The sequence below is a fragment of the Strigops habroptila genome, chromosome 2 (genome assembly GCF_004027225.2).
Source record: "Strigops habroptila isolate Jane chromosome 2, bStrHab1.2.pri, whole genome shotgun sequence".
NCBI classification, from domain to species: Eukaryota; Metazoa; Chordata; class Aves; order Psittaciformes; family Psittacidae; genus Strigops; species Strigops habroptila.
The window spans coordinates 112,259,169-112,320,116 of NC_044278.2; the positions used below are offsets into that span (position 1 = coordinate 112,259,169).

General features: G+C 43.2%; 5 protein-coding genes across 8 annotated transcripts; 2 read left to right on the top strand and 3 right to left on the bottom strand.

Annotated features, from left to right (window-relative positions):
• Nucleotides 1-8,630: 8,630 nt before the first annotated feature.
• FUT4 (fucosyltransferase 4) lies at nt 8,631-13,174 on the bottom strand. The gene has a single exon (XM_030476059.1). The coding sequence runs from the start codon at nt 13,172-13,174 to the stop codon at nt 12,092-12,094; it is 1,083 nt and encodes a 360-aa protein (XP_030331919.1). The 3' UTR covers nt 8,631-12,091.
• A 7,634-nt stretch (nt 13,175-20,808) lies between these two features.
• On the bottom strand, nt 20,809-26,942 carry C2H11orf97 (chromosome 2 C11orf97 homolog). Of its 3 annotated transcripts, none has more exons than XR_003989994.1 (4): nt 26,759-26,942; nt 26,063-26,167; nt 23,183-23,558; nt 20,809-21,249 (listed from the first exon to the last, which is right to left on the bottom strand). XR_003989994.1 is itself a non-coding variant. In XM_030476061.1 (4 exons), the coding sequence occupies exons 1-4, from the start codon at nt 26,847-26,849 to the stop codon at nt 21,242-21,244; spliced, it is 330 nt and encodes a 109-aa protein (XP_030331921.1). In that variant the 5' UTR covers nt 26,850-26,933; the 3' UTR covers nt 20,809-21,241. The 3 variants fall into 3 exon arrangements, 1 of the variants encoding a protein (XP_030331921.1); XM_030476061.1 differs by having other exon boundaries at nt 23,183-23,308; nt 26,759-26,933; XR_003989993.1 differs by lacking the exon at nt 26,759-26,942 and having other exon boundaries at nt 26,063-26,587.
• Nucleotides 26,943-28,725: 1,783 nt separating this feature from the next.
• On the bottom strand, nt 28,726-31,668 carry ANKRD49 (ankyrin repeat domain 49). The gene is made up of 3 exons (XM_030476060.1): nt 31,556-31,668; nt 30,835-31,183; nt 28,726-29,690 (listed from the first exon to the last, which is right to left on the bottom strand). Exons 2-3 carry the CDS (start codon nt 31,096-31,098, stop codon nt 29,232-29,234), a joined length of 723 nt encoding a protein of 240 aa, XP_030331920.1. The 5' UTR covers nt 31,099-31,183; nt 31,556-31,668; the 3' UTR covers nt 28,726-29,231.
• Nucleotides 31,669-31,684: 16 nt separating this feature from the next.
• On the top strand, nt 31,685-52,488 carry MRE11 (MRE11 homolog, double strand break repair nuclease). The gene is made up of 20 exons (XM_030476063.1): nt 31,685-31,784; nt 32,143-32,257; nt 32,730-32,862; nt 34,761-34,921; nt 35,548-35,635; nt 36,665-36,806; nt 38,491-38,605; nt 39,622-39,807; nt 40,280-40,451; nt 41,188-41,268; nt 41,817-41,943; nt 44,423-44,526; nt 46,163-46,336; nt 47,511-47,573; nt 48,459-48,675; nt 49,625-49,708; nt 50,206-50,261; nt 50,744-50,811; nt 51,181-51,259; nt 51,839-52,488. Exons 2-20 carry the CDS (start codon nt 32,238-32,240, stop codon nt 51,884-51,886), a joined length of 2,118 nt encoding a protein of 705 aa, XP_030331923.1. The 5' UTR covers nt 31,685-31,784; nt 32,143-32,237; the 3' UTR covers nt 51,887-52,488.
• Nucleotides 52,489-52,747: 259 nt separating this feature from the next.
• On the top strand, nt 52,748-60,535 carry GPR83 (G protein-coupled receptor 83). Of its 2 annotated transcripts, XM_030476064.2 has the most exons (4): nt 52,748-55,744; nt 56,472-56,597; nt 57,463-57,596; nt 58,381-60,535. In XM_030476064.2, the coding sequence occupies exons 1-4, from the start codon at nt 55,358-55,360 to the stop codon at nt 59,003-59,005; spliced, it is 1,272 nt and encodes a 423-aa protein (XP_030331924.1). In that variant the 5' UTR covers nt 52,748-55,357; the 3' UTR covers nt 59,006-60,535. The 2 variants fall into 2 exon arrangements, with proteins under 2 accessions (XP_030331924.1, XP_030331925.1); XM_030476065.2 differs by lacking the exon at nt 56,472-56,597 and having other exon boundaries at nt 52,753-55,744.
• The last annotated feature ends 413 nt before the right edge of the window (nt 60,536-60,948 follow it).

Consider the following 60,948-nt stretch of genomic DNA (forward strand, 5'->3'; position numbering starts at 1 on the left):
ATCAAGTGAAATGACCAAGTCCTTCTGGGTCCAAGTCTTAAAGGTATAGAAGTCTGCTTTGCCTGTGGAGTCTTTGATGTTGAAGCACCTTGCAGCAAATTCAAACATTTGTAGATCAGAGAAATTATATCCACATGGCTCTTTCATAATAAACTTCAAAACCAAAGCCTGCAGGTAAGCCGTAGGGAATCCATATGCCATATTCAAGCTGTAAATATATAAGCACTGGTTAGAATCTCTATCTCACCTGAAGAACAGCAAAAATGAGCTTGCAAGCAGAAAACCTTATAAACTCCCCCTTGCCAGAGATGGACCCATCTTCCAGCCTAAAAAATGATGACCACTAATGAGAAATCACAGAGTAGTGAAGAAATTTGTTGTCCACTTCTCACTTTCATTCAGTCAAGCAAGCCCTGCCTTAGCATATGGGCTCTCATCCAGTCTGTCTTGAAGCTGAAAGGGTCAGATTTAAACTTCTAAGTGGAATTGACAGTAGAATCACTTGAACAGCAGGTTCACAGTCCCAAAGTTGCCTTTTATTTATGCAACTTCAGATAAACCACTTGAAATTACCCTCTCCATTCTTAAGTTTTAACCTAAGGGTTAGAAAGGGACAATTTAATCCAAACTGATGAAATCAGTTCTATTTCTTTGCTCATTTGCACACATTTTTGTAGCAGCCTTAAAGCTGCTAGACCATGCCAGATACGCAAAAACAGCAGAGTACAGTACACCAGTGCAGTTACTGTGCTCTCTCAGCGTGATTTAAAACACTGATTCCAATCTAGACCAAGAGAAATGGATATGACATAGAGAAATGTATCTGGTTTTAAAAGTCTTGTTCAAATCGCTGGCTTCCTAGCATTATAGTGTGGTCTAGTCTGATAATAAGCAGCAATTTCCACAAGAGCTGATGACACTCTATATACTTAGAATCATAGAATCATAGAATCGTTTGGGTTGGAAGGGACCTTAAGATCATCTAGTTCCAACCCCCCTGCCATGGGCAGGGACACCTTGCACTAAACCACGTGGTCCAAGGCTCTGTCCAACCTGGCCTTGAACACCGCCAGGGATGGAGCATTCACAGCTTCCTTGGGCAACCCATTCCAGTGCTTCACCATCCTCACTCTAAAGAACTTCTTCCTTGTATCTAATCTAAACTTCCCCTGTTTAAGTTTGAAGCCGTTATCCCACGTCCTACCACTACAGTCCCTAACGAAGAGTCCCTCCCCAGCATCCTTATAGGACCCCTTCAGACACTGGAAGGCTGCTATGAGGTCTCCACGCAGCCTTCTCTTCTCCAGGCTGAACAGCCCCAACTCTCTCAGCCTGTCTTCATACTGGAGGTGCTCCAGCCTTCTTATCATCCTCGTGGCCCTCCTCTGGACTCGCTCCAACAGCTCCATGTCCATGTTGAGGACACCAGAACTGTATGCAGTACTCCAAGTGAGGTCTCACAAGAGATCACTTGTAAAATCCATGGGATACGTGTATGTTGACAGAACAATACAAGCAGCATGTGGCTGACCAGTATCACAAGCAGCCAGATTTTTTCCTGGCAGCCTGCACATACTCCAGCAGTTAATATCAGGAAAAGCAGCAAACTACTTTCTCTTTAGACAATATAACACTCTGTCTTGTGAAAGTAGCCTAAGATAAATGAGGTCACTCCTGAGCAAGCAGACAGGAGATGGCCTAAATGATAGTCATTCTCAGGTATTTGATGCCTCACAAAGGATGTATCTAGAGATACCCATGCTAATTTGTGGGTTTGGCTTGTCAGGCCAAGATATGATCTGCCATTGTACTCACTGCTTTTCAGTGCACAGCCAGTGTACCTGCAAATAACTCTGCTCAAGTATTCAGACAAGCTGTAAGATACAGGGGCATAGGGATGCCTGGGAGGAGCAGCCATCTCACAGAGCTGAACTGTAAGTCAGGTCCGTCTCTGCATCCCCTAGGTAGATGTGAGCATGAGACCTGAGCCACCAGTGCTCCCACACAGAGCTCACTGCACCCTCCAGGCCCTATGAATCTGCTAGAGGAAAGTGGATGGCCTCCAGGGCAGATTATAACAGCCCAGATCCCCTTGCAGTTAAGCAGGATTAAACAGGTGAATAAATTATTGGAAGAGGCACAAGATGAGGGAGTGCTCTGAGGAAGTCAAGGGTCAAACCTAAATTTGTGGAGAAGCAGGTGTTCAGAAGAAAGGAACTGAGATTTCTCCATATCCATTTCTGCTACTGTCACATCTACAGTATATTATGGGAACATTATAGAGCAAATATGCAGAGTTTCTTCAATCTGCCATTTAGGTACACCTGCCTCCTAGAAGCTCCTCTACTCTTTGGGTGTGATTAGTTTTGGTTAAGGCAAGGAGATACACCATTCAGTTCTTCATCTCACTTTCCTTCTCTTCCCAGCCACTTGGTAACTCCTCAGCCTGGCTATCCGCAATCCCAAAAGGATACCAAAATAGAAGACAATGTATTCCATTGAGTATCCCAACCCGCCAGACCAGACTAACCTGCCCAAGCAGCTGAGCTGGTGAGCAGGCCATTAAGAGGGACATGAGAGCAAGATGTGGAAGATGGCCTACTGCAGAATTGTAACAGGTAAGTGCACAGGGAGACACATCAATAAGTAGAGCAATAGGAAGAGACAAAACATTTTAGAGTGTATGAAGTCTATCTAAATGCCTAAATAGCATGTCCAGCTGTCCCACAGCCAGCAGACACTGCTTAAAGAGGCCATACCTCAGCCAGCTGGAGACGTTTGGCAGATGTTGAGAGCTTGTAGAGTTGTAAGACCATTGGCTATACAAAAAGGTGGTTAAAATCTCTTCTGCCCTTGAGGCATGTTGGGAAGAGGATTTTTCCCACAGTATGTCACAAGTCAGTAACCAGTGCAAGGAAAAATGTCTGTGCCTCGTGCATCTGCAAAAGGGAGGAGAGAGATTCATCTTCTGAAACACTGGAGATGAAGCTTAACTTGTTATTCAGTGCCCTGATGGTCCTACTGATTATACCGAACCTCGTGGCTGAGCAGATCATACATCTCACTTGTATGCTCAGGGTAAAATTACTCCCAGATGTGAGATCCAAAAGGAATTTCCCCCCAGCCCTGCCCTGGTCAGGTCACCAGGGCTGCTAGTCAGTTTCCCAGGCTCCTGGAAGCTTTTCATCTAACACATTTCTTTTACAGCCTTAGTGATGTCCTTGCTTCCTCCTGCTCTCTTCCAGCTGCTGCACATGAGAAAAAGCTTATGGGCTTTTCCAGCTTGTTTCTCCAGGTTTAAGGCATGGGAACATTCTGATGCTATGGAAAAGTCTGTGCCTGTGACCAAAAGGGTCTCCTCTTGTGTTTCATTGTGAAGTTCCTTGCATTCCTCAAATTCTTTAGGCAATGGGGTTTAAAGTAGTACTTCAGCAACTTCAAAAAAAAATACCTTTGGTGGTGACACTTATCTTCTCCATCTCACACATGGAGTCAAACCCAGGTCTGCCATTCATTCATACTACCTGCAGTGAGGGTGCCCTTGGAGGCTGCTCCAGAATGACCTAAGCCAATGGTCTAGGAGGGATCAAAGATGTCCCAAACTTCAGCATCTGCCCATTTACTGTGTGGACAGAAACATGGACCAGAATCCTCCCATTACGCTGTCTACCTGTCCTGGTGCTGTCCCCCATGGTAGAGGTAGACAGGGTACATCCCTGAAGCCCTATACAACATTGCTGCAAGGGCTGGGCAGGATTTGGCAGCAAGAATGTGGTAAGAAGACAGAATACTGTGGTGTGCATTAGACTTTGGACCACTGCTGACTAACACCAGTCATTAACGGTAGCCCACTACTGTTTCTCAGTGATCTGCAACCCACCATGAAGCAGAACTATAAGAACATGGGTCCTCCCAACTCCTTGTCTCTGAGCAGAAGGCCAGATTTCCTTTCCTCTGCATTGGCAGGTGCAGCAGAAAAATTGTTTACTAAGAACTCACCAGCTCCTGTGGATTATTCCTCACTTCATTGATTTCCTAATTAGGAGAAACAGAAATGACTAAACTGTAATGACAAACTACAGTACAGCTTCAGGCAAAGAATCTGAAGGGAAAACTAAATACCAATACCAAATGAATGGTAAGTTCTATAAACCTAGGTATTTCTTTAGTGTGGCTTTCTGAAGACATAAGTAATCAGTACATAATGTTCCAACCATGAAATGAAGCACCTGAGGTGGTAAAGGTGGGCATGCTGGTTTCCATCAATTGAGAGCCTGACCTCGTATTTCTAGTTATTCATTAACTCCAAAGCAGAAAGATACCTCTGACAGGAGAGGTTACCCACAAGCGACTGCTGGAATCAATGAAGTTCCAGGAAGTGTCTTTCTCTCTAGGGTTATGGAGATAGAACAAAAGAAACAAAATAATTGGGCTCTCCAAGTGAACGTTTTAGTTGCTATCCCTGCCCTGGCTAACCTCTCCTTTTCTGATTTTATTGATGCGAATTGACTCCTTTCTTTTGCTGCTAGTGTGCAAACTGCATCTTCCTGTGCTGAGCACAGCCATCCTAGTCCTTTGATAGCAGTCATTACAATATAATGGGTATTTGATTGAAAAGTGAATATTCAGCACTGAGGACAAAATTAAAGAAATAACTTGCAGGATTGTGTTAATAACTTGGCAGGGACTCAGCAGAACACTCACTTTTCAAACTCTGCACAAAGCATAAATTTTAGTGATTAATTTTATCCATTATTAAAGGCAGATAAAAGCTGACTGAAACCCTGTTTTCAATGACAGCAGTGTCAAAACTCCTACTGATGTTGTGTCAATGATCCCAGATAAACTGGCAATTTTCCAGGTGTGAAAAAGGACTGAAACTGGCCTGTGCCTTCCTTTTCCTTCAGTCGCCTTTCTTCCTAAGGTTTAAGAAGCTTGTATGTTGGGAAGCATGATTAGGAAAATCTCTCTCCCTCTTTCCCTTTCCCTTCATTAACCTGCTCCATACTCAAGCTGTCGCTTGAGCTCACATGCCGGCTCTCATAGATCTTCACCCTCCTCCAGTACTACGAGCACCATCCAGAATGAAGATAAGAAAGCAACAGAAGGTTGTAAGAGAAGAGACAGAGGAGCTGGTGGTAACCTTGTTCTTTTTTCATCACGCAGGGGCAGAGGTAGAAACAACAGATAAACCCAGGATGCACACAGCTGACTGCTGCTGTGTATGTCTGGAGTATCTCCGGAAATCAAATGTGCTCTTGCAAAAGTGAGGATGAGTCCCAGAGGACCTGAAGTGAAGTCTGCAGTAGACATGACCCAATGCATCAGACCAGCCCTATACTCGCAAATAACTTGTCCACAACTACAGCGGAAACTTCTACAACAAAAATCTTCTGTTTCTTAGCTCAGTGCTATAAATCCACAAACTTCCTTTTCCCAGTTACACTAGTGAAATATATTTTTTAATTCTTGTGAGTGTTATAAAGTACTTTTGTAAAATGGTAGAATACATTTAATAGCTGTATTTAAGAATAAAATCTAGGTTTGACACAATGGCAGCACGATGGAGTAAAATGCTGCTCTGAGGAAGGGTAATTCAGGCTCTAGCTTTTCTCCAAAGGTTCAGTGCAGAAAACATACTTCACCACAGCTACTACAGTAACAGACAGGGTGGTGAACCTGTGAGATTTTCATTAAAACCATGACATATACCTGATGGTGCTTTATCAGAGCCCTAACCCAGAACAAATTCTGCCCTGATTAACTCATTTTTTCACTGCACAGGCACACTGAATGTAGTCTTTGTGTTCATGGTCCATCTCTAGGATTCTATCATTGTGAGATAATACAGCAGTGGGAATCTTCTGGGGTACCTGATAAAATAATCTTCACCCATAAATAGAAAAATCACAGCATAAAGTCTCAGCTTTACTATCTGATGAGATATTTCACTCCAGGCTGGGGGCTCGGACAAAGTATTACCATAAAACATGCTTCTCTATTTTGTCTTTAGCCTCTACTTGCATTTATCCCATGACTGACTACTGCAAAATATGACCAAAATTCTCAGCAAATATCCATATATCCACTTTTCTTTTCTTAGCTCTGCTTCTCTAACGTGAGAAGCTCTTCTCTCCAAAGCGAGAAGCCATCAGAGCCACAGGCCTGTGCACATTTGAGGAGCAATGCATGAATGACAGAGAAGGGAAACTAGCAATAAGCCAAGCAAAATGTAGGTTTGGGACTGGAAAGGAAATAAACACATCCAGACCTCTGCCTGAATCTCAGGAGGCCATTCCTATTCAGAAACAGATGGAAGCATGAGCACAAGCATGGCTCTGAACCTATGTTCTCTGATTTTACTTGGGGCTGGAGTCCGCATTTCCAAGAAAATTCTCTTTGTTCACAATGAAGAATTTAAAATGGAAATCCATGCTTTCCTGCAGTGCAAGCCTTTTTCTTATTATTTTTATTTTGGTATCATTTTTCCATTTTAAATCCTACTTTACCATTAGGACAAATATTGTTCTGTATTTCATGCAGTCCTGTTGTGCTTGCTTCAATAAATCTATCGGCTTTAATACTGCACAAAGTTATTTGGCAGCATTACAAATGCACCAAATCTGATTACATTCACAATCTGATAATCTACACTTTCCATTTGCAATCATGTTTCTGCCTTCTGCTTATAAACAACATGGCTAATTTCCAGTCATAGGCACTCCTGTGATCACAGTCTCAGAGCCAGAATATGCTACAGCTTGGGCATTGCTAGTGCTCTGTTTCTTCCTGGACTGAGCTTCCCATCATCCAAAATAGCTACAGCATCTTTCACACTAGTGGCAACTTGAGGATGCAAATGCAGAATTGCCTTCCATAATGCATGCAACCAATCCGTGGGCTGATTAACTTCAGAAGATGGTTTAATAGAGAGAAACCCAAGTTTCAAATTTTGAATGATCTTTTGATAGTTATTAAAAGATATTATTAAAATATTGAGCATTACAGAAATAAAGTTGAATTTTAACCCTGTTTGCAAAATCGAAACCCATGCAGTCATAATTCCGAGGACCTAAGATCACTGAAGGACTTTAGGGAAGTATTTACTCCTTAATGGAAAAATTTTGCAATCCAAAGGGACTCAGCTTCAGGATGCCTCCTGAACATGCTGAGCACCTTACCATCAGCAGTGCAAAAACCCTGCAGCTCTCAAAGCACTCCTGAAAAACAGGGTTTGTCTTACTCCTCTCAGATATTCTTTGGGGTGAGACTCTCAGGAATAGCCACCACTGTGCCAAATTTAAGCTTAAGTAATTACCTCAAGAGCATAAAACAAAACATCTGCAGAATGCAAAACAGACACAGGTAATCTGGCCTCAAGTATTGTTTTTGAACCGACCATACAGAAGAAAATACACAATTATACAGATCATGATTGTTAAACCAAGTTGGCTACAAGCGACACCTGAGTTATCCAAATAATTATCTTTTTTATGGATTAGAAATAGGCTTTTATACTTGGATCCTGGTTTATCTTCAGTTAAACACCATCTAAACCCATGTTAATTCACTGTGTTCTCATCAACAGGTTTTAGGTTGAGTCAGCTGTATGCTCCTTACCCAGAACTGTTTATGCTCTCAAAACAAGTACCATTTTGTATGGGTGTTGGAAAGAGAGCTGTGCAAGTGACTTCAACCAGGTGTAACTCACTTTTTAAGGTCACCAAACAAGCTTAAATAAATGGTACCCAGTGTTTAGCACCAGTTTCCCCAATCCAGAGTTTAACCACGTCTGGAAAAACAGAAAAGAATTGTTTCCCCTCTCAGACATGAGTAAGCAAGCAGTCAGGTTAAGCTCTACTTATAAAAGTTAAATGTGATGGGAATACAACATCAATCACCTGAGGGTGTGAAAATGAGGGTATGAAAGTGAAATTACTTCCCCATCCATAATGTGTAGGTGAAGCCCTTAGTGACATGGTTTAGTGGTAGACTTGGCAGTCCTGGGGTAAAGGTTGGACTTGATGATCTTAAAGGTCATTTCCAAGCTCATTGATTCTATGATTCTACGATCCTAGCTGGGCAGGAAATTTCAGGAATGCTGGAATTTCTCAATACTATGCACCAAGCAGTACAGAACGTGAGTAAAGAAAGAGGTAAGCAATCACCCATGCTGCAAGCAGTGTTAAGGAAAAGCTAAAAGGAAGGCCTAAAGCTTAAGGAAAAGCTTTGGGCCTTACCTGCTGAGTAAATATCAATATAAACACAATCTCGATTCCAGTTTGAAATGTAAGGGTGGAAAAAAAGTAAATCCAACCACACTCAGATTCTCTGTAGGTCAAGAGAAAGTTTGTTTTTAGGTTTGGATTGAAATGACGTTTTTCCAGCAGACATCCAACTTCAATAAATGCTCCTTTTCATAAGGAAAATAACTCGGCACAACCTCTCCTATGAAAATATTTTTCTCCTGGCACAACCAGGTTTCATTCCTAACCTCAGATGGTCTCACTACTTTGAGAACAATCAGCCACTTCTACTGATTAAACAAACATGAAAAGAAATTCATTCTCTTTCAAAAGCAGTTTTCTACAGCTTTCATAACACAGAAGACGAAATAAGGTCAGTTTGAGCTGCTTCCTTTAATTTTATTGAGTGTCAACCTAAATAATTAACACAAAGTTACTTCATTCTATGAAGATTAAGAGACATTACAGTATAAAATTCCCTGAGATACAATATGTAACTTAAAGGATCATATAATTCTCTATTCCACTTACACCACAATCAAAAAGGAATACTATTTCTTCTCCTTATAAAAAACAGAAGATGATCATCTTCCTTTCTCTCCGTCCATCCCAATACTTTAAGGCATGGAAAAAAAAACCACCCCACTTTTTCAAAATGTATTCAAAATGACTTTTTTACTTAAAATATAAAATAACTTTGCTTAATTTTTACAGAAGGATTATATACATCACCTTCAATATCTTGTGGAGTCTGGTACCTTATCTACTATCATCCAATTTGCTCAGGCAGTTTTATTCATCATTGTACTTGAGCAATATAAAGTGAATGACAAAAGCCAGTCCTTAGCTTATGAGTACACTATTAGCCAGTGAAGTGGATGAGCCAGAAACCAAAGCAGATTTATAGAGATGCTGTATTACTGACTTAAGCAGCTGTAAGGGCTGAATTTCCTCCCAAACCTAAAGGGAAAATTGTGCAATGCTCACGCAAGAACGATGAAACTAGAAAAGGCTTTTTCTCTCCCAGCACGAGTGATCTGCACTAATTATTACAGGAATGCAGTCTTCATTATACAATTCCTGAAATTACTCAATGCATCACTTACAAATACAGCACAACTGTGATCACCTTATTCAAACATGATGCTTTAATTATTGCATAGCTCTTTCCTAAATTTTACAAACCTCGAGTTCACCAAAGATTTCAAATGCTTTTCTTAGAGAGGCCGAGGAAAAAAGTATGGGTTGTGATCTCTGCAAATTCCCATGCTCCTGGAGCCTGCTCTTCTGCCTGGGGCATTACTAACGATTACACAGAAGAACTGTGTGCCTGGAAACTTTCAGAAAACACTAAAAGAACTAGGAGGACTGGAAAAAATGCACTAGTTTCAGCAGACTGATACAACGTAGTGCAATCTTCAATATCAGTTCACTTTTAAGACCTGTTTTTTGTATGCATTTACGTGAACTGCCCATGGCAGGGGGGTTGGAACTAGATGATTTTAAGGTCCTTTCCAACCCAAACCACTCTATAATTCTGTAATTCTGTAAACTGTGACAAAAACTGAACAGAATAAAAGGGTAATTCAAAGGCAGACAGATTCTCTCATCCTGACACTCAGCTATTACTGTTAATGTTATACTTAAATCACATTTTTTAAGTTATCAGAACCAATTTTAGGGAGTAGTAACCACTGGTAGAGAAACAGATGAGCATGCAATGAAGAATATGCTTCTGCTTTAATCATGTAAGACCTGTTCAAGTAAAAATACAGCATTAGGAACCATCCCTGCTACGCTCCACATCGTGCGGACTGTCTCACCTCCTTTCCCAATCAAATTTCTACAGTGAATCTGGCATTAACAACAGAAAGGTTCACAAGGTACTTTCAGCCATCCTTCCTTCCACAAAAGCAGGGGAAATAAACATAGGAGACAGCAAGATCTGATCTAGTAAATCTGTGCAAATTATTAATGAACTTCATTATTATTAGAGGGCTTGGGTTTTGGGGGGGTTTGGGCTTTTTTCTTTTCAATAATCCTTGGTTCCATGCTTACCTAATCAAGGGAAACATCTAATTTAAAATAAATTACAGTAAGCTGCTATCTCACAAAAGCACCTACCCAACATCCCTTACTGCTCAAGGCAAATCTAATCTTCTCTAACCTAAATATGACTCACAAATGCCAGTCAACTCACCTGTTCTGATACCCACCTCGTATTTGCAACCAACCTTCTTCTTTCCCTACCTGTTCTGTACCCATGATTTTATTCTGAGTGAAGTCTCTGGATAACTCCATGGATTATCCAGCTCCTTCAATAGGAGCTGGACAAACCCCATAGTCCTTTGTGCAGAACTTTCATGGGCCATCATCTTTTGCCACCAAACATTACAGTTGCAAAACGCAGGAAGGGCTCAGCATCCAAAGGATCTGTAATTGCAACTGAAGTTTCTTTCTGGATTTCACCAAGCAAAGATTACATGTAACCAAAAAGTAACCATATACCAACTACCAGCAAAATGACAGAGTCCAAAAGGGAGTAACTACTGTAAGTGTTCCCTATAGGCATCGAGAGAAGTTTTGTCTAAGGAACCTGTTTATTGATTAAATACTGAGTCAGGAAAAACCCTCAAAACCAAAGGAAAGCAAGTAGTGAATTGATCCCTTTGGATATTCTTTCCTCACACAATCTGTATTTACCAGCAGTCTAGATCTTATTCTCTACAGAAATTTTCATTTCGAAAGGCAGTGATTTGGGACTAGAGGGGTTTTTTGGGGGGGGCAGGGTTTGGTAATTATTATTTTACAAACAGCAAAGCGGCTCTCTGAGCAGTCTGTCACCTGGCAGAATTGCTACAAACGTGTACCATCAACCAAAACAGTCGCTACACACCAGGACTGTGTACTGATACTGGAAAAATAAGTTAGCCTTTCTGTACACATATCCAATATAGTAATAAAAATGGTTCTGAGCCTTTCCCTGCTTTTTCCTACACGGCAGTAATTTTGCAGAGAAAAACATGCAGATTCCTGTAAACATTTTCTAATTCCTGAATAAAGGAAGGGTTGGAAATGTTCCGACTCTTTCTACAGTCTGTCTTTTCCTGTGCTTAAGGTTCTTCTCCACTTTCCTCCAGGATAAACGTGCCTATGTTTTTGGCAGGTGGTGGAAGCAACACTCTACATCATCTGAGCTGTTTGTTCCACTCGGATCCACCCTCTCCATACACTTTTTCCTAAATGGAATTATTATTTGGCTCAAAGCATTATTAGTTGGCTGCTGCAATTTCAAACATTGCTAAAAAGTGCTACTGTATCGTTACATTCTTACATTCAACACTTGCGGCTCAGAATTTGTCTGCAAATGGCTTTCACGCGCATAACGTGCACCACTGGTTAAAAACATTCACTTTTGTCCTTGGAATACAGAAAGCCAGCGCTGATCACGTATCCTCTGCAAGCAGAAGAAATGGTCCAGGAAACTGTCATAACCGACAAAATTGGTTTCAGATGTACAGCTGAAGAACTTGGCATCAGTTAGTTATGTCAAGCTGCGCACAACTGTAAAGGTTTCAGATCTGTATGACTTCTGGAGATTCAGCTTTGCTCTTGAAGAGTAATCTTGCCCAATGTTTCTTTGTCCTTGTGTAATTTTGCACTTTAATAAAGATCTTCCTTCTGTAGGCTTTTCACAGCTTGTTTACATCTACACTTCTCTTGCTGATGACAGCTTCTGTGCACTACCTCAGTTAATAATCTCTGTGAGACCCATCCTTCCCTACGCCTTGGTGCAGCCCACTGCCAGCACAGGCTGCCCAGGCAAACCTCATCCTCCAGGAACATCAGCTTTCAAACCAGCTGGCCAGGTTTCGTACAGTCTTGATTTGATTCCCGGCTGCCCTCACGGCCTTGCAAACCTTGCAGAGATGCTCATCCCAGAACGAGGTGACGTGGACTTCGTATTTCTTCCTCCAGGCAAAATACTTCCTGTAGTTGGGTTTGTTTTTATCGAGGAACTTCAGGTAGGTGGCCAGCAGCCGCGGGCTGGGGAAGTCATCGACGTGGATGAAGGAGTCGGGGGGGATGAAGCGCTCATAGTTGGCCCTGCGGGGTCCGAGGACGACGGGCACGGCGCTGGCGGCAAAGGCGTTTCTCCAGAGCTTCTCAGTGATGTAGTCGGTGTGCTGGGAGTTCTCGAAGGCCAGGTAAAACTTGTAGGCTGAGACGGTCTCCACCACGCCGCCCTCGGCCAGCGCCAGCCCCCGTGCCCCGTACACGTCGATGGCGAGGTGCTCCTTCAGCTGGCGGTAGTACCGCACCCGGGCGTGCTCCTCGTTCCAGTTGCTTATCACCCAGGCCACCAGCCGCGTCTTGCGGGGCAGGACGAAGGGCCGGGGAGCCGGCGGGGTGTAGAGGTACCCATAGGGCACGAAGACATCCGAGTCCCGCCGGTAGGACATGGTCCAGTTGAAGAGACCGGCCAGTCCCCGCAGACCGGGGGAGTGCGACGGCGACTCGAAGTTCATCCACACCCAGAGCTGCCGCGGCGGCCGCGGCGGGGGCCCGCGGGGCAGCCCCTCTGCGCCGTGCAGCGCCAGGTCGCGGTGGTGGAAGAGCACCGCCTGCGCCTCGCCATAGCGGCTCCGGTCGGCGCTGAGGCGGCAGCCCGTGATGTTGTAGCGCCGGCGGCAGTCGGCCATGCGCCGCGGGCGGCCGAAGGGCTCCCACCACAGCAGCACGTTCACCTCGCCGCCAGCCTGGGCTTCCCCCGCCGCCCGCGGCGGCCCCGGCTCGGGCAGGCAGGCGTACAGAGCGAGCGCGGCGGCGGCGCCCAGCACACCGGCCGCCAGCGCCCACCGCCGGCCGCGCCACCGCCGCGGGCAGCCGGGCTGACCGGCGGGGCGGCGGCGCGGGGCCGGCTCCATGCAGGCCGCCCGCTGCCGCCGCTCTGCCCTTCGCGGCCGCCGCGGGGCAGCCTTGGGGCTGGGGCCGGGCAGCGCATGCTGCGGCTGGGGCTGCGCCCGGGGCTGCTGCCACCGCCGCCTCTCCGCGCCCACCCCTTGCCCCGGCGGCGGGGAGGTGCCGCAGCCGGTGCCGCCGCCCCTCCCGGCCATGCCGAGCCGTCCTCCGCGGGCGGCCGAAGCCCCGCCGCCTCCCGCCCTCCGCCGCGGCCCGCCCCGGGTGCCGCCCTGCCCCGCCCGCGGGGGACAGAGGTCGCCAGCGCCCAGCGGGGCCTCGCCCCGCACCGTGCGGTAGGTGCCTCCAGGGCAGCGCCGGGGACCGCGGAGGTGCCTGCGGGCCGCTGCGGGCCATGGAGAGCCGGCGGTCACTGAGGTGATGGTGACTGCCTCCGCGCGTTGCTCATTCCCATCTCTGCACGGGGGCTGCAGAGGTTGGTTGTGTCTCTGCACTCGGGAATGGGTCCCCCGGCCACAGCCCAGCAGCACAAGAAGGGGTCAGGGGATGGTGCACCGGGGGCTTCAGTGAGCTGCCTTGGGTTGACCCTGGCTGGACTCCAAGTGCTCACCAAAGCTGCTCTGTTACTGTCCTCCTCAGCTGGAGAAAGAGCGAGTTCTGAATGTGGACCAGAGAACTCCTACACACTAGGATAGGTTGGGAAGTGGCTGATAAAAAGCCATGAATGAACCGAGATGAATGTGAGCAATCCTCGAAAATAAAGCAAGTCACCTGCCGGGCAAGATGTTCATCAGATAGTAATTATCCCCCTACTGGTGAAGCAGCACCTGGAATACTGTCTCCAGTTTCAGCTTCCCAGTTCAAGAAGGATGTTGAAAACACGGCCCAGTGGAAGGCTACTGAGATGATGAGAGACCCTACAGCATACAAGCTAAGAAGAGAGGTTGAGGGAGGTAGTCTTGTTTAGCCATATGAAGAGAAAGTGATGGGATGATTTAATGGGAGCCAGCAACTACCTAAAGGTGAGTTATGAAACTAATGGAGCCACTACAAGAAACAACCACCACAAATTCCAGGTTGCAAGGTTCAGGGTTGGACATTAGGAAGAGCTTCTTCTCCAAGAGGGTGGCACAGCTCTGGAACAGGCTGCCAGAGCTGCTGTGGAGTCTCTATCCACACCTTGGTGCTAGCCCAGCCAGCACCTTGGTGAGCACCTTGTTTAGTGCTGGTAATGATGCTCCTCTGAGTGGGAGGGTGGATTAGTGACCCCCAGAGATCCCTTACAACTAACGCTGTGTGTTGGAGCACGGGCAATAAGACACCAATGATAACCACAGCTGTTGGCATTTCTTATGTTCTATGAGTGCTTAATGCACAGACAACAGAAGTCTGTGAGCATTTTTCTGTACAATGAATAAGTTTATGGAAGCACACAACTTAGTTACTAACCTAACACCAACATCACACACAACTGTTCTTTATTTTTGGGGGTAAACAGGCTTGAATCACTTTTTTCACTAATACAGAGACAAGTCACAGGGCCTTGACCTACGTGGTATGTAAAAGCTGTGCTGCAATCCAAATGGTCAGCGAGAATTTATGCCTAGTGTAACTTCGCTGCCTGCAGTAGACCTGTACAAGAGGACCATGGATCTCTGCTATTGGATATGAAAATGCGCAGTGTCAGAGCTGGAAGCTCTCCACTTCTCTCCAAACAGTCTCTGAACTGTGTGAATCAATGAGCTCTTAGTTCACTGAAGCGAATGACTTGGCAGAAAAAAGGTTTCGAGCCTATCTGAGACACTTCTACACAGCAGCTCTGCAGAATAGAGCTGGGAAATGTGGTTTTGTAGGTTATTTCTCCTTGCTGAACTCCAAGTTTATCAAGGCCTCTCTGAACTCAAGTTCTACAAGCCAAGATGTCAACCCTGCTTTCTAATTTAGCATTGTCTGCTAAATAGTGAGATAGCCAATAGTAGCAGAAAAACCTCTTAGTGCAATGAACATAGCACTTGTCTTGACAAGTAACAGTGATTTCAATCACAAAATGGCAATCCGGGATAATTATTTTGCCACAGTAGAAAACTGCAAACAAATGTAGAAGCAAAGGGAGAGTCAAGTCCCCTGAGGCTGTGATCTGCACCAAGATTCAATCCAGACCCTATCCAATACAGTGAACACTACCTAAAAAGAGCACAATCTCTAGTCTGCCTTAATTAAAGATTCAAAGTTGTCCTAAAGCTCTCCTGTTAGTAATTTTATTTAGACATTTTCACAGATAATGTGAGAAATTTGGCACCCATGAAAGTCAGTGGAAGAACTCAAGTGACTTCTGTGGAATTTTGATTCACTCAATAAATTTGATCGTATCAGCTGCAATGGCAGTTCTGGTTTTCCTTCAGGAACTGAAATTTCAGCATTGATAGATGACTTTGGAGGAGTCTTTGTCTGGTCAAGTTTTCATTTCCATTGCTTGAAGATTTAATGCTAAGCTATTCCAATTCCAGAGCCAATCACATGGATGGTGCCAGGCCTGATCCTGCATATGCTGAAGTCAACAGAAACGTTGGCATTAATGCAGGGTTTGTGAAATGTCTCAGGACAACCTAACATGGAAGTCTTTATAAGCCAAATAGTGAAAAATCTGGAAAAAATAATATATATGCTTTCCTGGTGAAGGATTAATACCAAGAGTTGGCTAGTTCTGCTTTGCTTGCAGTCTCACAGTGAAACTTCAGTGTTTCATGTTCAGCTGCACTGCAATGGCCTCTCTTTTAGGGTTATTGTCATACGGGAACAAATGGACTGAATTATTTAGCATGAGATCAGAACAAGGCTTTCTGTATTCATCAACACACTATCAGCTAATGCATGACACTGCACATTGAACAAAGCTACTACTGAAAGCCATAGTAAGTTGTGATGGTACATACAGCATGGAAGCCCAGTACTGTAACATTTCCTATGTGTTTTATTATGGCAAATAAGAGATCGTTTCAAGACGAGAGGACGGAAGCTCAAAATGTTCCTAGTAATACTGTCACCATAAGTTCATTTTCATGTTACACCTGCTTCTGCAGTGACTAAATACATGTTTACATTTACATGTTTTGTGTAGTCCACTAGTTCCAAAGTTTTTACAGAATTTATATCTAGAACATGATGAAACCTATTACTATATTCTATAATTTTTACAAATTACACATCCAATTGTTCTGCTATTGCTATCTGCCTTCAAGATCCTCACGATGTGGGAGAAATGTACAGAATACAGAAATGAATTTGTTAGATATTCGTCATGGTCCCTACTGAAAGTAATGATAGGTGTGCCTTCCTCTAAGTCCAGCAGCCTCCTAGAAAAGTTGATGTAGTAAACTTACAAGCAAGAGGTGATGTGTTGCTGTAGAGTGAGGAATACAGGGAGTGACCTCACCGTGAAGACCAAGGTTAGAAGGGAGGTGTCCTCAGACCTCTGTGTGAGGTGACAAGTTTCTTTCTCCTTTTTAATGTCTCATTTCTCTCCTAGGGAAGAAATACCATCCTGGCAGTAACCACATCAGCTCTAGTTTGCCTAATTTCTGCTGTAGCATGTCCATGTCACGATCACCATCTGCTACTCTGTGCTGGTGAGGTTTTGTCAAGCAGTTTTGTTCACTCTGACTCAGGAAAATCTCCACAGATGTCAATGAGAAGTGCAATGTGGTGAAGGCTCAGTAGCATTACCAGATGCCTGAAGACCTTCCAGAGGGAACATACCTGGTTTTGTCCACTCTGGAGGTAAACCAGCCCGGGAGATAGCTCTGTGGACTAAAAGAACCACAGAGACTTCTTGGTACTGTACCTACAAATTGGGGAACTGTGGTTTAACTGCTCTGTGGAAACCTCAGTAAGCTCCAATGGTGCTTATAGCCAGGAATTCAAAAGAAAATGCTGGCCGTTAGTACTGAATCTGTTGCAAAATAGAAAATATTTGGCTTATTTGAAGGTTAAATGTTTGCTGGTTCTAACAGCAGTAAATGTTTTTGCCTAGAGCTTCCCAGCTGGCTTCCTCTTCTACTCTGACTCACTCTGTTTTGTCACACTTGAGAAGTATTAAAGCCTAAAAAAGTCTTTGACATTATTTGTCAACTGTCTCGCAAACACAGTTTAAAAGGTACTGCAAGATGTGGTTGTGTTTTCAGCTGCAGCTATCAAGCCAGACATTCTGTCAAACAGGGAAACCTTGTGGAGCTTTTTATCCTGAGAAAACGTGATCAGCTTCAAAGAGCAGCAGGATGTTATCTGGTACCAAAATGACACTAAGAATGACTTCGAAATCTCTTCTTCATAATTAGTCCCCATGGTTTCAATGCAAGTTTTTACCTAGAAGGAACCTAAATCTTGTATGAAAAAGAGTGATAAAAGTTCTGTTTTGTATAAATTGCACACTGTATTTTAGCATAAGGTTTAACTGCCTATAATTTGATTAGCTGGTGTTTCATATTCAGGTTTGTGATCTTTCTGCTTGGAAGTTTAAAATTCAGAAATATGACCAGAGAGAAAAGACTCAGTTGAAAGTTAAGGCCTACTCTGTTGGATGAACAGCTTCGGGACAGACAAGCCCATGTTATTGTATATGCGGCAAATGTGATGTTAAAATATTCTGCCTGGCTACAGCTCCACTTGTGACTGTGAGCAGGGGTGGATTAAAGCTGTGTAAAGTTGACATTTCCAGGTCAAGGCACAGGCACGAATAAATGTGCTGTGCATGCTGTGTATGGAGTATCCTATCCTGGAATGCTCTTCGACCTTCCACTGAAGCACACATCTCTCTTGTTCACCAGTGTAGACTAGAGCCAAAATCAGAGGAGAAAACTTTCCTACCAAAACCACACGATCCTCAGACACAGAGTTTGGCTCTGTGGAGGTCTGTTAGCAGTTATAGTGAATCTCAATCTTCCTTGGTTCTTTTGGAGCACCAGACTGCATCTTACACAGCAATAGTGGCAGTGATGTGCTACCAGCACTGGTACTCTCACTGGGCATCCCCCAGGTCAGAGGACAAGGGTTTGTGGTAAAGCTTTTCTTCAAACATTTTTGAGGCTCAAGCATCAAGGTGACACTTCAGTACAGGAGAAAAGACCAGCTCTAGTTTGAAGTAAATCTCAACCACATATAGCCTAGTTATGGGGCTCTCAATACCAACTGCTTTAATAACTTGACCCCCTCCTATTGTGCTTCATTGCTTTATAGATGCAGCCTTTGAAAGATGTCAGTGTTTGAACACTGTTATTACTGCATGGAAGCAATGGGAACATTTGTCTTTCAAAACAGTAGTTTTCAGTTTGGAAATGAAATCATATAAAAAACCTAAGAGAAAAGGGTAGCTGAACAGTTAGTAAAAAGTCACTATGATAAAATGTGAGCACAGTTAGTTTAAATTACCTGACACCCCATTTAATGAAATATTATAAATATATTATAAATACCACGGTAATATTAATAACATTAATATAATATTAGGCAATGTTATTATCTTTAAACAAATTGCTTTGGTTTATTCAAATAAAATATGACACATAAAAGGTCACAAACACGAACATATCAGACTAGCTAAGAATTGCCCAAGCCTTGTAACTGAAATAAAATATTCAGTAGAAAAGGCCTAAAAGACATTTCTCCATTGTACAAAGTTGCACGAAAAGGAAGACGGAGCAAAGGAGCAAATGACATTCACAAATCTGCCTTTGTTGCAGCAAAACTGAGCTAGTGCAGGAATCCAGGAAAGACCCAGAAAGTCTTTTCATTTGGAAAAATGTAAAACAAGATCATTAAAAATAAACCACAAACTCAGAATGAGAAAGCAGGGCAGGGAGAATAGGATAAAAAGGAAGCAAGGAGCAGAAGTGAGATGCAACAAGCCTAATCAAAGCCTCTACCTGAAAACCCAGTGGTTTTCACACATTATTGTGTGATCCATGATCAAATTTGCATTTGTAAAGTGATGCCTTCACCAGCAGCTATTCCTCCAGTGCCTCAGGTGCAATTTTCTGTGTTTTCCCAAGTCAAATGGAAATGCTGAGAATTGACCTGGAGCCAGCTAAGGGTTAGGGGATGTTTTTTCCCTTCTCACTTCTATAAAAACAAACCCAAAGTTTTATTGTCAGAGAAGAGTTCCAGACAATGAAAAACACCCCATTTCATTCACAGATAACTGTTAAAAAAAAACCAAAGGGAAACAAAGCTCAACTTCACAAAGTTGTCACTGACACTCCTCCTTTATAACAATATTCAGTGTGGTTTAGGTGTTTCCTTAGGATCTGAGAGCCTCAGAAGCAAATCCCACCTCCACTTCTTGGATTGAGCCTTAGGAAAGATGTGAATTATCAGTCTGAGTAGAACTGGGAATAAGGAGCTCTGCAACTCTAATCTTAAATTTTCCATCAGTCCTAGTTATTTTTTTCACTGTACAATAAAATTCCCTCCCTCAAAATGACAGCAACACTTGTTCATCCCACAAACATTTTGGAGAGATGTCTGGGAAGAATTCTGATAATGAAAACCACAGAGAAAGTGCTAAAGCATGATTAATTGGAAAAGAGTGCTGTCATTATTCTAGAAATATGGCCAAACTGATCACTAAACATGAGGATCATGTTTAAATATCATGCCTACCAACATCGTCCACCACCTCCTCACTTGGTTGTGGGTTGTCATGTCCCTTCCCTGTCACTTCTACTGATAGTTCTCCTCCCCAGGTTGGCCAGGCAAAGATCACTATTATGTATTTCTCACGTTGCCACACAACTTAGGAAACAATCATGGATCCCTCTAGATATGGGACAAACAGAACTTTTTACCCACTTGTTGAGGTGAATCTCACCTCTTCCGAGCAGTCCTTAGTCCTCAAAGAGGGGACATCCCACAGTCATAAAAGCCAACCCCTCATTTTCGGCACCAGCTGTGCAAACAATAGTTTGCAAGATCCATCCTTTCCTCCAGCCATGCGCCCTCACCAGTAGGATTGAGAAGAAACCCCCTATGTCCTTGACTTGCCCTACAGCAATGTAGTCATGGTTGATATACTCCATGTGTCCCCTAGCAGTATCATTGGTGACCACATGGAAGAGCAACAGGGAGTAAAAGTTTGAGGCTCAGTCAAGACTCAGCATGCTCTATACATGGTCCCAGATCCCTACCCCCCAAAAAACCTCCCCAGGCAGCACGCTGGGGCAGGAAATGCTTCCCTATCCCACAGCAGGGAGTCTCCAACTACCATCCCTCTTTACTTCCTCCTGCATGGTTCAGGCTCAGCCAGCTCAGACTCTTTGCTGGAGAGAGCTTCCAACCTCTCATCTACTGCCAGAGCACTGAAGCTATTCTGCAGCTGCAGATGTCACTCCAGTCTCTGGTACCTCCTCTAGTCACCCACAACCTTTCAAAGCTCTCTTTAGTTCTGGTTTTATGCAGTACCCAGGAGGACTCACATCTGTTTCCTATATGGTATGATGAAACAGACCAAACTAATGATCATTTGGTATTACTCCATTGTAGTAATGATTAAGAGTGAGAGTTAAGTGACGGGTTATTTCAGGTCCCATGCTGCCTCTGTGGTTCTTCAACACTATGGTAACTCTTACATACAAAGACACATAGAGAAAGGTTTATTTATGTTAAACTTGTATTAAATCAAGCTAGATATCGAATCACAAGCTCTTGGCTTCCAAACTGCTCAGTTTAATGAACGGACTCAGCCCAAGGCATTTTAAAGCATCTCTTCGATAACATTACAATCCTCTGCTGGAACTTACAATCACTTTGCAACAGAGAAGCCTATGAAAACATCGATTTTTACAGCAGTAACAACATTTTGTTGTGACATCTTCATCACCAGCTGAAGTATGGATGACATTTGGCTACTACGACATCAGATTAAAACAGTGTGAAGATAGGAATAAAACAAAGAGAAAAATACCTCCCTATTCCAGCAGAACTTTCTTCAAAATCTTAAAAATAGAGATCTACACTTCCAAAGGCAGCAAGTAATTTTGGTGTTTGAGTGGACACACAGGCTCAGGTCTTCACAGCACTGAAGTTCAGCAATCTGTAAAAAAAAAAGATCTGCTCTAAGGATGGATGAGACACCACACAGTGAGCCCCCCAACCACTAGTCGCTTTTAGGGAAAGGCAGTAAAAGGGAGAAGCAAAACTCAATGCATTAACTTCAATAAATTCAGGAAAATAGGTATATATATATTTTTTCTCTTTTGCTCTTCTACTTATTTCTCCTGCATCTTTTCCCTTCATTTCTTACAGTTTCTATCTCTATATTGCTGAAGTATGTTCTCCTCTTTCGAGTTCCCTTCAGGAATTCCTAACCTGCTGTTATATGTCTCCTCTTTCATTCCCTGTGTCTGTTTGTGCTTCTTCCTTTTCATGTTTTTGGGGCCTTTCCTTCTGGCACTAACCACTGTAGACTCATGTCTCTAGAAACCACCCTTTTTTTGTCCATTTATATAGCCTATACCTGCTCCATCTCCCAGTTAGTATCTTATCATCTCATTCCTTACACAGAAGAAGGTGTGTGAATGGAAATGGTTTGGTGAGTATAGGAGCTGAAGCCAGATTGCTCCCTGATTTTCTCCTGTCTTGTATCTTTTCTGCCACCCTTTCTCTCATGATACCTGCCTGTTCCACTGCAAAACAGGCAGTGTAGCATTGAGAAGAGCATCACTTGTCTCTAGCAGCAGTCGCTGGGAATGAAGGGACATTTAAACTGACAAAGGAAAACCAACAGATCCCATACATTTCAGCACCTAAATCAATCTGAACAAACTGCTTTGGTTTAAAGCTGTTCTTTCTCCATGGAATTTAACAAAATTCCATGATCAGGAGATCAGGATCTTTGAAAACTCCACATGCCTCCACCAGAAGCCTCAGGTACATAAGTTTTAAAATTATGCCAACATCTCACAACTCTGAGGCGTTCTTTACTTCTATTTTCTGTGGTGTGGCTAAAATTTTCTTGGTTTAAGTACATACCAGAAGTGACTGCAGTTCATACCTGGCACTGATTAGGCCTGCTCTGTAACTAAAATATTCCTGCAAGTAGTAACTCCATAGTAAAGGTAGCATGGCAGAAGGCTGTGCTGGTTAAACACTTCTTATACTAGCAGTAACTTAATTCATGCTGCTGTTGTAACTAAGATGCCACTATCTCCAGAGCTCACAAGACCAAGGTAAGGAGAAAGAGGTGCTAGTCATGCAGCTAGGTGTATGTTTAAACAACTAGCCCCTGAGAACATGGGAAGAAGCTTAATTTAATGGAAAAATATGCTGATTCATATATTCTGCAAGCTCAGGGCACTAATGATATCCCTCTTACAAGGCTAATGAGTTCTGTTTCCTTAGCACTGGAAGCTTTCACCTTCTACTACAAAGTCAATACATTCCACTAAAAGAGAAGGTGGGCACACTGAGACTATGCTAAAATCTGCCAGCTCATAAGGAACAGGCATGCTCCACAAATGCCACACTTCACAGACTGTAAAGAAAGAAATAGATGCTCCAGAGCACCAGCCGCCCATTGCAGGCAAATGCTAGAATGCCTGAAATGGTACCTAGAGCAACCTCTTTTCAACAGGCGTGTTGGAGAAGGGCTTTTCCAAACGTTTGAATTTATTAACGTTGGAGGTTAGGAAGGGCAAGTAAGGTTCATTATGTACAAGAAACCAACACTCGCCACCTACCGGTAGGAAACAAGTGATTATTCTACACATGTACAAAAGGTTTCAGAATGTGAAATAAGGTGACTCAACATAGCAGTCCTAAACAGGTTTCTTAAGGAAAGATTTCAAGACTGTTAGCTACTTACTAAAGGAAGAGGTGGGTTAGCTCTGCAGAAAGGTGCCCAGAGGTGATTACTGTAAGACCATATAACTGCAGTCCTGTAAGACGTCTATGAATTATAAAATAATATTACCCTGCAATTTTAAATTAAGGTGTTATAGTGAAAGTTTCTTATTATTGACTCTTACTTTTCATTCCTGCATGCCTTGAGTAGAATTGAGGCTGTAAAAGTAAACTGTTTCTGTTCTGTGGCACTGGATTCAGGCTTCCAATGGAGAAATGCTTTTTCATGCTCCAAATTCCTTGCAGAGCCTCTGTTAATAATTTGTCACAACAATAATGTTATAACTGATTACTTCAACTTGTTCTAGAATTAATGTAACCTTTGGTCGATACAGTAATGAGAAGTAGTTAAGCAGAACACTGTAATCTTCCTTCATAGTTAACAAAGAGATTGACATCTTCGGAGAGCAATTCAGATTGCTGAGGGTGTATGACGCTCTCTACTGTCTGTAGAACAGCTTAAAACTACTAAACTCCCAACTGAAGCAGGATGCAGCTGGTCTATAACATATAAGAAAAAGCAGTAATACCATCAATGCATTCAGTATGATTTACTGGTCACACTGGAATACCAAATGCCCTCATAAAAAGATAGGAGAACAACAACAACAACAAAAAAACCCACCCACCTCCCAAAGAAAACCAACAAAAAAAACCCTAAAACAAAACCAACACCAAAACAAAACAGAAAAGCTAATTTATTTTGTGGAAATGATACAATTTACTAGCCATCTAATTTGTGTAAAACAATAAACTTACTAATAATCTAAGCTGTGTAAATAAGTAACCGTCCAATCTGTCAACTGTTGTTTATCTGAGCCCAGGCCACTTTGGGAGCATCTCTAATTCTCCAGATGTATACAGATGAAAAGGAATTTGCTGAATAATCTGTACACCAGCATCTATTTGATCTTATTATACATGGCATTCTTATGCTGTGCATATAACCTTACACTATAAATACCATTTATACACTGAGCTTGTTATACATTTGTATAATACATTCCTGTTATGAATATTTTTCTATAGCGATTCTATATTATCTTTAGTACTTTAAGTCCTTATAAGATCCATTTCAGTGGAAGACTCCCCAGAAATCATGAGAACATATATGGTAGCATCCATCTATACGATCACACTGAAATATTCCAGGCAGTTTTGACCCGTTGGCAGATGGATGCCGTGAAATATAGTAGCGTTCAGCTCTTAGTTACATTAGGCACATGAGCAGATTGAGCAGACCAGTGTTAACATCTGATAGTGGGAAAGGAACAGGCACTTCCAGAGCATGATATTGCCTTTTTCTTTCCATTTACTTATAAACAGAGCCTACACAAGTCACTCACATGCAGGTGTGTGCTGTAATTGCCTAAGGAGTCTAATCACAGTAGTGGAGTTACAGGTTCAAATGGTCTTTACATCTAACAGGACACTGATTACATTATCCAACTTCTTACACTTCTGTCTGTGAATTCAACTATTCTAAAGTCATTTTGAGTTACTTTAAATTTGGGTCTTATCCCTACATAAAAGAAACCAGACTTTTTCCAAATTTTCCAAATGTAAAAACAAAAGCAAAAATGCCCTTACTACATTTCTGCAGGATGTAGTAATTAGGAGATACAGTGATGGACTTACTCCAACAATATGCAGCTTAATATAATCAAGTAATAGCTCTACTCTACAGAAGAGAATGTGAAGCTACAAAATGGGAACTCTGTGGATCAAAAGCACCATGGATTTAGGAGTAGCAGTTGACAAACAGATAGTGGTAGTACTAATGTCAGCTCTAAAACAAGTAGATGATTCTCTCTCTCTACAGGCTACTAGTGTCCCACATACTGAAATACCATGATCAGATTTGGTATTCACATCTTAAAAGAGGAGGCAAAACGACTGGTGAAAGTACATAAAGAGCCAAAAGCAAATATATTTCTTCTCTGGAAGAAAATTCTCGATGCTAAAAAAGGCATTATTATATATTCCAAGAAAAGCAAGAAGCTGAATCATACAAATCCAAATTATTATTCGGGCAGTAGAATAAGCTAATGAAGGAAGCTGTGGAATAACCAGCTTTACCTTGTGGACTCTACAGAGAGGTACCTAATAAAATATAATGGCTTGGCTGATAAAGGCAATAAGACCTTGTAGTCAAGACAACATGACCTATCCTTAAACATTACAAACTTCTGAAAATTCAGTTTCTACAATTAGATCAATAGATCATATGGCTGCAGGAGACCACCAGCATGATGTAAGTTTTGTCTTACATGGGTCACAGCTTCAGGCTCATTCCTGCATCAAGATCTCTTGGACCAGAGGTAACAGTTTAAGTGCAGTTGAAAATGGTAAATCCAAGTCATCATTGTTAAATTATTCCAGCATTAAGGTCTCTTTTTCTTAAAAGGACACTGATTATTTATACTCTCATCTTACCCATTTTTGCTTCCAGTTCTCAGGACTTCTAATAGTTTAACTAGACCAAACACCTTGTCCCCTCTTAGACTTCCATTTCTTCATTTTCCTGCTGTAATCAAGTATCTCCGTGACCTTTAAGCTGCCTAAACAGACTGATTTTCTAATTGCTTTCACTGTTTTGCTGTCCTTTATTTACCTTTATCATTCTTACCCCAACTCTTCAACACCAATTTCAGTATTGAACAGCAGAAAAGGACAAAGTATTCTAACAACTACAGCAGTTCTTTCAGGTAACAAAGTCTCCCTACTGCTTGGCATTTGTTTCTGTTTTATTAAACTGATAATCTGGTGGAATTATCCATGTTCTCCATGGTCTTGTAATATCAAGATTTAAAAAAAAATAAGTAATAAAGAATATATGCAATTTTTCTATTTGCAAATGTTCCCCAGCTATTACATAAATGTTCTGGGCTGGTTTTGGTTTTGGGGTTTTTTTTTTTAATAGTAATTTTGCCACGGTTCCTCAAAGCGATTTGTATTCCATTTGCCCTGACAACCACTTGCCATTTGCTGATAAGGAGGATTACCTGCCACTGGATGTTTAACATAGCATGCTTCTTTCTGCATATAAAGCTCTTCTTCAAGCAGTTCTTTGACTCTCCTAGATGGCTCAACATACACAGATTTCTTCCCTGTTAGCAAAACATATTACAAAAGAACCAGTTATTTTAAATCCCCCGAATGCCGACATGCTTTGCTGAATGTAATGCCATTTTTATGCTGCTTTACTTCTGTCTTTAATACACTTCTAAGACAAATTGTTTACAAATGCATGGCAGTGGCCAGGACCCTGACACGAAGCAGGACAGGGCGATGGTGGGTAGATCTAGCAGGGGGTGAAGTGGCTCTCCCGGGCAGAGCCAAGGCCACCCCAGGGAGACACGGCCACTGTGCCTGCCCATAGCAAATAACCCAAAGCACGGCCAAGCACAGAGGAGGTCTCCATGGAGGCATCCTGCTGAAGGAGGTCTCCATGGAGGCATCCTGCTGAAGGAGATCTCCATGGAGCTATAGAGGGCCTAGGGCTCCTCATGGCGGCAGGGCACTGCCGTGGCAGGCGAAGGACCACCGCGCAAGGTGGCCACGGGGGATCAGTGGGGAGCTGCGGGGGGAAAGGCTCGGCTTCCCCCGCAAGCCGGGGACGCAGGGGGAAGGCCGCAACGGACAGACGGACGCTCGGGGAGGCGGACCCCGCCGCCGGGCCGGGGCCCCGCCGCGCTCACAGGGCTGCCCGCCTCCCGCTGCCTGGCCGCGGACACCGCTGCCCGCCTCCTCGTCCGCCGCCCCCGGCAGCTCCCGGCTCTCCGCCCTCATGGCCGCCGCCGCGCCCGGGCAGGGAGGAGCCGGGCGCACCGGTTACCACAGCAGCGCGGGCGGTGCAGCTCCAGCCCCTGGGCCGGCTGGAGCGAGCGCGGCTGAAGCGGCGGGTGGGGCCGCGCCCGGCGGGGCGGGCTTGCCTGAGGGACGGAGCCCGCCTCCTCCCGCAGCCTGGTTTTGAGGGTCGGGTCCACTGTTTCCCGTCCACACACCGGGATTAACAAGGGGGTGGCCAGTCGCCGTCCCCAGGGGACAGCTCCAGACATCATCCGGAGCTCCTCGGTTGAGTCAGTCAGAGTTACCGTGCTCGGAGGCGGGCACAGACATCACAAACGCTTCGCACCCCGGTGCGGCGTCACCACAGGCTTGCCTTCTAAAGGGGCGTCCTGTCTTCACCTGAGGCAGTGGTGGACTGATGGAAGTAAAGACAGAATAGTCCAGTTTAACTGGGAGGGTGATGAAGGTCTACTCAAAAGTACTAGTTTTAACAATGCTTTTCACAAAATTAAAGCGTTATTAAACATCTTGAGATGCTGTTTATAGAACTGAAGTAGACTTGACTCCTTGTTCTGCAGCTGTTCGGAGAAAGAAAAGCAGCTGGCACTTAGTCACCCAGTAACGCTGCCACGGGGAAGCTGTCCTGCTTGCCGGGCTGGAAGCTTTGCCCCACAGGAGCTTCCTTGGAACCAAGGCTTAGCATACAGTAGTGAAAATGTATGAGATACAAACCTAGTTATACAAATACATGATGTAATAATCCACTTCTGTATTTTTCCTTGACGCATTTCAAGGTGTATTCATCTGCCACAGGCGTCTCTCATGAAAATTTATAGCACTAATTAACATCTTTCTAAGTCAAATCAAATAGCACCCAGTGTGAAGACCTGCTGAGAACGCCTCAGATGAAGGGCCTGAGGTTTTCACTGCCACAGAACTTCTGGAAGCCCAACTCAGATGTGAATGCCTTGGATTAGCAATACTAGCTATCAGAAATGTAAAGTGTCAAATAAGAAAACAGTCTGGAAATGGAAGGAATTCTGGGGAAAAGTATCAGTAGAGGTTTTAAATATTTATAAATATCTGAGCTGGGATGCGGGATTGTGTTTGGGGATTCAAAAGTGAAGGAGAGGGGTGGTTGGGAGGGGAGAGGGGAGATCATGAGGGGAGAGGTGGGGCAGCCATAAGGGGAAATTGTGAGGGGACAGGAAAGGTGGCCATGAGGGGTTAGTGGAGATCGTGAGAGGAGAGGAGGGGCGGCCATGAGGGAAGATGATGAGGGGAAAGGTGGGGTGGTCGTGAGTGGAGATCATGAGGGGACAGGAGGGGTGGACATAAGGGGAAATCGTGAGGGGACAGGAGGGGCAGCCATGAGGGGAAATCGTGAGGGGACAGGAACGGTGGCCATAAAGTGTGAGGGGAGATCATGAAGGGACTGGAGAGGCAGCCATGAGGTGTTAGGGGAGATACTGAGGGGAAAGCAGGGGTGACCATGAGGGGAAAGGTGGGGTGGTTGTAGTGGAGATCATGAGGAGACTGAAGGGGCGGCCATGAGGGGAAATCATGAGGGGAGAGGTGGGGCAGTAGGGGTGGCCATGAGGGGTGAGGGAAGATCTTGAGGAGAGAGCAGGGGTGGCCATGAGGGAAGATCATGAGGAAAGAGGTGGGGCAGTCATGAGGCGTGAGGGGAGATTTTGAGGGGATAGGAGAGGCAGCCATGAGGGAAGATTGTGAAGGGACAGGAGGGACAGCCATGAGGGGTGAGAGAAGATCATGAGGAGAGAGGTGGGGCAGTTGTGAGGGAAGATGCTGAGGTGAGAGCAGGGCGATTGCATTGACAATTGTGCTTTCAAATAAAAATATGACAACAAACTCCTTAAGGTTAAATATTTTATTTTATAAGAAGCCTTACACCAGGATCACCGAACATTTTGTGTATCACCCAAATAAGTTACATTCATTCTGAGCTTTCATGCAGTTCTAAAAAAGTTAAATTTCTCAAAAAAATAATTTTCAAGTTGAGCTGTCCCAAACTCTGCATTACCAAGCCAGAATTCTTTCACATCACGTAAATATTCCAGTTTTCTCTCCTGCTTTAATAGTACAGACCAATTACAAAGGCCCCTCCCAATATGCACTAATTAAATGGAAACTGACTGGAATTATCAAGACTTTCTGAATTCCTTGAGTGACAGTAGAAATGCTTCCAAAGTATGAGTGAGACCACTGAGCAGAGCTGCAAGAAGTGACATTTTGCCTGAGAAGAATACTAAAGTATGTCAAATGAAAACCTCGTTGCAAAGGGACAGACCACCAGGGATGAGCATGCAGGACACAAACAGAAGGCAGCAAACCTCCCATTCACAAGCGCCACCACAACTTTTAAGGGCACACAGCATTTATGCAGTCTTCTACTATTTCAAAAAGGTAGTGATATATATCAGTCCTCCTGGCAATGTCAAGGGCTGTTTCATCCAAGTTGTTCTTCAGGTCTGCCTTCACGTAGCGATTCATCAGCAGGAGTTCAAGGGTTTCCCTACTGTTCTTGTTTCCTGCAGCAATGTGCAATGGTGTCAGCAAACCATTTGTCTGGGCGTTGATGTCCGCACCCTGCTGAAGTAAGAAGGCGGCCACCCTGGTGTTGTTCCACTTACAGGCGCTGTGCAGGGGTGTCCAGCCATCCACTGTCTGCGCATGAACGTCTGCCCCTTGGGCCACCAGCTCGTGTGCCACGTCCAGGTGCCCGCTGTAGGCGGCGCGATGGAGAGGAGTGTACTGGTCTTCATCACGAGCATTGACTGGAGCCAGCTTTTCGGAAAGGAGCCTCTTCACTGTGCTCAGCTGTTTGAAGAAAACAGGTAAATTAGTATGAAACTCTGCCAGCGAGATGCACGGCTTTTACTGTGCCAAAGTTTTACAGAAAAGCAATTTCTGTCAGTCTCTGAAAGTCTTAAAATGCAATGAGAAGGCTCCGGGGAGACCTGAAAGCAGTCTTCCAATACCTAGAGGGGCCTGTAAGAAACCTGGAGAAAGACTTTTTACAAGCAGGTAGTGACAGGACAAGGGGGAATGGCTTTAAACTGACAGAGGGGAGATTTAGATTAGACTTTAGGACAAAATTCTTCACTGAGGGTGCTGAGGTGCTGGCACAGGGTGCCCAGAGAAGCTGTGGCTGCCTCATCCCTGGCAGTGTTCAAGACCAGACTGGACGCGGCTTGGAGCAACCTGCTCTAGTGGAAGGTGTCCCTGCCTGTGGCAGGGGGTTGGAACTGTATGAGCTTTAAGGTCCCTTCCAACCCAAAACGTTCTATGGCTCTATGTTAAGAAATTTCAAAATGAAAGCGTTTTGAGGGTTTTTTTGTTTGGTTTTTAAACAAATACAACATGATCATTAGCTGCAGTGCCTTAAGAGTACCTTTACCTTACACCCTCTCCCCATTTACTCTGAGGGCATAAGTACCTCCACAGAACTGTAGTCGGAGCTTGTGTGTGCGTAAGAAAGGCAATAAAAATAAATGTACACAAGGGTGTAGCAACCTAACAGGAACCTTGGGCATTTCTTCCTCACTCCCATGAGTAAAAAGCTGCCTTTTTTTTTATTCCCCATAAAAATATAGGAAAACAGTCACCCATTACGTGCATATGGATTTTATGCACAATACAAGTTCAGAGACACCCTCTCCACCCCAGCAGAAGGCTTACTTGCCATGAAGAGCCTGGCACGCTTTCAGTTTATAGAAGCTTAAGAAAAGCTCTGCTGCTTTAACTTTGAACAGCAGTCAAAGCTTTTGATCCAGACACATTTTACTATGTGGGGGCTACAAAGGGAGATGTTTTACATAGAGTAGCTTGCAAAACTAGCTTTAAATAATTCAAAGGGATAAAGGAAAGTGTAGGTGCATTTTTGTTTGCGGATGAAACCGCAGACATCTACTGAAAATAACATTCTTGTCAGGGGTTCATACGAACCAAATAAATGCCTTACCCGATTGTTTTCAGCTGCCCAGAGCAGCAATTTCTCTGGATGTTTTTCCATCTTTTTTTCCTGCATTTCGTACCATTCCTCACTTCTTTCTTGCTCATCGTCCTCATCATCCGACTGTCCTGACCAACAGCTCTGAGTTCCTACAGGAATCAAATGCCTGTGTGTCTCCAGCAGTTCGAGTTGGTTAAAATTCTCCATAAAGGCTTCGAACTGGTCACTGTCGTCATCATCATCATCATCTTCGATTTGTCTCTCTTTGTTCATTTTCACTCAGTGTCTGTAAGTAGCCCACATCCAGTGGTATTTGTAACAACTCCTCCTGCTATCCGAGCGCTGTCGATGCAAACACCTGATGGGCGATGCAGAGATGAACAACGCCACCACCAGCAACCCTCGGGACCGAGATCAGAGTTCCTCCGCTAACCCGCAGCCAGAGCAGAGACACCACTACCTCACCGACAAACGGCCCCACGTTCACCCACCCTCCGGTCACTCCAAACCCATACACACAAACGGTGCGGAGAGCAGGCCAGGCTTCACAGCGGGGCTTCCGCTCCTCCCGGTCCCCTCACGTCCCGCCGCGGGGGCCAGGCCACCACCATGAGCCTTCCCCGAGGCTGGGGCCGGGGCCGAGCCCGGCCCCGCACACGCCGTACATATCTCCCGCCTCCCATCCACGCCGGTCCCCACCGCGCCCCGCCGCCCGAGCGAGCGAACGCACCTGCGGCCTCCTCCAGCGGAGCGCTCCAGGGGCGGCGCCACCCGCCGCGCCGGGGCCCCTCACGAGTGACGCCGCCGGACGTGACGCCAGCGGGTTTCGAGGAGCGGCGGGGCGGGAGAGGAGGTGGGCGAGCGCGCGCGTTGCCGGCGGGGCGGCTCTCGCGAGAGCGGCGCGCTCTCGGCGCCATGGAAACGGCGCTCGGCGGCAGGTGGCTGTGCTAGGCCCTGAGGTAACGGATGGGGCCCCGGTTCCCGGCACCCCGCGTCGGTGCCGAACCCGATGGCGGTGGTGCTCGATCCGGTGCTGCCGTGCCCGCCTGCCATGCCTCCTGCCCAGGCGCGGCTTTGCGGCCGTTCCCGGGAAGTTTCCCCTTCCTTGCATGTTTCCGGGCGGCCTTGCTTTAGGGGGTGGTGTGAGGAGCAGCGCTCCGGAACCGGGCTGGCGGCGCTCCGCGGGTTGTGCGGTAGGGGACGGCTAAAGCAAGCATGGGCCTCCCTTACCTTGAGTTCTTTTGCAGCGGCAATTCCCAGTCAAGGACTGGGTAACAGATCGCTCAGCTCATCATGCCCGCCCTTTTTGTCTCTTAGGCTCTTTGTAGCATCTATGAGGATAGAAGCTTGCTTCCTGACCTGACTTACAAAGCAGTGTCCAGAGCCTTTTTGTGAAAAGTCTTGGCACGAAGATGAGTACCATCAACTCACAGTAAGCTCCTGTTGATGCAGTTTTGTCGTATGAAATACGACAAGTCTTCTGTATATTTGGAATGAGATTTATGTTTTCACCCAGGTCCTTAGGATCATCCTACTTGCTCTCATATAAGCATAGATTGCTAGTGCAAAGAGAGAAACTGAATGTTTGTTCACCAAGTTTTTTTAAGGGCAGAAAACATGCAAAGGATTCCTTAGGCTTTAGTTAGATACTTCAGAGAGATGGTTGCAGCCCTTTACTAGAGTGGGCTGATTGGGATAACTGAATCTGGTTGGTTTGGTGAAGTGCTGTTAGCAGTGAAAGTAGTGAAATGGTTTGAGAATATTACAGGACTGCTGTTTTGATAGAGTTTTATCAAAAATCTGTGTATTTAATGACTTTGCACAGAACAACTTCCCTTAGTAACGTCTGGGTTGAAACTCGTAAGTATATTGCTTTCTAACACAAATTTTCCTATCTTACTCAGGGATGATGAAGATACCTTTAGAATACTTATTGCTACTGATATTCACCTTGGCTATATGGAGAAGGACCCAGTGCGTGGGAATGACACGTTTGTGACTTTTAATGAAATTCTGGACCATGCTCAAAAAAATGAAGTGAGTACCTGCTTTGACAGCGAGACAGTGGAAATCATGTTCCAACCTGCCAGAAGCTATAAAGCTTCATCCTGGTGTGTGATCTTTAGCAACAGTTTGATAATTTAATTCACTATTGATTGCAACCAGTTATGTTTCTGTTGTAGTAAAAGGAACGCTTGTTCTTCTGTGAGAGCTTTCTTAATGAATTATGACCCTGGTTGCATGAATGGTGTTTTCAGATTGCCCTGGGGAATGCCAGCGGCCAGGAGTACCACCAGCAGGGTGGGCAAACTGGGCGTGATGCAGCAGTTTGTGTGGCAGTTCACACAGGAAGGGGCTGAAGCTCTGCAGCTTGACCAGGGAGTGATGGTGTCCACCCGGCAGAAAGCCATGGACTCTCCAAGCTCTGCAGCCACCATGACTGACACAGCTGCATAGACAGAGCTCTAGTGGGAACATGCTGCCACCCAGATGTCCGGCTGCAGGCTGTGCCCTGCTCTTGTGCCAGTGCAGGACGGCAGCAGTGAGCAGAGCTGTGGGAGGTGTGCCCATGTAGAGGAACCCCTCTGCTTAGGGATGGAGCTCTGGGACGAGCTGAGTAGGGTGAGGAGTATCAGGGAGTGTGAGAGAGACAGACTGCTGGAATCACACCCTGCCTGCCCTGAGACAGGCCCGATAAGCAGACAGGACACATGGCACGGAGGATTCCCTGTCCTCTCTCCTCCTGGCTGAACACAGGGACTTAAGGGATAGGGGCAATAGCAACATGTTCCTGCCCGGCACAGCTGGCACGTCTCTTGTGCCTACCCCACCTTCCTGGGTGCTCTTCCACAATAGGTGTGAGGCTCTGCAAGTGGAATCCAACAGTAATGAGGATGATGGTTCATCTGGCTTGGAGGTGTCACCGAGGTTAAGCCAGCTTCCACCCTGCATCAAAAGAGCTTCCATAAAGAAAAAAAGATGGGTCATTGTCGTAGGAGACTCCCTCCTGATAGGAACTGAAGGCTCCGTGTGCTGACTGGACCCAGTTCTTAGGGAACGGGAGAAAAGGAGGCTTTGGGGAGACCTTACCACTCTCTACAAGTACCTGAAAGGAGGTTGTAGTGAGGTGTCAGTCTCTTCTTGCAAGTAACAAACGATAGGACAAGAGGAAATGATCTCAAGTTGCACCAGGGGAGGTTTAGGTTAGATATTAGGAAGAATTTCTTGACTGAAAGGGTTGTCAAGCATTGGAACAGGCTGCCCAGGGAAGTGGTTGAGTCACCATCCCTGGAGGTATTTAAAAGACAGATGTAGATGTGGCTCTTAGGGGTGGACTTGACAGCGTTAGAGTAATGGTTGGACTTGATGATCTTAAAGGTCTTTCCAACCTAAATGATTCCATGGTTCTGTTTTTAAGGATTCAGTGTTTCTTAGTTAATTATTTGTAATTTTAATGATGATGGGTTTTGTTTGTTTCCTAATGCTTTTTCAAAAGCTAAATATATATAAAGTCACTGCAACTAGTACCTTCTCAAGGTAATGTGGCATTAGCTACTGATTTCTTCCCACTAGGTACCACAGCAATGAAAAGATAATGTATCTCTTCGTGCCTGTCAAAGCAAATGTTCAGGAGCCAATCCAGAGACCCTTCACTGGCTTTGTTTTTAGTCCTGTCAGTTGTTTTCTCCTGTAGCTCTTCATAAATGGGTCTCTGTGGGTTTTGTTTTGTTATAATGAATAATTTAAGTTAATGTTTGTTTTGTGAGGAAATGAAATACCATGTCTGCAACTACCACCTTGCTCTCCCTAAAAGTCCAGATATGAGGAGATATGTGGAACTCCTTAGACAAAATGATTTAAACTATTTGCTTAGAAGTCTTTCAAGGCAATACAAAATGTTGTATTAAAATAATAAAGCTTTTTGTTACATACAGGTGGACTTTGTTTTATTAGGTGGGGACCTTTTCCACGAGAACAAACCTTCCAGGAAAACAATACACGCTTGTTTGGAGTCACTGAGAAAATACTGCATGGGGGATCGTCCTATTCAGTTTGAAATTCTGAGTGATCAGGCAGTTAATTTTCATAATAGCAAGTAAGCATCTTTTGTAAACTTCGTAAGGTTTGGTTTGCATCCCTCATGAACATGTTGTGATTTTGGTGATTTGTAGCATCTGTGGCTGGAACTGTTACGTTTTAGGCCTGTTTGGAACAGTGCACAGGATGACTTCACCCATCATCTTCTTTAATCTAAGTCTATAAAGGAGCAGACACCATTTTTTGAGAAACCTGTGAGCGTGTTGTGACATTGGATACATTTATGTAATGTATCATTTCCATCCTGCAAGTGCAGTGCAAGGAAACCAATTCCCATGAATCACTATGGTTAAATCGGCAGCCTTCTTTGTGTGTAAACACCAGTTGCACAGCCCAGTCTGCTGCTCTTGTACATACCACGCAGCATGTTGTACAATTCTTCTCACAGGCTTGCTCTAAAAAAATAACATCTTTTATTACCCTGTTCCCAGTGGGAAGTGCTGTTCCAGGCCATGAGTTAGAATGTTCTTATGCTGTGCAGCTGAAGCTTATTCATAGCCACTTAGCGCTCATTTGTGCTGGTGTTGTGGTGTATTTGTAATGACGTTCATTTGAAGAGAATATTGGGAACTGTCCCCAAATTTGCAATTTAACTTTTCTTTTTTTTTTCCTTTCCTCATGCAGGTTTCCATGGGTGAATTATCAGGATGGAAATCTCAACATTTCTATTCCAGTGTTTAGTATTCATGGCAATCATGATGATCCCACAGGGGTAATTATTATCATAATTGTACTCTACTGTTATATTACAAAAATAATACTATAGAAATAGAGATGTGTAAAACCGCAGTTCTTGGAGAACCACCTGGTTTTAATCATTTGCTCCATTCTTCAGATAAATACTTTGTATGTCTTTAGAAATTCTGTTAATTAGTGACAAGAAGTCAAGTATGAGGTTAAGGGAATCATATGAATTCTATCCCTGGCAGTGTTCAAGGCCAGGTTGGACACAGGGGCTTGGAGCAACCTGCTCTAATGGAAGGTGTCCCTGCCTATGGCAGGAGGTTGGAACTGGATGAGCTTTAAGGTCCTTTCCAACCCAAACCATTCTGTGATTCTACTATGTTTAAATTCTTAATTTTTGTAGGTTTCTGTCACTGAGAACAGAATCACTTCTCATGCCAAGAAATGACAGCCTTTCAGAAAGTTTCTAAACCAAATTCTATCTGTAGAGACCTAAAACTTTCTTAAAGAAGGGGAATTTTAGTACTTTGACTTGTGCAACGATGGGCATCTTATATTTTCAAGGAAGATAATGTGATAATGATGAAATGTTCATTTAAAATTGACAACTAAACGTAAGGATGAAAAGGGCATTTAGAAAGCAGCAAAGTACGTGTGTTGAATTAGTAATTTTGCATTTTATGTCAATAGCAGTGTATGATGGGGATATATGTTTTAACAGCATGAGTTTAACTTTGGACCTACTATGAAGTAGTTGGCTTAACCAGATATTTTTCTGTAGTAGTTTAGAGCCTTTAGTAGTTTGGGGTTTTTTTTGGTTTTGTTTTTCTGAATGATTTAATGTTTAATTTCACGTTGTTCAAATGAAGTGAGACTTTTAAGGCAAAGGGATTTGCTTCTCCACCTGTGAGTGGTGGGGTTAATATATGTGGTGAGGTTTTCAACTCAGAAGTTGCTTAAGGAAAGATATTCTCCCTTTTGATACTGCTTCACTTAGACTTTGAAGACTAAATGTTCTGTTCAAAGCTTTTATATTGTTTCTTGATATTTTCTGCAGGCAGATGCACTGTGTGCATTGGATATTTTAAGCTGTGCAGGATTGCTGAATCACTTCGGACGTTCGGCTTCCGTGGAGAAAATAGATATTAGTCCCATTTTGCTGCGTAAGGGTAGAACAAAAATTGCTCTGTATGGATTGGGTAAGTATCAGCCTGCCAGACTGTGGCCAGACTGTTCATGTATTACTGGAGTTCAGTAGGTCTAAATCAAGTTGGAAAAAACATATATAGCACTGCAACAAGCATGAAGGTGTAAGTAACGCTAAACGGAAGCATATCAGCTCTGTGACAGTGCCATGTTTCTCCTCCTGCTGCATTGGCACTGGTTGACCGGGGTTTTTTAATTTGTGTTTGTCATTGGGGTTTTTTTTAAGAATTTAAAATAAATCCTTCAGTAACTTTATTTCTATACTTCTACTGGTCTTAAGTGAACCCTGCTTAAGTTAGCCAGAGATAGTGCCCATGTATTGAGTCAGGGCAATCACACTTCTGAATTCTCACTGTTGTGTGTTAATCTTACTTCCTCCTGCTTAAGTGAAGCGTAAGCACTGTATGTTCACCTGCCATTTTGGTTGTATTTAAAAACATAAACTGTCTGAGCAGAAACCTAGTGTCTGACATGTCTGTCTGAAGTGGTGTGTAAGTCAGTCTGTCACAGGTAACCTCAGTTTCTTTAAAGAAACATATGAAGAGTTTCATATTTTAAAGATGTACTATGGTGGTTTTCAACTTCAGTTTGTTCCTTTCGATTTTCTCCTCCACCTTCACCTCTACCCTCCTTCTGAACTCGAATGGTTATGTTTGGCTGCTTGCTCTCTAGAGAAGTTAACTGTTAAGATCTTATTTTTTCCCCTTATTTTATGTCTAGTGCTGACATACCTATTTCCAAGCAACTTTTATAGCTGTAAGTGTTAAGTCCTAGTTAACCACGATTTCATGTGTTTAATGAGACACTCTAAAAGTTTGCTGGATGTTCTAAGGGTTAGTAGTGAGGGTGCTAATACCAAAATATAAAGGTTTTCAAAAGCATTTATATTGAAGTACCCAAAATCATTACTGGGAAATGCAGCAGCTTTCTAAAGCACAGGTGTTGCTGCATGAAAATGTTCATGAGGTGTTTCTTTGAGGTCGTGCAAGGATTATATACCCTCTTGATTTTCTCTGGTTTAGAGACCACTTGTTCTCATACAACATAGGTAAACTCCGTATGGTATTTTATTGAGATGCATCATCAATCCTGGGTATGGATGGTTTGTTTGTTTGGGGTTTTTTCTTTGTTAAAAACATCAAGGAAATAATCAGTCATAGCCAGTTCAGAAGTACTACTGTGTGGGAAAGCACAGACTGCATAATTCATGACTTGTTTGGTAGAGAATTTCAAAGGATGTTTAAGAAGTTTATCTCCACTCAGTATTGTCTGGTTTTAGACTCCACTTTACAACCAAATATACTTCTTACTCTGTCAACAGGAAACAAAACACCTCTTGTATGATTTTTATTCTCTCCATAGTCAGTTGTTTAGCACAGAATGCTGGCAAGAGGTCTCAAACCAGATGTAGGTAATGAACCTGCTTTTAGCAGTTGTTTAAAGTTAGATTTTATGTTAAAATGTCTTATGTTTAGAAGTCTGTCTAGTAAAATAGCCAAGTTATACTTTGATCTGTTTAGATTCATAAGAAGACTCATGGTCATGAAAATGAAGATCTGATCTTGGCTCAACGTTGTGTTCTTTATGCTCTTTTTAATCGAGCTGCTAATAAAAATGCTATCAAATAGTTAGTTTACCACTCAAAGATGATTTAGTATTTTGTTTTGTCCACTCCAGGAGCTATTCCAGATGAGAGGTTGTATCGTATGTTTGTTAATAAGCAAGTAACCATGCTGAGACCAAAGGAAGATGAAGATAGTTGGTTTAATTTGTTTGTGCTTCATCAAAATAGGTAACAGTATTGAATGAATTAGGGTGACTTCTGAACTTACTGTGTTACTTCATTAAACTGCCTTAAAAAGGATAGGTGAGGAAGCCAGCTGTACTAGTTGGAGCTTCTTGTGAGTAGCTGGCTGCTTGGGATTTTCCCAAATGAAAGTACTGTTTTACAGCTCTTCTTTACAGAAGAATCATAAAGGAAAAGTGTTGAAATAAATGAGTTAAGAATGTTGGGAAGTCTCTTACCAAACTCTTATAGTTAGGGGCAGTGGAGGGTTTGTAGTGTAATATGTGTATAATAAAGTCTTGTCTTAGAGCTGAGAGCATTAAACTTCATATTGTATTTTTTGTCCTTGTTTGAACCATGATTTGAGGAGTACCGTATCTTCCCTTACACTGCGAGACTTTACAGTTTGAATCCAGGGTAGGTGGCGTGTGCTCTTTCTGCCTACACACTGCCAGCAGTGGTAGTGGGAACAAGGAGAGTTATTTTCCAAATCTGTTCTTACAGTTTTTCCTGAAGGAGTGCAGTCCTCATGGGAGAGTAATGGGGAGGCAGGAGTAAACAAAATGGTACTCAGATAACCCTGAGTACTGATCTCTGTTCAGTAGGCTAAAGGATCTCACTACTCCTCCATCTCCTCTGCCTTCTGGAAAGGGATGGGGGGTGGTGTGTCCCATATCTGTTTAATTCGGTGGTTTTTACCCCGCTATTAAAAAAGCCATGAGGCGCTATAGAAGCATTCATAGGGGAAAAAAACCCTGAAGTCTCGCAAGTCAAGTAAGAAAAAAAGGGAGATCTGAATAAAAGGGAGCAGAAAAGAATGAGCTCTGTAAGTTTAACTAAACACTTCAAACAATTGTGTAAGGAATAAATGTGAAGAGTAGCTGATGTGACGTGTACTTCAGATATTTTTGCTGGAGTTTCTGTATCACTTTAAATCACCCTGAGTTTGTCTCCTCCTTCACTCCCCCCTTGCTCACCCATAACTGTGCATGTTCTAATTATTTTCCTCTTTGCTTGAACAGGAGCAAACATGGAGCTACCAACTACATCCCAGAGCAGTTTTTAGATGACTTTATCAATCTTGTTGTGTGGGGTCATGAACATGAGTGCAAAATAGCCCCATGCCAAAACGAACAGCAACGTTTCTATGTTTCTCAGCCAGGAAGTTCAGTGGTGACGTCTCTGTCCCCCGGAGAAGCTGTGAAGAAGTGTGTGATGTTTTCTTGTTCTTATTTATCCCTTGCCTTATGTCTGTCATGTGTTTGAAAAAGGAAAAATACTTTTATTAAGTATGAAAGGACTTGTGTTAGAGTGTGGATTAGCGTCAGAGTGTGACAGAACAAATTAAGTAGGTAGCATCAGTGCCTAGAATAACTTTTGCTTTACTTAGGATTAAGCCTAACATCTGAAGCAAATGGAACTTACCTGAGGAGTTGCACCCTGATAAATTGGCATACAAGGAACTGTGTTCATGTGCTGTGTATGGAACAAGGACAATTAAAATTAATAGAACTGAAGTTTGGCAGGGCCAACCCTGAAGTACAGATTCAAGAATTTCCTATAGCTTTTAAACTTTTTGTCCCTGAAAAGTAAATATGAATTGGAACTAGATTTTTAATCCATAGATCTCTGAAGTTTATCTTGTAGTAAGTTACTTTTCTCCTTCCTTTCTCCTTCTAGACACATTGGCTTGCTGCATGTTAGAGGGACAAAAATGAAAATGCAGAAGATTGCGCTGGAGACAGTGCGGACTTTCTACATGGAGGATATTGTTCTAGCTGATCATCCAGATCTCTTTAATCCTGACAATCCTAAAGTGACTCAGGCAATACAAGCATTCTGCATGGAAAAGGTAACTTGTAATGCTACTAGTATATGGATAACAGTGTATGTGTGGGTAGAGAATGGAATCTGTGGCTGGCTTTGAGACAAAGATGAGGAATCTTGTGTCTTTCTCCAAATTACTTGAAAAGAACTTAGGCAGTGTTTCCATAGGAAGCTAATTCCATGCCATTCACTGCAGCCTTGGCTTCCAGGTTCCTTGGCTAGGATGACTTATCGAAATAGGCTATAACTGCTTTATGGGGGTCCCTATCACCTTTGTATGAAAACTCCCACGTAAGAGTGGGGCACTGTTGGATGTGCACTTTGGAACCAGCATAAATACATGCACATAAACCCTGGGAGCTGGGCTGTGCAGCATGAAGGGGAAGAAGTAACTAAGCAGGTTTATTAACTGCTATTGGTTCTTAGGTATAAGTGTCTTCCTGCTTTTTTTTTTCCTGGAACTAGAAATTTAGCAAAGCATAATGGCTATAAAGTGAAATACTGAGTGGTCAGTGATGTAGGTACTGCTGGACTACACTATAGCTGAAAAATAAGCTTTTTGTTGTGACTCTCTCATTCATTCTTATGGGTTTTGGTTGGATCCAGCTGTGGATTGTTCAGGAATGAGAGCGCATCCTATAGCTCTTTATTTTTATAGCTCCCCCCCTCTGCAGCTGTGGATGTATTTTAAGCTATGTTTGAAGGGTTCATACATCTGTAAGAGAACAAAGTGGAACTGAAGTTCTAATTCTGTTTCACAGGTTGAGATGATGCTGGACAATGCAGAACGAGAGCGCCTGGGCAATCCGCGCCAGCCAGGGAAGCCTCTCATACGATTACGCGTAAGGAATTGTTCACTTTGGATTGCTTTTGTTTGGAAGGTCACTGAGCTTCAAAGCAAAGTCATGCTCTTGTATAAACATAATATATAAAGTATCTTACTGTGTACAGGCAAATATAAATCACCTTCATACCATGATTCCATCTACCTGTGGTATAACGAGTATTCCATGGTAAAGGATGAGGTTGGTCATAAGCGTATGTCACTGCTCATCTATGCTCATCTGAGCATAGACTGCTGGTCTAATTTATGGAAGCCTTCCTGAAGGCTACTAAATGAAACTGCTATTATTATTATTATTATGACTATTATTATTTTATCCATTAACTATTCTGCATAGGATAGTAAAGCATTAATTTTAGGTTGACTTATTTTTAACTTTTCCTTTGAAGGGTAACAAACCCATCTTCATACAATCATAGAATGGTTTGTGTTGGAAAGGACTTCAACGATCATCTAGTTCCAACCTCCTGATCGTGGCCAGGATCACCCGTGTGGCTTCTCTATTTCTGTTTATTTCATATCTAAATTTTTCCTTTTCTCTCTTAGGTTGATTATGCAGGTGGCTTTGAACCATTCAATGTCCATCGGTTTAGCCAGAAGTACATGGATAGGGTGGCTAACCCAAAAGACATCATACACTTCTTCAGGCATCGTGAACAGAAAGAGAAAAATGGTAATTATAAAGGAAGGAATCATTGGCTTGCTTAGGTTTTCATTCTTACTTTATTTTGTTACACAGCACTTGCAAAGGCTTGGTGTCTACCATCTAGTGTGTTATAGGAGGAGTAAAGATGCAGAATCTCATTTAAGAGTATATATTGCACAAGTATTTCTGCTCTATTTCTGGGTTTGTCCAAAATTCTGGTATTTAGCACAGCATCTTCTGACAGTTATTCATAAATAACTGCTTATGGTACCACACGTAGCCCTGTGCCAGACTGACTTCATGATTCTCTGGCAATTACCATGAAAGGCATTAAACATCTCACTCCTGAGACCTCTCAGAATGAGGAGTGTTGGGTTTGGACACTCAGCAGGAAGAGAAAGGAGCGTTGTGCTTTTTCCCCTTTGTTTTTTAAGTTCGTTGCTGTAGTAATTAATTTGTTTGTACCTAAAATAGTCATGGAGAGAATGGGCTTGAGAGATGTTTGTGTATTCAAAAAAAAGGTCTGAATGTAGGACAGCATTTTGTCTGCCCTATTCAGTCACGTGTATGAGGTGCTCTTGGCTTGTCTGTTCCAGGTATGGCTCTAGTCAAGCATTTGTGCAAAAGAAATAATAGCTGTTACTGTTGCAGCTTTTCTTACTGTGCCTAGAAGTTTTCATAAATGGATAATAGATGTTGCCCAAATACTGGATTTGGGATAGTTGCTAATGAAGATGCAGCTTGCACAAGAACAGCCTGTGCTAAAGAACTGTTAATATTTCACATTAGTGCATTGTAAGTACTCCAATTCCACTGGCACCTTTTACGTACGCTGTCAGTTTTGTGGAGTTCAAAACATGTTTCATGAATAAAAAATACTTTTAGTGATTTTTATTTGATTTTTTTTTTTTTTTAATTGTGCTTCATCAATCTTATTTTGCTTTGGTTTTTTTAGTAGTTGTGTGAGCTCATTAACATTTCAGAACACAAGACAGCTACTGCTGTCACTGCATTTCATCAATGCATTTTAACTTTCCTACTGAACGTGCATCTTGGCTTCAGGAAGGGAATGTAAAAAGATTACCATGGTTCTTGCATTGGTTTATTAGATACCCTCTACTACAAGAAGGGTGGCTGGTAAAGCAGCCAGAATTTTCAGTACATGTGTGCACAATGCTGTGGTTCAGTACAGGTGATGTTTAAGACTGCATGAGTTCAGAAGTTGTTATTGTTCCTTTTAGAATCACAGAATGGTTTGGGTTGGAAGGGACCTTAAAGACCATGTAGTTCCAACCCCCTGCCATGGGCAGGAACACCTTCCACTAGAGCAGGTTGCTCCAAGCCCCTGTGTCCACTTGAACATTGCTAGGGATGGGGCAGCCACAGCTTCTCTGGGCACCCTGTGCCAGCGCCTCAGCACCCTCACAGGGAAGAGCTTCTGCCTAATATCTAATCTAAATCTACTCCCCCTTTCAGTTTAAAGCCATTCCCCCTTGCCCTATCCCTGCACGCCCTTGTCAAAAGCCCCTCTCAAGATTTCTTGTAGGCCCCTTTAGGCACTGGAAGCTCCTCTAAAGTTCTCTCTCTAGAGCCTTCTCCAGGCTGAACAAGCCCAGCTCTTTCAGCCTGTCTTCATAGCAGAGGTGCCCCAGCCCTCTGATCGTCTTTGTGGCCTCCTCTGGACTCACTCCAACAGCTTCACGTCCTCCATATGTTGGGGGCCTCAGAGCTGAAGGCAGGACAGCAGGTGGGGTCTCATGAGAGCAGAGCAGAGGGGCAGGATGACCTTCGGCCTGCTGGTCACACTCCTTTTGATGCAGCCCAGGACACAGGTGGTTTCTGAGCTGCAAGAGCACACTGCTGGGTCATGTCGAGCTTCTCATCAAGCTGCTTTTTATTGTAGCTGCTTATGTAACAAAGCAATGTTTTGTGCTTGCATCTGGCAGATGTCTGGAAGCAATCTGTAATCACTTTGTATTACTTTGCATGGTTTGTGGTAATCTCACTTGATTACCCCTTTATTTTCTGTCATTCCTACCTTGCTGCCCTTGAATGGGGCACAGCCTTAATGAGCTGTGAGCATTTTCTACCAAAAATCAGTCAGTGTGCTTTGGAGGAAAACTTCTTCCCTAGTAACAGAGTCATGTATGAAGAATGCCTTGTGCTTTTATGGGTCCTTTGATTTTCTTCCATTTGTGAACTTTTGGAGTCCAGTTATAATAACCTTCAGGACACAGTGTTAAATTTATAATTCCAGACATTTGGTAGTTAGAAGAACACTTTGTATCTGCTAGTGGTAGAGTTGTCTTGTACAGTTATTGTATCTGTTATGTTCACCTGTGTTTCCAAATAGACTCTACAGTTAGTACAAAAATCCTTTGCATATAAAAGGGACCACAGTTCTTGAGGCCTATATTAATCTTTTTTTCCTATTCCTGTCAGTGGGATGATAACAGTTAAAAGCTGCAGGCGTGGGTGACAGTGCCACTGTGCTTTTCTATTCTAGACAATGATCTTAATTTTGGAAAGCTGGTGAGCAGACCTACTTCTGAGGGGATGACACTGAGGGTGGAAGACCTTGTGAAGCAGTATTTTCAGACAGCGGAGAAGGTATCTTTCCACCTTTTCTGATTTGCTTTTTAATGGAATATAATATTTTTATATATTTTATTGGGTTTTTTCCTTAATGGAATTGGTGTGCCATGAAAAGACTCTGACATTCACCGAGAAGTAGATTTATTTCATATGTGAATTCCTGTATGAAGTATTGGGTTTGTATTGGGTTAGCAACTGTTGTATATAGGTTGTATAAGGTATGTGAACACATGCTGGTTTGATAACTCTTCATGTGAGCTTGGCAGTGTCTGCCCTGTACTAAGTGATGTGTTATGTTCTTATAGTAGGAAAATATGAGGCAGCATACTCTGAGAAACTACCTTGATTTACTATAGGGTCAATGCGAGACTGTACCATTTGTTATTATCAGCTGACTTGGAGTAACTTGTTACTTTGTAGTGTATTTGTATCCTCAGACATAGTTCAATTCTATATTTTATTTAAAGCAGAGGGAGAAAGAAGAGAGCCCCCTCCAGTAGTTTACTGTCTCCCCACCCTTCCATTAAACCCAGTTTATTTCCCTTTCCAACACCAGGGCAGCAACATCTCAGAGGTAAAAAAAGTAATAATCAGTAAGTCAGATACCCAAATGCTGGATCTAGATCATAGAATCATAGGATGGTTTGGGTTGGAAAGGACCTTAAAATCATCTAGTTCCAAGCCCCCTACCATGGGCACCTCACACTGGACCATGTCACCCAAGGCTCTGTTCAACCTGGCCTTGGACACCGCCAGGGATGGAGCATTCACCACTTTTCTGGGCAACCTGTTCCAGTGTCTCACCACCCTCACAGGAAAGAACTTCTTCCTTAGATCTAACCTGAACTTCCCCTGTTTAAGTTTGAACTCATCACCCCCTTGTCCTATCGATCAAGCATAGCATTCAGAAGCCATTAGAGCAAGGATTCCTGAGGTAAAGATCAACCAAATTACATCATCTTGCCCAATATACTGTATTGGGAAGGCACGTAGAGAAGAGAATGGCTGCAAAACAGCAGCAGTAGCATCTACTACTTCTACTAATTAATGTCCACAGTAATAGAGTATCTTGATGAATATCATTTCACTTGATGGACGCATGAGAACTGTTGGTACTTACAGAATTGCACTTCAAAAGGATGGACTTCTGCGTAATAGCTCTTAATGCTTCATAACAGTGATTTGTCTGCTCTGTAACTGCCATTTTTTAACATCAGAATTTTACAGGAAAGTTTAGCATCTGTAATAATTCAGGGCCTGTTTTTAATAGCATTTTTATGTCTCTGCAGGTTGATCTTTAGTTAAAAAACAGAGGGGAACCAAGAAAGAATACAGTTTACCTTCTCTCAGCAACACATTTCAGCCAAATTGTTTTAGGAACTATTAGCACTCTAGTTTCTTTACTCTTTATGAAACCTTTTTCTTTGAATCTTGAAAATACTTTAAGTAGGTGTAACGTTCCTGGCAAGAGGATTGTAACTATTATGCAAAGTAACATGTTTGCTTGTTGCTGTGCTTTTCTCAGAAGTCTTCAGTGCATGTTATTGTTTTTGGAACCATTTTAATGTAACATTTATGGGAAACAGCAGGAATATTACTGGTGTTCTTTGGCAGATGCTTTTTAACAAAATGGTTTTCCCCAATTATAAAGAAAGTACAGCTTTCACTTCTAACTGAAAGAGGAATGGGAGAAGCAGTGCAGGAGTTTGTGGACAAAGAAGAAAAAGATGCCATAGAAGAACTGGTGAAATTTCAACTAGAAAAAACACAGAGGTTTCTTAAGGAGCGGCGCACTGCTGCAGAGGAAGAAAAAATAGATGAGGAGGTAATGTTCTCTTAATCTCTTAGGAGAGGTCAAGACAGAAAGCAAAATAAACAGTGTTCAAACCTGGTTTAATAGGTTTCCCTGTGTGAGGTGCATGTGCAATGACTTTTACTTCTAGTTGTTTTCTGGAGTTAATAGATACGGTGATGGAGTTTCAGCTACATAGTCTAAAAGCTTGCATTGAAAAGTACACAGAGTTTTAGATATGCTTTTGCTGATTCCCACTTTATATGCACATGCATATGTAGAAAAGATCTGTCACTCTATGTAGATCTATATGTATATCTATTGTGAGGAAGATGGTAGATATAATATCTTTTTAGGTTTTTCATACTGGTTCAGGGAAGAGTACAAGAACAGGGCAAACCTAAAGGAAACCTATCCTTCAGGTACTCTACTAGCTTCTAACTTCTTGCAGGTCAGGGTCTCTCAGAGACAAACCTGATTTATGTGTATCAAGTACCCTTTAAGAGACTTCTCTAACTTGTTGAGCTTCCATGTGAGCCCATGTGCTCAGCTGTAATATTCAAGCATTAAGTGACAAGTTGTTCTGCAGCTGAACTGTGCACTGTGTAAAGAATAACTTGGTGGGGGGAGGAAGGTTGCATCTACCTGTTCTCTTGTTGGTTGCTTTAATTCATGGGGGGTTGAAAGAGACCATGAACGATCAGTGCCTGTAGGCTTTCTGTGCCACTTGGGGGGTGTGTTTGTCTTTTGGACTAATATTTTCTTACTATCCACCCATCATATCTTCTTCCATACTTGACAAGTTGAGCTTTCTTAGTTGTACGTGTATTGCAGTGTTTGTCTCTTCTCAGTGTCATTGTTTTCTATCTTGCTGCTTCATCTGTACACCTTGTCCACTTAGTCATATTTCAGTGTTCCCTATTGTCAAGTTACAGTTACTCCTCTTGAATGCAGACTCCTACTTTTCGTCATGTCCCAAGTGTTTTTCTCCTCAGTGACATAGCTCCAGTAATTCATAGAATGTGAGATTCTTAAGCTGTAGGACAGCATAAAAAGGCTCTAAATAAACTGTACAGTTATTCTTGTGCTCTTCTTCACCTCTCAAATGAGTTCGATGTAATAATTCAGTGATCAGTAAGACTTCTCACTGTGTTTTGATTATTGTATGAAATGAATTGTTATTTTGATGGGAACTCTTTTTATTCAGGTGAGAAAATTCAGGGAGAGTAGAAAAAAGAATGCTGAAGAGGAGGATGAGGAAGTTCGTGAGGTAACTCCTTTGAATTTTGAACATAGAATGAAGAATAGAATAGAATGGTGACTTCTGCATGCAAATGAAGTCATTTAGCAATACTTCAACATTGTCCCTGCTAAAAAATGCCTGTCTGCCTAGGGAAGATTAGTAAGTCTTTCTAAAATCTTCCCTGGTATAACGTGTGCCTAAGCTTTTGAGATCTCTTTTCTTGTGCAGATTTGTGAATGTGAATATTCCCTTGTTCTTGCTTTAAACTGAGGTTAGACCAGGCAGGTGACCTTGTGAGATCTGTCAGCTTAAACTGTTCGTGATCCCATCACCAGTGGACCATGGGGATGGGCTGTATTGAGTGATATTACTGGGACAAGTTGGTACTATTGGTAAACCTTTAGGTATTATTGTCCTCATCAGCAATCTTGGAGTCTTAGATCTTCCAGAGATTCCTATCTAGATTGCAGATGTCTTTCCAAAGGGAATTACCACCCCTGATAGCACTGCTGCTCTTTTGTCTTTGCAAGCTCTGTGTGACTGGCATAAGGTTTTGAGAAAAAGTACAGCTGGGGTGAGATTCAGTTCTCCTGATCTGAGATATCTTCACATCCACGGTCGTCAGTGAGGATCAGGTCTCCTCTGAGCAGATGTACATAGCTGACATAGGATGACAATGTATCATACAAACTAGCTCCACTCTGTTATCAGGGCTACTTTGTATGTACACATCTAAAATAGACTAAATCCTGTCCCTGCTTCTTGACAGACGTCCTTGCCTTCTGTAATGCTGTGGATTTGGGTCTTCTAAGCCTCAGTGGTTTAGAACTGTGTATCACAATTAGGATTTAACAATGGTGCATTTCATCATTGAAGAGTCTTTCTCCTATAGTGCTTATTGTCCCATTTCAGGCAATGACCAGGGCTAGAGCCCACAGATCTGAAGATGCAGTTCTTGTCGCGGCCTCCAGTGATGAAGAAGCCATGGATACTGGGATGAAAGGCAGTGGTGATTCAGATGATGGCTTTCCTGCAACACTAACCCGAGGAAGGGGTCGGGCAAGAGGTAGGGCAAGAGGTGCCAGGGGACAAAATCCAATAGCAAGAGGTTCATCTCAAAGGAGGAGAGGTAAGAAAAGCTTCACATTCTTTGTACTGCAGTTACTGACTCTTTTTCCTTTAAAAGGCTGCTCTCTTCTGATGCTTCCATCAAGTGGAAATCTGTTGCTTGAGGACTCCTGCTGGGGGGAAAGAAATCATTCTCAAATATTTTTATAATCATCTTACATACAGATGACTGCCTTACAAAGCTGAATTTATCACTTTTTCACAGGGTGGTTAAATAAAAACGTCTTGCTTCTTGCTTCCCAGCTATAGAAACATAACAGACTCTTAAAAAGTTCATTGTTGGGAAGGTGTGTGCAATGAAGTGCATGGCTAAACCTTTGTTACTGCTAAAGGTTTATCAGTATAGAGAGGAGGTGCAGACTGTCTCTGCTGCAATTTACAAGAGACTTCATTGTTTCTAGGGACTGAGGAAATGGGGAGTGTTTCCTAAGCAAAAAGCGTTAAATAGCTGCTTGGTTTTGTGTGATTGTGCACTTTAGAGTGGTAGCAGTCCTTCCTTTAAATTTGTCCTTCCATTAGATTTGTCCTTCCATTGTATATAAATTAAAAGAAAGAAAAGAAAAGATGTGGTCTTGCAATAACATACTCTTTTGAGTTGTCTCAGTAACACTCCCAAAGGTCTAAGAGCAAGAGGAGTTGAAACAAAGGCAGTTACCTTAGGACTGATTTGGTTAGTGCCTTCAAACGAGTTCTGTGAGCGTGTGCTGCAGCACTGGTGTGACCCCATCAGAGCAGGGGCAGGTGTGTGAAGAGACTGTGTCTGTGGAGCGATGAACACTTGACTCAGAGCAGCTCTCCTGCAATAAGGAGGCTTTGATTTGAGGAAGAAAGTGCAGGATGAATGTAGGCAATGTAGGTTTTTAAGTGACTTCCCACTCAGTAATGATAGATTAGAGGGGAAAATAGAATTACAACTGAATTGATTTGCATATTGTTTATTATCCCTACAGGAAGCAGTGGCCGAGAGTCAGCTACTAGCAGCAGAACCTACAAGCCTGTATCTGTGCCTGCCAAGAATATGTCTATCATAGATGGTAGGCCTTTGATTTGTCCATTGCTCTAATCTGCTCTCTCAAATTGTAATGAAGGTGTTTGTTTAATGATGAAGTGCCTTTATTGCCTTTATTTCTAGTAGTCCAATTCAGCTGTGAGAGATTCTTTTGGTTCTAATGAAAAAGAATATCTAACAGTGATGAGAGAAAGACAAATGGAGGGGAAGAACAGAATAGTGATATCCTGCTGGCATGGGGTAAAATGAAATGTGTCAGGAACTTCTGTCTAGAACTGGAAATAGGGAACATCTTACTGTATGCAGATCCTTAAGCAATAAACATAGCAGGAATGCGACCTAATAGCATCTATTTTATGTAGAATATTCCTCAGTGGGTACAGATTTATGTTTACTTGTTTGTTTTACAGGTTATTTTGCAGAGGAAATGCCTGCTAAGCAGGTCGTAAATGAAACAAATGATATAACATCAGCACATTGTTGTGTGAGCACTTTAAAAACATTACATTTGTTTTATTCTAGCCTTTAGGTCTTTGAAACCAGACCCCTCCTTGAATTCATCTAAATCTTACTCTGAGGTAAGAGTTCACTCTTGTATGAGTGAAGTTGTGCTGCCTTTTGCTGTCTTTGATTTGAATAATAAATATATGATCAAAATACTAGCCTAAACCAGATGTTCCCAAACTATAAGTTCCAGCAGCAAGTTTTTGCATGTTCAGTTGTAGACTTTTTGCACCGTTTCTTGATGTGGTGTTTGTCTGAGAAAAACAAGGACCAGGGGGTTTTTATTTGTGACCATAGCCTAAGATTCAGAGTGTAGGTACATGAGTATTTTGGGGACTTCTGAAAAATCAAAGATCTGAACAGCAAAACTTGTGCTGTATTTGCACATCATACAGTTCTAGCCTGGAGGCCTGTCATGTATATATGTGTATATATTATAACTAAGTAGGAATATAGTTGGAAACCCCCCAAAGGTTCTATGCTGTAATACTATGCACTATATCACTCTAAGAATAAATTCTGTGAAAAAGCTTTATAAATTATATTTCTTTTCCAGGATATTATAGATGATGACTCCGATGTAGAAGAAATTTCTACTGCTCCTTCTTCTAAAGGCAGTCTAAGGTTGGTATGTTTACTTCACGACCACTACCATAACTGACATATCTCTGATTGGCAGTCAGCAGAGTCCATGGATCTGATCCACTACCTGGAAAACCAGATTTTTAAGACAGTCATATCAGTACTTAGAGAATTTATATACTTTATTTTTACCTATTAATGTGGTAGATCTTTCTCTAGCAATAAATTGGTCTGCTGCTTGAGGTAAGCTAGGTCAGAGCTTAAGAGGTTGGGAATTTGGATTGTTCTACTTATGTTACTGCTCTTCATTCTTACTCTCTGTATTGGTGGTCCAAATCTAAGCTGAAGGGCAATTTATTGGAATGTCTGGTAATCAAGAACGTGCCTTTTCTTCTCTTTGTATCTTTCAAGGTTGTCAACTACACCTTCACTTGGTAAAAGAGGTTCACAAAGCCAAACATCTAGAGGAGTTGATTTCGAGTCAGATGAGGTATGGTATATAGGGGTCTTTTTTTGCCTTTATTTCATGTAAGTTCGTATAACTGTTCTACAGCTACTTAAATAAAGCATTTCAGAGGAAAATAGCATGGGTTGGGGGTTTTTTTTCCCACTAACAGGGCTATATTGTTGCAACCAGCTTTACTTAGAATCTGTACAGAATCATCAAATATAAGGCTGGAAGCGATGTCAGGAAAATATCCAGTCCTTTTTCCCTTCAGTTCTTAATCAGTTCATTGTCATTCCTGACGTGTGTGGAATAGGTTATTTTGCCTGTGGAAGAAAGTCATTGTAATCTCTTCTCGTGCTTGGCTATGTCCTTTCATTTGTTTGTTTTTTTTATTCTTATAAGAAGGGAGAATTATATATATTCTTCCTTCACATTCGAAAATGACTGAAGACCTTTAAATCCATAGATAATCCCTTTCATATCAAAACCAATAAATCCAGGTCTGTCAGAAAACATGGAGTAATGTCACCAGGCTTTCTAGTTTAATCTAAAAGTGATTGTACTTTTTGTGACTCTAAATTCAGCTAGTTCTAGTAACATGTATCTTTTTACAAATTGCAGGATGAATTTGATCCATTCCAAAGCACTGCAACATCAAGAAGGAAATAAGTAGTTTCTGGCTTGCTATACAAGAGAGGCCATGGAAGATAGTGAAGAGGATGGAAAGCAGTTTGCAAGGCATTCTCTATATGACATTTCTCTGTAAATGATGGCTTGCCTTCAGTTTTCACTTCTATGAAATGTTTTTGGTTTGGTTCTGTTTTAGTTTTTCCAGTGGCACCAAATTTAGTGTAATTTGGGTGTTTGCACTGCTTAATGCATTAGACATGAGTGTCTGAAACTGCAAGTTCTTTCTAAAACCTCTAAAAGGCTGTTTTCTTTTTGAGGTGATAATGTAAATAACAATAATATCTTTTCTATAAAACTCTATCTCTTGGGCTTGAATTTTGAAGAGGAGTAAGTTTTTATAGCAGTACACTGTTACTAAATGTCATAGTATATGGGAATGAATGCTGCTTTGGAATTAAAGCAGCATCAAAGGGTACTCTGTCTTTTCATGTTGAAGGCACATCCCAGGCACCCTGTCCTCTATGCAGTAAATGCTCAAGTGCATCTCGCCATCGAGTCTTGCTAAACCACTGTCACATTCACTGACGGACTTTGTTAAATCACTGTTTTACATCAGTAAACGTATTGCTCTGTCTCTCTTATGAGTGAGGTGCGTCACTCCAACTGTGACATGAGTGTTCCCTGTGCCTTCCCCCCAGAACACAATAGGAAATCTAAAATCAGCGTCAGGAGACCAAATCCTACACAGCACAGAAAGACATGTTTCTCCACGACTGCACGTGTAAGGTGCTGCCCTCCTTCTGCTGCGGACAGATCTGCTTGTGTGGTGTCAATCAACCCCAGCCAGGGCAGGTTTTTACATAAAAGGCTTTATTTAACTATCAATTAAAAGACCATTATCTGAAAAGCTTATATTAAAAGCTGGTCACTCACTGGTGAAAATAACATTTCCAGAAGATGGTTGTGACTCCCCTGGTGAACCATTCAGGCTTCTTTCTCCTCAGGACAGGCACCATAGCCAGCCCAGAGTGCTCCTCTGCAAACTGCTGCCAGCATCTATTTCTTCCACAAAATTGTCCAATTTAAGCTCTTTTGGCAGTTGGTCTCAGAAGGAGCTTTCCAGCAAACCTGCTGGAGCTGCTGAGGTGAGGTAGCAGTCAGCTGTGACCTTTCAGAGAGAAGAAATCTGTGTCCAGCTCAGAAGCAGTTGACCAGTGAGGATGCCCCTCATTTGATGCTGCCAGGAAAGAAGAGTCTCATGATGTAACATAAAGGCTGAGAAAAATGGCAGGAAGCAGGACAGGGCAGCATTCTGGTGGGAGTTTGGGATGAGAACAGAGTGGGCAGAGCCACATGCCTCTTCTTGCTGGGCTGCTCCAGCAGCTCCCAAGCCCCTTCCTTTTCAGGGCTACTGGCCAGCACATTCCATCCTCTGACACTGAAACTGCAGCTCTTATTCTTCCACATCTGTGAGATCCCACTCCCCTGTAATCCATATACTGGCAAAACCCATTAGTTCTGTGTATTTACTCCCCCTGATCCAATTCTTCATTTCTAGCAGGATACCCTGGCATGTATAGCCAGAGCCACTGTTGCCTTTGAAGACCAAGTGCTTTCCAGGAGAGCAGGTGACCTTCTCCTCACCTCCTCAGCCAGGCTGCTAGGGAGAGGATGGGAATCTCCTCTCATGCATCCCAAGCCCATGCTACTCTGAGCTGGACTCAGCATCTTGTGATCCAAAGGAGGTAGGGGTGCCACTACATACAGAGCAGGCCCACCTCAAACACCCCCAAAGGGTCATGGAAAAAAAACTGGAAGCTCCCTGGGTCATGTCTCTCCCATGGCACCCATGTACCCTCACACCATCATTCTGCTTCAGTTTGTATTTAAACATACCTCAGTACGAACTGTCTAAACAGTTCTCCTACACGTGGTTGTTACCAGAGAGCAGGCTGCAATAGGTTTGTCAGCTCAGTATCTGCTCCTGCTGACTTCACCCTTGCTCCACCATTCCCGGCACCCAGTGGCAGCAAAGGAAGCAGTTGCATAAGAATGTCAGGATTTGGTAACTGTATCTGGTACCTTTGTAAAAGATATCTGTGAAATGAGGTAATTTATAAAGTAAAAAGTATATAGAAAACGTTTGAAATAAAGGTACATGGCTCATGAACTCAGGTAATCAAAGAAAGTCAAAACCACCCTTGCAATATCACCCTTAACAAAATAACCAGAAAACAGGCCTGGTGAAAACAAAGTTGTAAGAGGAATGTAAGTCACCCAGACACACTAAAAAATGCAATTTGAAGCATTGCAATGGGCTGTATCAGACACAACTATCAGTCATGAGGTTCAGAAAGGACCCTCTTGTGTTCTAAACTCTTCGGAGAGGAGTCTAGGTGCAGCTGGATCTGGACCTAGTCCCAGATGTGGTCAGTGCTTTATGGCTAAAGGATTATATGTGCACAATCAATCCTTTATATCACTTTGCTAAGATTTCAAAGTTTAGCAAGTCAATCATTTACCAATTAGCCCTTGGCTATAGTTGTTATCTGTCTCCTCTGAACCCACTTTAAGCTAGATGAAAATCCAGTGACCAGATGCACCATTAGGACCATGACTGGTTGTTGCTTGAGCAAGGTTATGAAGGTTAGATTGGGGAGAAGCACACTGTCACAGCATGCTGCTCTCTCCTCAGTGCTTGTCCAGCATACAGCTGCCTGTTTCTTTGGATACTGGACTCACTGGGCTGGGGCATCCCATCCTCTGTCCCATATAATCACCTCTTTGTAACTACCTGTTTATTTCTATAAACCCTAGAAAGCAGAGTTTCACATCAGACTTTTTTATTCCCTTGGCCAAGAGGAAATCTCTTCAAAGGGAAAGTCTAAGTATTTCTCCATCTCTCTGAAGGGAAAAAGATCTTTGGAAAAATAAGTCAAGTAAGATGGCTTGTTACAGTTCATCTGTTACCCCCATATTCTATGCTAGTTAATAAGTGTCATTCTGTGAAATAGGCTGCAAATTGCCTGCCAGACCTTTAAAACTGAGCTTAAATTGGGACTGTGTCCTGGAAGACAGCAGAGCTGCCACACACACTGCTGCTTTATAAGCAGCACGGAATTTGCATGAGCTGGGCTGCTGGTGGAGAAAAAGGATGCTGCCAGTTGATTTGCCTTTCTCACAGATGTGCTTATCTTGGAGTAGCACCCGGGGGAGTGTGACTGCGTGGAAAAGCAGCACGTCAGAGCACAAATAATGTCATGCAGCCCAATGGCTGCACAAGATCCCGGCTCGGAGCTCGCCTCGGGGTATAAAGCTGGCTGAAAGAGCAAAAGTAGCAGCAAGCCAAGCGGCAGAGAAGCACGCTGAGCATCCGGGAGCATCCTGTTCCCGCTGCCGAGCGCGCCGGGGCTGAGCGAGGGGAGGACGGCTCTGCCAGCACACAGCCGAGCTCTGCCGTCTCACAAATGAGCTATTTCCAATTCGGAGCAGCAGAGTGGCGTTTCAGAGATGTTGTCCTGTTTCATCTGGCTCTGCCTCCCCAACTTGGTTAACACCTTTGTAACCCCAGGAAAGTTGCCCCTCAACGGGAGCCTGGAGAAGACTTTTGTGATCCCGAACATCTCAGGTTTCTTTTCCTGGGATAACGACAGCCTGGCCGATTGGCAGAGCTTTGTGGGCAGGAGCCGGTATGGAGCGGAGTCACAGAGCATCACTGTGAAAGCCCTGCTTGTCGCGGCGTACTCTGTCATCATCATCTTCTCCCTCTTCGGCAACGTCCTGGTCTGTCACGTTGTCATCAAGACCAAGCGCATGCGCTCCGCCACCAGCTTGTTCATTGTGAACCTGGCTGTAGCCGATATCATGATCACGCTCCTCAACACACCTTTTACACTGGTAAGACTGGGGCAGAGAGGCAATAAAGGCATCACAGGTACTTCAGTGGCCTTTTCTTCTTTATGCTACTGTAGGCAGTGCTGTTCTGTCCAGTTCAAATGAAAGTGATCAGAGTTATGCTTGGAAAACTCCACCTGTCTTTTTCTTCTCTAATTCCTGTTACCTAGTTGGAGTTCTGAGGTTATCCATTTGTTTAAAGTGGTCCTGATAGTACTTGAACAGTAATAACCTCACAGTAATTCCTGAATACTTTATAGTATCTGGTCTTATTTTCCCTTCCCTTCTCTGAAGTATTTCCAAGGTAATACTATGAACCTCTTGGAAAAAAATAAAAGATTATTTTACAAGGTGTGTTGAAAAGCTTTAGTTTGCTTTGAAGTAAGTTAAGATGTATAGGTCAGCCCTATTCTGTAAGTAGACCTTAAAAGGGGAAAATGTATTGACTTAATAATTAGGCTGCAGGACACACCATGAATAAGGCAGAACAAACATCTTTGGTACTATGCTGCAGTATTGTCCTGGAGGATACTGCTGTGCCACTGAGCAGCCCTAACCTCTTCAGGGTTCAGAAGCCAGAAAATGGTACAATTATATAAAGAACCTGCTATTTTACAAAAGACATTTTACGTAGCACAAAGAATTCTGTGCTAGAGGTGTCTCAGATGTCTATAAGCATGTGGAGGTGTGTGTGTGTGGGTGCACAAAGCTAATGGTGTTCTGGTTTTAGGCTCGTTTTGTGAACAGTACCTGGATATTCGGGAAGGGGATGTGCCATGTCAGTAGGTTTGCGCAGTACTGCTCCCTCCATGTCTCTGCCTTGACCCTCACAGCCATTGCCGTGGACAGGCACCAGGTGAGAGCTCCCTGAAGCAGAGAGATAGAAAGCTTGGGAGGGCATAATTAAAACGAGAAAGGATTCCTATGTCCTTTCCTGTAAGATGCTTGAGGAGCTGACAGGGTGGGGAAGCAGTTCTTGCTGTCAGATGAAAAGAACAGTTTCAAGCCTGCAGCAAGGGAGGAGATGGGAGTTGTCCATCACCTTGCAATCACTTCCAGCTAGGGAATGGGAGCTTTTCTGTGGTAGATAATCCAATAGGTCTCAAATCAGAAGAAAGTTTAAGAGCCTGACAGGAATTCACAGGGGCAGCTCTCCTCTGTGGTGGTTTGTCCAGCACCATGGATGCAGGGACACCCCACACAGCTTCCACAGTTCTGCCTCCCTTTGCTCTAGGATACCCTGGACAGCAGAGAGCTGACTGTTGCACACTGGTCTTTGTCACCAGCAGAGCTGTGGCTTGCTGTTGATAATGGGCTCAAAACTGGGGGGAGTCAGGCATTATTGGTTTGGAGGCACCCAGCAACCACACAACAGAGTTGACAGTTGACATTTTCTGTTAGAAAGCTTCTTGTTTCCAGGAAATGCACTGGCTGTCAGAAGCATCCCCAGGCAGGTCTGGTTAAAATGTGTGTGGGGCTCCCTGTTTTTCCCACCTAGACACAAATACTGAAACATGAGGGCAGGACTGGGATCTGACTTTACCCATTTCCATGGAGAAAAATTGAGGCTTATAGTCAATGGGAGCTGGGTGAAGACAGTACTGCTGGCATGCTGCATTTTCACATGAAGTAATAGATTTAAGGCCAGAAGATCATATGAAAAATGGATGTAATTATGTCCTGAAATATCATAAGACTGAATATTGGTTTATTTTGCACAGGTTATAATGCACCCACTGAAACCTCGCATATCTACTGCAAAAGGTGTTATCTACATCTCTATAATCTGGATCATGGCAACTTGTTTTTCCCTACCACATGCCATCTACCAAAAACTCTTTACCTTTGAATACAGGTAAGGATGTGCTTTGCTTTCCTCCACAGTCTCCATAGAGGCCAAACTCTCAGTGGTCATACTTTGGCATCTTCTACTGAAAGCCCTGAGCTTATGTTGAGGTCAGGCAAAAACGGATCTAGTCTGTAATTTTCATCAGATGCCTTTGCAATGGCTGTTATCCTGTCTTTGTTCCTATTTTTAATCATGTTTTTATTCTTTCACACTAATCACATGAAATAGGCAAAGAAGTTCGAGGATCTGGCCTGGACCCTTTATCTCTATACACTGGCATTTTACACAATGTACCAATCTGACCAGACATGGGGAAAAAAACTAAAACCTGACAGCTTTTAATCTACTCATCAGCCCTGGGAAAGTGCAAAAACCTGCCTCAGCTTCTTGCTCCATAAAATGTTGTCATGAACATTGATATTTGGAAAGTGCTTTAATGAGGGAGAGGTCTTTAATAAATGCAGAGACTGTTTTTCTGTTTGCCAAAGGGTGGAAAATAAAAACCTACTTCTGTGCAGCTGGAAATTTTGTAATTGATGAAATTCATAAAATTATCATAAGGTCATGAATGCCCACGAGAAATTATCACCACATTGCTCACAGGCTGCTCCATGGCTCAAATCCTGGACAGCAGAGCTCGGCTTATCTGTGAGACGTTGATAAATGCAGGGTCTGCCTCCAGGCTTTATGGCAGGAGCCCTCTCCCACCCACCTCCTTGTTTCTGATGTACTCCTCTCACAGTGGCAGGCTGTATGTGCTCTCACCCCTGTCTGGTATCTCCACTTGCAGTGAGGAGGTTACCCGGTGCCTGTGCCTGCCAGATTTCCCCGAGCCTGCTGACCTCTTTTGGAAGTACCTCGATTTAACAACCTTCATTCTGCTCTATGTCCTGCCCCTTCTGATCATCTCTGCTGCCTACATGACAGTGGCCAAGAAGCTCTGGCTGCGCAATGTCATCGGGGATGTCACCACTGAGCAGTACTTTGCCCTTCGCAAGAAGAATAAGAAGACCATAAAGATGCTGATGCTTGTTGTCATCCTCTTTGCAGTCTGCTGGTTCCCCTTGAATTACTACGTCGTCCTCCTCTCCAGCCAGACCATCCACACCAATAATGCCCTGTACTTCGCCTTTCACTGGTTCGCAATGAGCAGCACCTGCTACAACCCCTTCATCTACTGCTGGCTCAATGACAGCTTCCGATCAGAACTCAAAGCTTTGCTCAGCGTGTGCAGAAAGCCTCCCAGGCCCGCAGAACAGAGGCTTCCCTCCATGGCCCCGTCCTACCGACTGGCTTGGCCAGAAAACGGCAACTTCAAGAGGCTGCAGGCCTCCCGTGTCCTTCCATCAGCTTCCAACATCCAGTCAGGAAAGACAGACATCTCTGCAGTTGAGCCGATAGTAGCTGTGAGCTAAACGGTGAGCCTGGGAAATCTATAGGGAGTGCACATAGATGTGGCTAGAGCTAAAATGGTGGGAAGATGTGGAGCCCTGGCCTACTTAAGGAGTGTGCAACCACATGTGATGAAACCAAGGAGGAGGTTCTGCAGGAGGTAACATAGAAGAGCTGCATGTTTGATGCAGGCTGAAGATCATGGCATGAAACCCCTAAAGGGGAGAAAGCAAACTCTTCCCAGGAAGGAACTCTCTTTGTCTTTTTCAAGTTGACTTTGGAGTGGCTTGCAGGATGGGATTCTCTGCATGTATGTCGCTGTTATCTGTGTGTTTAAGCCTTTTTACCACTGGGGCTGTGTGTATGTTTTGCTGGTACTTAAACACTAAAGCAACAGTCTAATCACATCAGTCCTTCCTCCTCCTTTTCTAAGTCTCTTCATAGCAATGTGGAGATGGTCGAGATGTAGATCTTTAAGTTGCTGGCTTAGATCCATGCAACTGGTGTCGTGGTTTAACTGGGACAGCTGGATAAGAAAGCATCCCTTCTGAACTGGGGTCTGAAAAGTCATGGTCTGTTCAGAATGAATGAACAGATGTGTTTCATAAATCCATTTTTTTGTGGAAATACCCTCAGAGAAGTGGAGAGTAAGATAGATGTTGCTAAATAGAGGAATCTCTTCCATCACAAGCACTTTTTCTAAGGTAAAGTGAAAGAAAACTATTCTTTGCATAAGTAGATGGCAAACACCAACCTGTTAGCTCAGCATCTGCCACCAGTGCTAAATCACACAGAATTCAGAAAGCTTTTCTTCAAATAGAGAACTAAGCCCCAGAAAGCCACTTTGGAGAATGCTGGACATACCATCCACAGTTGGACAACAGGTAGTTATACACTACTCTGAGTTTGGACTATGATCAGAGCACCTTTACATTATTGTCAAATGGCAGCTGAAGGATCCCACAGTTTGACTTTTAAATTTGCCTTTGAATGTTACTCTTTTATCATGTAAAACATCTGGGTATTTCCCAGATCAGTCGTTTGGGACATTTCATCCCTGATAAGATGTTTGCCTGGTGGAATCAGTTCATAAATGAATTGCTTTGGGAGAACAGATAATATCTCTGATAGCAAGTAATAAAAGTGGAACACTTCTCTGTAAGATATCCTCTGGTGATTGCACAATTTTGATGCATTTAAAGAGGAGTGAGATGTGTCCTTCTTGCGGTGGCAAAGAAAATTCATGTGACTGCAGCTGTCTGGAGTACTTTGCAGAACTTGATGTTCTTAGCAGGAAAAGATTTTGCATAAGAAAACAACAGAAAAAAAAGGGGGCATTTCAAAAGCTGTACCTTTTATTGCACAGGAAAGCAATAACTTTCCTTGTGCTTTGGAAATCAGCTTCAATGCCACCCCAGGGTGCCTCATTCCATATTCAACTTGGAGCAGCCAGCCTTGATGTGAGAAAAAATTTCTTTTTATAAATGGAAAAGAAAGAAAGAGATAACCTGGTTTTCCCAATGTCTTGTAATAAACTTCCATTTCTGAAATAATTTTATGCCTTGTGCAAGTCTTTCACAGCTGAGTAAACAGACTGAAATGACTACCTCACCTTGCAGCTCGCCTGCCCTTTCACAGGGAGTTTCCAGTGTCTCACTTTGAATCCAGTGCTATTTTACGACCCTTTATCAAGGCCCCATGAGTCGCAGTATTTGTATCACTGACATGCAGCATCAAACTTTTCCTCCTGCCTGCTTCGACCCCCTAAGGCAAGTCCCATTTCCTCCTGCAACACATCAGCCCTGAAGTGGTCAGGCTGTTGGACAGATGTAGGTCCCTTCCAACTCAAATATCCTAGTCTAGTCTAGTCTATTCTACTAGAATGCCAAACATGCGGAGCCTGTGCTCTGTGCCCCAGTCCAGTGACAGCAGATCTCAACTCTCTACCAGCAAATAAACCTTCAGG

What these genes read in the sequence shown, in the direction of transcription:
- FUT4 (XM_030476059.1), bottom strand. Translation starts at nt 13,174, where the DNA reads ATGGAGCCGGCCCCGCGCCGCCGCCCCGCCGGTCAGCCCGGCTGCCCG.
- C2H11orf97 (XM_030476061.1), bottom strand. Translation starts at nt 26,849, where the DNA reads ATGAGGGCGGAGAGCCGGGAGCTGCCGGGGGCGGCGGACGAGGAGGCG. An exon ending in AGCGGGAGGCGGGCAGCCCT is followed by an intron (nt 26,168 to 26,758) that starts GTGAGCGCGGCG and finishes TTTTGCTAACAG; the next exon opens with GGAAGAAATCTGTGTATGTT. An exon ending in TGTTAAACATCCAGTGGCAG is followed by an intron (nt 23,309 to 26,062) that starts GTAATCCTCCTT and finishes AATTATTAACAG; the next exon opens with AGGCTCTGCAAGGAATTTGG.
- ANKRD49 (XM_030476060.1), bottom strand. Translation starts at nt 31,098, where the DNA reads ATGAACAAAGAGAGACAAATCGAAGATGATGATGATGATGACGACAGT. An exon ending in GGGCAGCTGAAAACAATCGG is followed by an intron (nt 29,691 to 30,834) that starts GTAAGGCATTTA and finishes TTCTTCAAACAG; the next exon opens with CTGAGCACAGTGAAGAGGCT.
- MRE11 (XM_030476063.1), top strand. Translation starts at nt 32,238, where the DNA reads ATGAGTACCATCAACTCACA. An exon ending in CCCGGAGAAGCTGTGAAGAA is followed by an intron (nt 39,808 to 40,279) that starts GTGTGTGATGTT and finishes TTCTCCTTCTAG; the next exon opens with ACACATTGGCTTGCTGCATG. An exon ending in TCTTCTAAAGGCAGTCTAAG is followed by an intron (nt 50,812 to 51,180) that starts GTTGGTATGTTT and finishes GTATCTTTCAAG; the next exon opens with GTTGTCAACTACACCTTCAC.
- GPR83 (XM_030476064.2), top strand. Translation starts at nt 55,358, where the DNA reads ATGTTGTCCTGTTTCATCTGGCTCTGCCTCCCCAACTTGGTTAACACC. An exon ending in TCAACACACCTTTTACACTG is followed by an intron (nt 55,745 to 56,471) that starts GTAAGACTGGGG and finishes TTCTGGTTTTAG; the next exon opens with GCTCGTTTTGTGAACAGTAC. An exon ending in CTCTTTACCTTTGAATACAG is followed by an intron (nt 57,597 to 58,380) that starts GTAAGGATGTGC and finishes CTCCACTTGCAG; the next exon opens with TGAGGAGGTTACCCGGTGCC.